This window comes from Xenopus laevis, chromosome 9_10L (assembly GCF_017654675.1).
Source record: "Xenopus laevis strain J_2021 chromosome 9_10L, Xenopus_laevis_v10.1, whole genome shotgun sequence".
Taxonomy (NCBI): Eukaryota; Metazoa; Chordata; class Amphibia; order Anura; family Pipidae; genus Xenopus; species Xenopus laevis.
Genome location: NC_054387.1, coordinates 21,841,254 through 21,913,342, shown reverse-complemented (window position 1 = coordinate 21,913,342; position 72,089 = coordinate 21,841,254). Strand labels below are relative to the sequence as shown.

Sequence of the window (72,089 nt, the reverse complement as noted above, 5' to 3'; positions counted from 1 at the left end):
TTTTTTCTTCAACTGCAGGTCTAGTAACCCATACCAAACAATCAGATGGTCGCTTGGAACAAATGACCAGTAAAAGTTACCTGTTAATTGGTTGCTATGGATTAATAGACACATAGCAAACTTTCTATTACATAGGATGTTCCAAGCAAGCATCAAGAATGAAAAGTGGTCATTGCCAACCCCCTTCTCCATTTACCTTCTCTCCTGCTGGTTGCTATCTCACCTCCCCCTACTGGTCACTAATTGACCGTGCCTTAGACAGCCTCCTCTGTTGCCTTCCCCTCATTCCAGCCCTGAAGCTCATGAGTAGTTGCTTAATTATATATAAAAAAAACCTGGGCCAGACTGATGAAAATCTAAAGGACAAATATGATTTTGACAGAGCTATCATATATCACTTGCTCACAAGAACAATGCAAATCAATATCAGCTAGGTATAACAAGCACAGAGTAAGGTTTGTAATGTACCCTACATCTGGGTTTATGTATGGAGAATGACAAAGGAAGCCATATTCAGGAGCATTAACATTTCCATACTCATTGCTAAATTAATTCAAGAATAATAACATCATGATTAGCAGGATGAAGCCAAATACTATCCAATACTACAGTTAGACTAAAGGCTGCCACTCACTTTAAAACAAGACACATGTTCATATGTCCACATTTAACACAGTTAGTTATGCATAATTAAGGTGCATGCTGAGTATTTTACGGGGTTATGACTGATTGCTAGTTAGAGATTCATCATGTGGACTGAATGTTGTGGAGCTAAAATGATTAAATAATGGAAAGAAAATTGTGAATGCTTGAGTTATGGTTGCAAACAGTGCTGTAATGTTACTGGGCCCCACAGCAAATTTAATTTGGGGCCCCAAAACATTGCTAAGTTAACCAATTTTATCAAGATATATTGAAATTGTTCATTAATTTGGGCATTACTGGGTCCCCTATACTCCTGGGCCCTACTTCCTCTTTAGTTAGGCCCCTAGTTGCAATAGAGAAGTAGTTTGCTCAGTATTAGAATGCAATAGTATTGGATTTCCCAGACTGTTCGAGACCTTAAAGGGGCAGTTCACCTTTAAGTTAACTTTTAGAATGTAATAGAATTAACCAGTTCAAAGCAACTTTTCAATTGTTCTTCATTATATATTTAATCTTATAGTTTTTTAAGTTATTTGCCTTCTTCTTCTGACTCTTTCTAGCTTTCAAATGGGGACACTGACCCTTTCAAAAAACAAATGCTCTGTAAGGTTACAAATGTATTGTTATTACTATTTTTTATAACCCGTCATTCTATTCAGGCATCTCAAATTCATATTCCAGTCTCTTATTCAAATCAGTGGATAGTTGCTAGGGTAATCTTGACCTTAGGAACCAGATTGCGGAAATTGCAAACTGGAGAGCTGCTGAATAAAAAGCTAAATAACTAAAAAAAACACATATAAAAAATTAAAACCAATTGCAAATTGTCTTGGAATATAACTCTCTACATCATACTAAGGGACAGATTTATTAAGGTTTGAGTTGTGTTTTCCACAAAAAATTTGAGTTTTCGAGGTTATTTCAGAGTAAAAAAAAACAAAATAGATTTTTCAGGTTAAATTGTTTTTTTTTTTATACTCCGACCCTGGAAATAACTCAAATTCGAAAAGACACCATCTAAAACCTGTCGAGGTCATGTAGGAGTTTTTTTTTGGGGGGGTTTTACCTAAAAAATCAATCAATTCAAGTGATTTAAGTTTGTTTTTCGCTGAATATTCGATCAATTGGAGTTTTCGGATTTTTAAACCCAGACTCTCTGATTTGAATTTTTTCCATTCAAGTTTTTTCTTAAATTAGAAACCATCGAGTTGAGAGTTCATTCGAGGTTTAAAAAACAACCCGCTAAATGTTAACTCAAAGGTGACTTGTGAATATGTATTATACCCGGCAGCTCTTTGCTATTTAGAGATATAAGGGCACATGTCCGCAGGTCCTAAATATTCGGAAGGGTTTTTTTTACAGTGAGAGCTGTGAAGACGTGGAATTCTCTCCCTGAATCCATTGTACTAGCTGATACATTAGATAGCTTTAAGAAGGGGCTGGATAGCTTTTTAGCAAGTGAGGGAAAACAGGGTTATGGTAGATATCTCATAGTACAAGTTGATCCAGGGACTAGTCCGATTGCAATTTGGAGTCAGGAATGAATTTCCCCCCCCCTCTGAAGCAAATTGGAGAGGCTTTAGATGGGGTTTTTTGCCTTCCTCTGGATTAACTCTTCCATAGTTTTGAGATGTTGTACCGTGTTAGCCATTGAAAAAATGCAGAAAATGTAAAGTTTGGTGATACCTTTTATTTTTTAACTGAATAAGTAACAATTGCAACCTTTCGGAGCACACAGGCCCTTTCTTCATGCAAAATACAAATTAAAGGCTGGAAAGGTACATCATATATATACTGTTAGATCATTGAAAAAGGGTTTATGGGCAATAAATTAGAAAGTTACAGATAGACAGAGATAACTTGTAGAGATAATAAAAGTAACAAGGGTGGGTTGTAAATAGTCCAGGGGTCTGGATTCAGTCAGGTCACATAGCTTGAACTAGACCAAGACAGAATAGGGTAAGGTTAACACAACAGTACAAATTAGGAATTGGACAAGATAAAGGTACATATAAATAAACTACAAATAGTCATTGTGACCTGTAAAGATAATACAATATTTCAGCCCAGATATTGATAAGCCCCCTAGGGTAAACACTTTAGCTTTAGTAAAGGAAGCAAACACTAGTACAGTCAGCACCTTGTTGTGAAGTCAGCCTAAGGAAAGTGTCTTTTAAGTTGTAGATTGTCCTTAGCTGTGTTTTATTCTAGGTGTCATATCCCTTAAAGTCATTTCTGGACATAAAACTCCTGTCTCTGTTCAGGCCACATTCTAGGGTGTTAAACTTTCTCATGAGTTTGAATTCCCACTCCTTTCGCTCCTGTTGTGTCTTGAAGTTACCCTTTAAAACTGTGACCTTGAGACTGAGAACGCACAGAGATCTTTGATGCTGTGGGTATTTCTGCAGAAGTGTGCAGAAGTGTGCTGCCACTGGAGCATCTGTGTTGCCATGCTTGATGTTTAACCTGTGGGAGTTCATCCGTTGGTGTAGTGTTTGTCCTGTTTCTCCCACATAGAGTCCTGTAGTGGGGCATTTCAAAAACATTATTAGGTATACCACATTGTCTGATTTACAGGTAAATTAACCTTTTATCTGGTGTTCCTGTGGACGGTGCGGTATTGGTACCCGGTCTACTTCATATATGTGTGCACAGGTTTCACATCTGTCTTGCAGGCAGGGAGATGTGCCATTTTCCGCTAGCCCTTGTAGAGAGATACGCACAATCATTCCCTTTAAATTGGGGGGCTGTCTGTATGCTAGGAGTGGAGGTTCTGGAAATATTTTGTGCAATCTAATGCAGTAACACCAAAAACTGAAAGGATAAATAACGGATAACAGATAGCATTATGTTCTAAAGAGCTTATCTGCTATCTGCTGTGTAACTTGAGCCTTTTCTCCTTTGAATAGCTGCCCCCAATGTTACACAGCAGCTGATTTATATAAACAATAGTAGTGTTTCTGAAGCAAACACATCAGTTTTACTAGTGCATATAACTGCATTATATTTTTATTACTTTAAAACAATTTCATTTTTTGATGTTACTGGTCCTTTAAGGATTATTGGTTGCACTGCACTTGTACTGTGTTAACCTTACCCTATTCTGTCTTGGTCTAGTTCAAGCTATGTGACCTGACTGAATCCAGACCCCTGGACAATTTCCAACCCACCCTAATTACTTGTATTATCTCTACAAGTTATCTCTGTCTATCTGTAACTTTCTAATTTATTGCCCATAAACCCTTTTTCAATGATCTAACAGTATATATATGATGTGCCTTTCCAGCCTTTCATTTGTATTTTGCCTGAAGAAGGGCCCTGTGTACTCTGAAAGCGTGCAATTGTTACTTATTCGGTTAGCCAATAAAAGGTATCACCAAACTTTACATTTTCTGGATTAACTAGCAGTTAGGCAGGTTAAAAGAAAGTTAAAATGTTGAACCTGATGGACGTGTGTCTTTTTTCAACCTAACTTACTATGTTACTAACTATTTTAAGTGCAATCACCATGTTTTTCCCCCACAATGCAGAGCATTGCAACTGTGCCCTCATGTCATCGCAAATTGTGCAGGAATCCATCTGATGTCATTTCTGATGTTGTTTTGTTAACTCAATTGCATGCATTTGTATCCTGATGACATCACAGGCTCACATTCCACTTTTCATTCTTCTTGTTTGGAGAATGAAGTAATGAGGAAGTAAGGAGTCCAAAAGATTTGTTTCCCCATACCTGTGGAAAAACAGAGCGCATCCTATTTAAATAAGCTTTGTCATTCAAAAATCAGATTTTACTTTAACTTACGTTTTATTAAATAATTACTAATATAAATCTTTTGCAAAATTTTCCCTCGCCCATTATCATTGCATCACTCCACAGCACATGCCAACTGGCAGCTAGTAAGCATACTGTTAATATTTTCCAGAGTGCCTCAGGGCCCACAAAGTTTCAGCTCTGATCATTTTGTGCCCAGAGCTCCTACTTACACCTCACCAATGGTGATATGCTACTGTTTATCCAATAGAATGTTGGAAATTGTCACTTCAAGATCCTCTTCATGGGCTGATCTTTCACGGTTGAACAGCATTCAGGTTCATGTTCATATCCAGCAAGGTAATGAAACACTAGGCAACACAGACACAATGGTCTCTCTATTCAACCAATTCAACCACTTGGGGGTGCCTAACATTTGGCACCCCCAAGTGCACTAAGCCTTTCCTTTTCCTTTTAAAATGGTCTTTTGTGCACACTTTAAAGAAGAAGAAAATGTAAAATCATTGGGTGTAACAAGTAGTTACACACCCCTAGTGACTTTAATTGCTAACCTTCTATCAAGGGCTCTGCTGCCATCTGTTTCTAGGCATGCAGATTTATGCACTGCAAATGTACCCAGCTTGAATTGGTGCAGGGGATACCTTGGAGACTGGAACCTCATGGTGGTGGAGAACTCTGCATGGAAATCCCCTAAGATGGTAAGTGGCACATGCTGCAATTTGGGGAGATTAGTCGCCCAGCGACAAATCACCTCTTCTTTGGGGCGACTAATCTCCCTGAAATGTCTTCCCTCCGGCTAGAATGTAAATCGCTAGCGGGATGGCGCTCAGAATGCTTTGTTTTCCAAAGTTACCCGAAGTTGCCTCATGAGGAAACTTCGAGCGACTTCGAAAAGCTGAAGCAGCCCAAGTAGCAGCGCGTGCCACCACCCTTAATAAAAGGAGCGACAGCCCCGAGTATTAGGATAGCAATTAGATCACTGGGGGGTGCTTGGAGAAAACAAACATCCAATGATTTATTATAAAGCTGGAATCTTTAATCTATAAAACAATCTAAAAATCCCATTAAGTACCCACTGACAAGAGATGCTAGAGGATGATAACTTTATGTCTGTGTCATTCCATGGAGCAGTGATCCCCAACACATTCCCCACCAACCAGGCCCAGATTTGCGGCGAGGCCACAAAGGCCCGGGCCTAGGGCGGCATAAATTAAGGGGCGGGTACTGGCCTCTGGGCGCCCTCGGCGGAAATCCGCCCCTGTCACCAACCACTTGGATGTTGCTCCCAGTGGCATCAAAGCAGGTGGTTTATATTTTATTCATAGCTTGGGCAAGTTTTGGTTGCATAAAAACAAGTTTTACTTCCAAACAGAGCCTCCTGAAGGCTGACAGTCCACATAGGGGCTGCCAAATAGCCAATTATAGCACTAATTTTGCTCCATCAAGGAACATACTTCATGCTTGCATTGCTTCCGAACTCTTTTTATGTCTGAATGTTGCTGACAGGTAAAAAATTTGGAGAATCCTGCCCTAGAACTTGCGGGCCTGCTTGAATCTGATTCCTTCTCTTTCCCTAAAGGTAGAACTGGACTATGTATCTATACATATAAATAAGTCTTTAACATTTAAATAAACCTCTGTGCAATGCAATAGTTCCAGCATTACCCAGCAAAATGAGACTCCGTGTTTAACTAAATTGGTCTAAAATATAATTCTGTGGGATATTCCCCACGCACCTTTGGCAAAGCAAGAGTTTTGTATGTGCTTGGCTAAAGTTCAGTGCAGCTGTTCCCATTCTTATGTTATACATTATCATACTAAACTACTTGGGGGGGGTTGGGGTTGGCTGTGGTCCATGACATCTTTTTAACAGGACAAGCATTGCTAAAAGCTCCTGCTCGCTCACTCAACTACTGTGCAGCTTTCCGAAAGAGTACTGCAGGCAGTTTAACTAGTTCCACTTGAGTTGCCGTAGAGTGGCCTGAGATTGTGAGAGCCTTACTAAAATGGGTGTGGGCTGGAGTGGGATTAGTGTGGGACTGAGTGATGGACATCTCAAACTTGTGACACATAAAAAGGCATCTACACCCTTCTAATACTGCAGCCCCAGTACCAAAAACTGAAGGAAATGTGCCTTTAACTCCTTTGCATACAACATACTGGTTTGGAGGGCATAGAGATACTGAAGCAGTTTTATATAATATAGTATATAATATAGTTATAGGTATTGTCGATATGCCAACTAGCTCCCTTTTCGCATGGCTTTGAAAGTATTCCCAAATACATAATATAAATATATGCATTTCATCTTGTGTTGTGACAGAAAGCCATTCCTTTTCCCAGGGGCAGTAACCCTCATTTTTATAAAATGATTTCTAACCTTGGGGGAAAAGCAGAGATATATTATTTTAGCTATATAAACACTCCTACATTTGTTTTATGCATTAGTTAGGGCACTCTGCTGATTAATGTCTAGACTCCCTTCCTTGGCCTCCTTTTTTCTCTGCTGACCGCTGTATTCTGGTTATGATTGGCTCATAAAACACTGTGTTCCAAAAGGGGCATAGTCCCCCACAGTGATGCACTTGTTTGGTCCCTCCACAGATGAGCAGTTCTTTTAGGGTATGGTCAGTGTTACTTTGGTGCACATTGCAAAAACCAGTTTGTTCAATGTTCAGATCACTGGAATAATGAAAAGATAATGGGCAACACAGCCAAATCATGTTAGGGCCCATTAAAACAGACAGGTTCATAAACATTTATTGAAACTGCACTGCCGTTCCATCCTCAGGGTCTGCTTTTTCTATAGTTATATTACTTTTATCCAGAGATAAATGTTCACGTCTAACACCAAACTTATTTACATGACCTTCTGGTTAATTTGTAATATGTTAGAAATATTCTATTCTTAGCAACTTTGCAATTAGTTATTATTGAACACAACATTTGTTATCACAGGCTGGCGCTATGTTTAAAGAAGAGGAGGAGCTCCGGCCCAGGTATTAAAGTAATTGGGTGTGAGCAGGTCCGGACTGAGAATTAAAATAGGCCCTGACATTTCAAGTACACAGAGGCACAATCAGCCCACATAGAGGCCCAAATAGCCCCCACCAGCCCACTAAATACTGACTTTCTATGGCACCTTATAGCAGCCCCTCTGGCATTTGCCAGAACCCACAGTCCGGGCCTGGGTGTGACTAATAAATTGACACCCACTACTTTATCTGTCCATTAACAGCAGCAGATACAGAAAATGAATAGTAGGCACAGTTGGGGATCTGCTGTGGCTTATCTTCATTATATAAGGTGGCTGAGAATCAAAAACATTCTGATCTTGGAGAAAGGGCAGAAAAAGTACATAATGGGTGGGTCGGTTCTGAGCCCCTGTGCTTCCTGCAAGGGCACATCAGCATCTCTCCCAACTGCTTCCCAGAGACCCAGATGGTAAATTGCCTGAATCAGACTGAAGTGTCCAGGTCAACCGGACTTCAGGCACAACGCACAGAATTTCCAGTGGGGCATGTTTCTTCTCTGTTTCCTGCTGGCCCTGTCCGAACCTGGCCTGAATTAAGAAAAATCCCCTGTTTAATCCTTGGCCAGTGGCTTCCAGGGTCAAATCCTACACAATTCATTCCCAACATCTGTAAAGTGCAGTGAACAGCAGTTATTTCACAGACTCTAACTGGATTTCTTTTTTTTTATATTTGGTTGGTCTTAAGCCAAAAAATACTTTGCAGGGCTTATTTATTTATAAGGTAGCCCTAACATTGCAGGCATATTTAGTTACAAGGTAGCACTATTTAACCAATGGCCCATCCTATCATTTTGACTCCCATCATGCTTTATTATTTATACTTTAAAAGGAATGTATTAATCACTGTTAGTGTTATAATCACTAACCTCAAACCCCCAAATGGTGCTCTTCTTTTCTAAAAAATGCACCAGCTGAGGTACTAGTATAGTAAGCACTTTGCCTCCATGTTATTGGTTTCAGGAAACACTTGTGATCACCCTCAGATGTGCATATGCTGAGATTGCACCAGCCAAGGGCAGCAGAAGAGATTGCTGGAAAGTATTGAAATGGCTTTGAGGAATTTACTAGCATAATACCCCAGGCCAGTGTGTTTATCAGGGAAGAAGAGGGGAATTTTGTGATTATAAGCCACAGCCCCTACCCAGGGGCTACTAACCAACTGCTACTATAGGCCCCATCTCTCCCTACTGTGCCTAATATCCCACTGTCCCTTCCCAGAGAATATTACCCCACTGTTATGATATGCACCATTTCTCCCTACTATACCTGCTATCCCACAGCCACAGTTCCTTCCAAGAGACGATTATCCCACTGTTACTATAGGCACCATCTCTCCCTTCTACATCTGCTATCCCACAGCCACACTCCCTTCCCAGGAACTATTATCCCACTTGTATTTGTCTATACTGTATGTATTTTGTAGTCACAGCCTCATTGCACCCCCGCCTAATGGTTTTAAAAATTAGTGGTGAGCACAACTTTCCCTTGTTTGTTATAGTTATACAGGAGAAGTGACCAGCTCCATGTTGTAGCTCCCACCTTTTCCAGAAATAGTCAGGTGATCCCACTGGTGTCTAATAAAAGGGTAGCCAAGTTTGGGAGTTTTACTTCGAAAGCAGCTAGTAAGTTGCAGGTAAAACTTAGTCCCTTTGTAAAATGTATAATAAAGCAATAGAATTCTTAATGAATCAGATGAAAATTGAGCATAGGACTGGCCATATATGGGATGACTTTGACGTATTGGCCAGCTTAAATATATTGCAATATATGGACAAACAATCCCTGTTTTGTTTAAAGGGTAAGGCATTTTTCAGTAGCAGTATGCACACAATGTCTCTGTCTTAAATATATTGATAATGGGTTGAGTGCAGAGGTCTCTTGTATTTGTCTATATGTATTATCCCACTGTTACTATAGGCACCATCTCTCCCTACTATACCTGCTATCCCACTGTCCCTTTTCAGAGACTATTATTCTACTGTTACTATAGGCCTTATCTCTACCTACTATACCTGCTATCCCACAGTCACAGTCCCTTCCAAGAGACTATTATCCCCATTACCACTATAGGCACCATCTCTCCCTACTATACCTGCTATCCCACTGTCCCTTTCCAGAGACTATTATTCCACTGTTACTATAGGCCTTATCTTTCCCTACTATACCTGCTATCCCATAGTCACAGTCCCTTCCCAGAGACTATTATCCCTACTGCCACTATAGGCACCATCTCTCCCTACTATACCTGCTATCCCACAGCCACAGTCCCTTCCTAGAGACTATTATCCCTATTGCTACTATAGGCACCACCTCTCCCTTCTATACCTGCTGTGCTATCCCATAGCCACAGTCCTTTCCCAGAGGCTATTGTCTCACTGATACTGTAGGCACCATCTCTCCCTGCTATACCTGCTATCCCACTGTCCCTTTCCAGAAACTATTATCCCTACTGCTACTATAGGCACCACCTCTCCCTACTATACCTGCTATGTTATCCCACAGCCACAGTCCTTTCCCAGAGGCTATTGTCTCACTGAATCAGTAAGCACTATCTCTCCCTAATATACCTGCTATGCTATGCCACAGTCACAATCCCTTCCCAGAGGCTATTATCCCAACTGCTGCTACTATAGTCACCATCTCTCCCTACTATACTTGCTATACCACATTCACAATCCCTTCCCAGAGGCTATTATCCCACTGCTACTATAGGCATCATCTCTCCCTACTATACCTGCTACCCCACTGTCCCTTTCCAGAGACTATTATTCCACTGTTACTATAGGCCTTATCTTTCCCTACTATACCTGCTATCCCATAGTCACAATCCCTTCCCAGAGGCTATTATCCCACTGCTACTATAGGCGCTATCTCTCCCTACTATATACAAAGGCATCAGAGGACTTTGTGTGATGATTTTATGCATTTCAATGGAGCAGGTAAATTCATTTTTGTATGCAAATTACTGATGCATGCGACAAACCTGTTAGGGCTCTTACAGACGAGCGTTTGAAGCTGCGCTCCCCTGCGTTCCGTTTTTATGCGTTCAGCTGCAGGGGATCGCAAGAGTAGACGCATACAGCTTTTTTCAATGGGGCTGTACTCACACAGGCGCATGTAGGCGCCGAACGCAGGAAAAATGCAGCATGTTGCGTCTCAACCTGCGTTCGGCGCCTACATGCGCCTGTGTGAGTACAGCCCCATTGAAAAAAACTGAATGTGTCTACTCTTGCGCTCCCCTGCGGCTGAACACATAAAAATGGAACGCAGGGGAGTGCAGCTTCAAACGCTCATCTGTAAGAGCCCTTACTGACAGTGACCAAGTGAGGGGGACTTTAATCAGAGTAACTCACAAAAAATCATGCCTGTTTTAAGACATTTTTTGGAGTCCATTAATGCTCTCAGATTTTATGCCTACCTATTTCATTTAAACTATCCCACAGCAGGTAAAAAAAAAACAGCATTGCATAACTAATTGTAGCTGTAAAACAGTAAAGGCAAAGATTATAAATGTTCCAAAAGCAAAATAATATGCTGCATGCCAACAATAACAAAAATAATCCCAGGCATTAAAATATATTACTATTACAGATATGGGATCTGTTATCCGAAAATCTGCTGTCCAGAAAGCTCCAGGAAGTACAGGAAGACCATCTCCCATAGACTCCAATTTAAGCAAATTATTATATTTTTAAAAATTAATTATTTTTTCTCTGTAACGAGAAAACAATAGCTTGCACTGGATCCTAACAAAGATATAATTAATTGTTATTGTAGAGAAAACAAACCTATTGGGTGTAAATAATGTTTAAATTATTTTTTAGTTGACGAGGTATGGAGATCCAAATTATGGAAAGATCCCTTATCCGGAAAACCACAGGTCACAAGCATTCTGGATAACAGGTCACATACCTATATTATAATAACTGCCATATTCCTTTAAGAAATATCAACACATGAGAGAGACTGTAGTTTGTCTCTCAGAATGAAACCAAATGAGAGTCAGTTTATATACAGTATATGGGTTATAGAGTGTAAAAAGTCCCCCCCCCCCCGCACTGCCTCTTCCATCTTTACTCAGCTCCCGGCAATGGGTTTTACAGCCCCATAAAATCTGTTATCAACTGCACAATCTCGGGAGTTCTTTCTTCAATATTTGCTTTTCGGATCCTTGAAACTCTGCAGCTGAAACTTCCCAAAGGAAAGAGGAGGAAACCTGAGTGATAAATTAATCCCTTCAGGCTACGTTTAACCCCTCATGGGGCATGGTGGCCACATACAGGGGAGTTTCTGCCATGAGGCAAGGTGAGCACCTTGCCTCAGGCGGCAGCTCCCCAGAAGCTACCAGGGGTGGCAAAAAGCCGCTCCTGGTAACTTTAAGAGCCAAATTTCCGGTTACGCCACCTCAGGCAGCATAACAGTCTGTAACGGCCCTGGCCACATATACAGTACAGTATCTGGCCCAGTCTGTAAAAATTATAAACAATACCAATGAAATTGCTGTATTTATCATTCTTTATACTACAGCGGGAATTCATGGCTGCCACTTTATGCCAGTGCTCTAACTCATAGCAACCAATGAAGGCATTTCGGACGCCGCCTCAGCCGGCATAACAGCCTTAAACGGACCTGGCCACATAACTCATATCAACCAATCAAGCCTTTGCTTGGAAGAGAAACCTAGCAAAGGCAAAGGCCTAGGCCTAGCAAAGGCTTACTTTTTTTAAGCACAATATTGTATCCAGAGGAATGGGGTGTAAATGAGGACCTATTTATAGTAAGGAAAGATGTTGTTAGGAGTAGGGCAATGGCACATGTGGCATTAAAAAGTGTTTTGATGCCTGTATCAATTAACAGCTTGAAAGGCAAAACTAATGTAGTGGCTTTGCATTTGCATTTGCAAAGGCCAATAAGCTCATTTATATGATGATTGCCCTTAGAAATAAGCAACAATTGCCTGACATGTGAGCCGGGGGCAACCTAAATGGTGTTCAGGGCCGGATTTACATAACGGGCGCCCCTAGGCCTGCTGTCGTTCGTCCCCATCCCCTCCCTTTTATTCGCTCAAATTGTTATCAGGACCTGAGCAATGGGGATTGGTGCATGTGAAATTTAAAAAAAAACGATCTTATCCCCATTGTTTCTGAATGTGGGTATGGTTAGACAGCATGCTGCCCCCTAAAATCCTGCCACCTTAGGCCCGGGCTTTGGTGGCCTCTTCACAAATCCTGGCTTGATGGTGTCAACAACCCTACATAAGAAGTTTCCAAGATACAGTATCCAGGTACTGGACAAAGAAAGTTTAAAGCAAGGCTGAAATGTGCTGTTTTATACATTTTCCAATTCAAACTAGTAAAGAGAAACAAAAGTCTGCTTCATTAAACAGAATATTTAAAACACAGAAATAAATATATCACCAAATAATACCATGACTGTGGAGTGCAAAGCACAAATGCCACAGGTTAACCAGTGAGTGTCCAGGAGAGTACTAGAACTTCACCCCACTCACTCCACACTGAGACTTGCAGGGTGACATTCCATCCTGTCTTGCACATGGAACATGCTCATTTTGCTCTGGATACTGGATAGAAACCATCCCCTCTGTAACAACAGCACAGTTTGCCCACATCTGCAGGCCTCACATGGAGCATCAGGCCTCTGGGGAGCTTGTTATTGCCTACAGAAGGTTGCAATCAGGAGCCAAGATGACCACGGTCAGGGGTCAGTGCAAGGGGCAGCCCCCAGTGAGTCCTGCTGTCTTGCTGCAATGTTGTGTTGTCACGGGGTCTGCAAACCAGGCAAAGCAAACAAGACAGTACACCTCAACCACAAACAGACTCTGACCTTCTGTGGCCTTCAGTAGTAATAGTGATCAAAACTTCCTCTACCTTCAGCAGGATAGCCTGTAGCAGGGAAGGGGAATATGAGTTAATCAGGATATTTCTGTGCAAGAGGGGGTTAGAAGATGACAACAGGGTAAATCAAGAGCAGGCTACATCTCCAATGAAAACTATAAACAGCAATTTGGAGAAACTAAATTGTTGGAGTATTGCTGTGACCTGAAGGGTGAATCGATGTGACCAGAGCTTTGTTTAAGATTGGGTTCAAACAGGGGCCACCCAACATAATAGAAACACACAGAGCAGCATTTTCAGGCAGAAAAGTTATATGAAAGTTCAATAATACAACACATGACAACTCAGTAGTAGTAACTGCAGTATCATGATACTCACTGGCAAGGGAATGAGGCTGTAGGATAACAGGTATAGTAGGGAAAGATGGTACCTAAGGTAACAGTGGGAATAACAGTATCTGGGAAATGACTGTGGCTGTGGAGTAGCAGGTATAGTAGGGAGAGAGATGGTGCCTATAGTGGCAGTGGGATAATAGTCTCTGTAAAGGGAATGTGACTGTGGGATAGCAGGGATAGTAGGGAGAGATGGTGCCTATAGTAGTAGTGGGGATAATAGTCTCTGGGAAGGGACTGACTGTAGGATAGCAGGTATGGTGCCTAGAGTAACAGTGGGATAATAGTCTCTGAGAAGGTACTGTGTCTGTGGGATAGCAGCATACTTCTCAACATTTCGGAAACAGAAAGAGGGACAAAAAGAATTGCCGCGCGGAGCGTGGCCAATTTTTTGACCATGCCCATTGTTGAGGCCACACCTCCTAATTTCCATGTCCATTTTACAAAATTTGCCTGATTATGAAAGTCTGAACACATTTCTGTGGTTTTTATGTATTATTACAGTTTTGCTAATGAAAGTGAATTGCCCTTTAAGATGTGAGTCTTACTTCTCCCAAAAGACCTCCTTATCTAAAACTGTTACAAAAGTATCTAACTATCTATTCTGGGCTCTCTGCCAAAAGCAAATTAAGTTAGAAACGTTGTATCTTTTCTTGGCTGTTCAGTGCAGGAGATCAAATAGATCGGGACATTTCAAGCTGGACTACGGGTTGAGCTGTGAAAAGCGGGACTGTCCCACTCAAAACGGGACAATTGGTATGTAGCAGGTATAGTAGGGAGAGATGGTGCCTATAGTACCAGTGGCATAATAGTTTCTGGCAAGGGACTGTGGCTGTGGGATAGCAGGTATAGTAGGGAGAGATGGTGCCTATAGTAGCAGTGGGGTAATAGTCTCTGGGAAGGGACTGACTGTAGGATAGCAGGTATAGTAGGGAGAGATGGTGCCTATAGTAACAGTGGGATAATAGTCTCTGGCAAAGGACTGTGTCTGTGGGATAACAGATATGGTAGGGAAAGACTGCGCTCTTAGAAAAATGTGGATAATAGCTTCTAAAAGGGACTTTTGGATAGCAGGTAGAGATGTTACATATAGTATCAGTGGGAATAAAATAAAGTGAATTCAGATCTAAAAGTGACTGGTTAGATAGACCTCCTTTATATGAATAATGGTGCTCCTATAGTCTATTTTGCCCTGGACTAAAGTTTTACTAAGGCTGAATGCCCAAATAACTGAATAGAATGGATGTACTGTATTATATGTTTATATATATATATATATATATATATATATATATATATATATATATATATGTATATACGGTATATATAAATATACATATATATATATATATACATATATATATATATATATATATATATATATATATATATATATATATATATATATAGTTGCGCCTCTCAAGGCATTGATAATGAAATAATTTCACTTTATTTCACCTTAAGACCTGTGAGTGCGACATCTTATGATGACTACTACTACTACTACATATACAAATACACCGCATTATTGTTAGTGCTGGTAACCTATCTACTACACATATTATATATATATATATATATATATATATATATATATATATATATATATATATATATATATATATATATATATATATACAGTCATATGAAAAAGTTTGGGAAACCCTCTCAGCCTGAATAATAATTTAGCAAAGAAGACAACATGTCTTTCATGGGTATGTCTTTCATTTCCCAGGAACATCTGAGTACTGGGGTGTTTTTTGAACAAAGCTTTTTAGTGAAGTCAAGCAGTATTCAGTTTTATGAAATTAAATGAGGTGTGAAAAACTGGCTGTGAAAATATTTGGGTGTCCTTTGCTAATTTGAATTCATGTAACTGATCAATACTGATTACTGGCAACACCAAATTGGCTCGTTAAGCCTTGAACCTCATAGGCAGGTGTGTCCAATCATGAGAAAAGGTATTTAGCGTGTCCAATTGCAAGTTGAGCTTCTGGTTGACTCTCCTCTGAAGAGTGACAGCATGGGATCCTCAAAGCTACTCTCAAAAGATCTGAAAACAAAGATTATTCAGTACTGTATCATGGTTTAGGGGAAGGCTACAAAAAAAGCTATCTTAGAGGTTTAAACTGTCAGTTTCAACTGTAAGGAATGAAATCATCAAATGGAAGGCCACAGGCACAGTTGCTAAAAACCCAGGCCCGGCAGGCCAAGAAAAATACAGGAGCGGCATATGCGGAAGATTGTGAGAATGGTTACAGACAACCCAAAGATCACCTCCAAAGACCTATGAGAACATCTTGCTACAGATGGCGTATCTGTACATCGTTCTACAATTTAGCACAATTTGCACAAAGAACAAATGTATGGCAGGGTGATGAGAAAGAAGCCCTTTCTGCACTCACGCCACAAGGGCCACAATAATTTTGGAACAAAGTGCTTTTGAATGAGACAAAAATTTAGTTATTTGGTCATAACAAAAAGCGATTGCATGGCGGAAGAAGAACACTGCATTCCAAGAAAAACACATGCAACCTTCTGTCAAATTTGGTGTAGGTTCCATCATGCTGTGGGGCTGTGTGGCTAGTTCAGGGACTGGGACCCTTGTTAAAGTGGAGGGTCGGATGAATTCAACCCAATATCAACAAATTCTTCAGGATAATGTTCAAGCATCAGTCACATAGTTTAAGACAATGACCCTAAACACACTTCAAAATGATGTTATATATTAAAATGCAGTTGCTACTTGATAGAAGATACAGGAACATAGCATATGAGAGTGACTGTGTTTCTCAGTGAGGTATGGAAGTAATTCTCATTGGTATTCCTCCCTTTGGCTGTTTTACAGAATAGACTCCTTCCTTCAGACAGGAAGGTACTTTCCAGAGGTGGGGTCTCCCTGTAACAGAACACAGCCTTCCATTACGTGATTATCTGCCTTTAAATACGTAAGGGGATGATTAATTTAGTGGAAGACTCAAGCTGACTGGGGAGCACTGGAAACAGACATTTCACTCATCAGACAAACATTTCTCTTTCCATCCCAAACTATAACTGGGGGTACAACTCAATATGTCAGTGGCAATAATGCCATGCAATTGTAAAATAGCACATATTTAGTGGATGCCATGGGCCATTACATCATTCAGTTAATGACTGTGGTTTCATAGAGAGATTGTAATATCTTAATTAGAACCAGGAATAGACTGGGACATTGGGAAGTTGCTCCAACTGAAAATTCTGGTTTGGGCATGAGGGGGCATCCACTTATGTATCCAGAAGACAATAAATCCCTAGAGCCACACTCCAAACCTAGAAGGCCTTTAGCAAGAATGAGACTTTGAAACCTGTGCTGAACTGAAGGGGTGTAGCTCCTTTCTTCTGGTCATCACCACAGCTCTAAGATCCCAGAGAGCTGCATACAGAGTAGCATCTCATTGCAGACACCACATCCGTATACAGTTTACCCTGGGACCCCTGGCTCAGCAGTCCTGAATGAAACATGCTGAGCCAAATTCTCCAGCTTATCCAAAAACTGCTTGTCACATTTAAAATGCTCAAATCAGAAATTAAATAAATTAGAAAAGTTCTCTAAACCTTTCTGACTTTACTTCCCCTTTAAGACGCTTTCATAAATAGTTTAATGTTGGGACATTCAGAGGCACACAGTACCTGTAATTTACAATTTCTGCAAAGGTTTTCAGCTGGCTGATGGAAACTGTTTCAGCCTAATAGTCACTAATAGTTTAAATACATTATATTTATGACTAACTTCTTCATCATGCTCATGGAAATAACGGTGTGCTCTTTCCTTTAAGCAGGAATTAGCTTAACAGAAATGCTTTTTTATGGCATGAAGTGTATTGTAACATTTGCCATTTTAAAAAAAAAAAGGTGGTTGTTCACTTTTGAGATAATTTTTAGTATGATGTAGAAATTGATATTCTGAGACAATTTGCAAGTTTTATTTTTCTATTATTTGGAGTTATTTAGCATTTTATTCAATAGCTCTCCAGTTTGTTGTTTCTGCAATCTGGTTGCTAGGGTCCAAATTACCCTAGCAAACATTCACTGGTTTGAATAAGAGACTGGAATGGGAATAGGAGAGGATCTGAATATAAAGATGAGTAATAAAAAGTAGCAATAACAATACATTTGTAACCTTACAGAGCATTTGTTTTTAGATGGGGTCAGTGACCCCCAATTGAAAGATGAGGAACCTTAGATCTCTACTGGGAGAAAAATTAGGTATATGCTATGTAAATGTATTGAGGCTATAAAAAGGATATTAATAATTATGTGTCATTGCAGCCTGTCAGATTATGTAGCTGCTTGTAGCAGTCTTATCAGGGATATGAGGCTGGGGTCCTGGGTTTGATTCAAGAGCATTAGCTTCATGTTGTACATTCTCCTCTTGTCTGTGGAGCTTTCCTCTAAGGGTTCTTACAGACAAGCATTTTTACCTGCGCTCCCCTGCGTTCCAGTTTCATGTGTTCAGCCGCAGGGGAGCGCAGGAGTAGACGCACTGAATTCTTTTCAATGTGGCTGTACTCACACAGACGCATGTAAGCGCTGAACGCAGGTAAAATGCAACATGCTGCGTCCCAACCTGCGTTCTGCGCTTACATGCGTCTGTGTGAGTACAGCCAAATTGAAAATAATTCAGTATGTCTACTCCTGCGCTCCCCTGCGGCTGAACGCATGAAACCGGAACGCAGGGGAGCATAGGTAAGAACGCTTGTCTGTAAGAGCCCTAACACTCGAAAAACATGCAGGCTGTTTTATTGACTGTGTATGGAATTGCCCCTGATGTGTTTGTAAGTGCATGGAAGAGAACTAGGGAAGGCACTAAAGGGAATGAGTTAACAATTTGTAAAGAGTTGTGTAATATGTTGGCGTTATATAGATATAGGATAATAATAATTACATTAAGATAACTGCTGACTCTGTGCCAGAGCAAATATAATACCATCTGCTGATGGGGAGGGTTAAGGTACTATCAGGTACTAATACTCAATACTTTGCTGTACTTGATCTTTGGGGTGGTGCATGGTACAAGCTTGCATTGAACCTTGAAGAAATGCAAAATGAGGATTTATATGGATTCTAATGAACCTGATAAATTTATAGGCTGAAGCAGCACAGGTACAGCAGGTTTAATTGCATGCCACAGACTTATAGGAGGATAAAAGTTGGACATTTTTGTTAAATAAGGCAATACCCTAGACCAATTAAGATTTTTCTGTTTAGTGATATGGGTTTAATGTATTAAAAGTCCCAGCTTGCCCCTAGGGCATATAGCACATAGAAACAAATCAGCAGTAGTTAATGGTCACCTGATTGAATGTAAACATCTGATTGGTTGCTATAGGTTAATAAACCTAACTCAAGCTTTGGGTGGGCTTATAGCATTACCCCCGTGCAGCTGATTCACACTGGTTTATAAAATGCAGATTCTCTGATTTTGCTTTGATGACCTTCTCCATGTCTGTTAGACAATAGTTTATTCCAAAGTGCTTGATAAAAATACAAGCTACTGTAAAATCAATACGAGAAAAATCCCCCATTAAACAGAAAAACATATAGGGGAGAATATGCCTTTAAGAAACTTGAACTGGAGTTAACCATCAATAAATGATTAGATAAATCTGGCGGGAAGCTGAGTCGGAAAAGCAGAAGTTATGGGATTATTATTAAATATTTAATGTTGTTAATGTGTAACCTTGCTCTAGGTTTCTGTAGATTGCTGTATTATCATGTCAGGTTATGCATAGTTATGAAACAGCTTTTTACTTCAGGGCAGAGCCATGTCAACATCTGATAAGGTCAAATCATGTGTGCTTCACCTGAACTGCACAGGGAAAATATGAGATGTGGTTTAGAGAATTGTAGGCTGCATGTGGAAGTATGTGATGTGATCTATTCTGCTTCAAGGGACTCTGAAGCAGCAGCACAATGAGCAGAGCTAATGATGTGATACAAGCAAGGTTCTCAGCCCCAAAATAACAGTATGAAGTATACATGTGAAAATACAGGTATGGGATCTTTTCTCCAGGAATCTCCGAATTACAGAAAGGCTATCTCCCGGAGACTTCATTTAAAATTTTTAAAAATTATAAAATTTTTCTCTGTAATAATAAAACAGTACCTTGTGCTTCATCCATACTTAAAATATAATTAATCCTTTTTGGTAGCAAAACCAGCCTATTTGGTTTATTTAATGTTTACATTATTATTTCTAGTAGACTTAAGCTAAGAAGATCCTGATTACATAAAGATCCTTTATCTGGAAAACCCCAGGTCCAGAGCATTTTGAAGAAAAGGTCCCATATTTATACTAACATACAAATAGCAGAACATATATCTTTTTCTACCACTATTAACTTCTCTTCTTTTCCAGGCCTGGATGTTAAAGAAGACCATGCCTACTTTCCGCAGTAATAGGGGGCTGCACCGAGGACTGCACCAGGTTTAAAATGACTTATACTATTGGAGGTTCACCCTACAGCTGCAGGATCTCCTAACCGAATAGCTATCCTTTATCTGGAAAACCCCAGGTCCAGAGCATTTTGAAGAAAAGGTCCCATATTTATACTAACATACAAATAGCAGAACATATATCTTTTTCTACCACTATTAACTTCTCTTCTTTTCCAGGCCTGGATGTTAAAGAAGACCATGCCTACTTTCCGCAGTAATAGGGGGCTGCACCGAGGACTGCACCAGGTTTAAAATGACTTATACTATTGGAGGTTCACCCTACAGCTGCAAGATCTCCTAACCGAATAGCTATACTCTGGAGGCAACGTATAGATGTATTTAAAGCTAATGTTCGAAAAAGGCAGCAACAAATTAAACAATCATGTTCCAAATAGGTAAGGTGGCTGAGTAGATCGACAGGCATAGCTTAAAACATCCCACTTTGCTGATCTGAAATGACAGAAACATTCTAGCTTGTACTGGGAGTATTAATTTTACAATATACCATAGTAACCTCTGGCACATCTTTTAAAAAACCTCTGATAATAGAAATCAATGCTAATAAAGTATAATTTTCGTAATCTCTAGTTTCAGAATCTACTCATCTACAGACCTGATGAACTCTGAGCCTTTATTGTACAGAACTTTGTTCTGTATACATTGGGGCTGCTGTCTCCCCTGAAACCTTGGGATTTGTTTGTGTTAAGATAAAGAATGTTTATTAGACTTCTTACAGAAACTGTGCTGTAAATAGACCATATATTTTGAAATGGACAAATCAGTTTGTCGAAGCTGGCCAATTTCCGTTATTGCTTGTCCGGAGGCAGAGTGAAGCAAAATATTTAACTGCTGATTAGTTGCTACTGGCACTACCTATGTCTGTAAATCAGGTCCACTGAGCAAAGGCCAGGTCCCCCTGGCAAAAAAAAATCTTCTGGAGGGCTGGTGGGCACTTAACCCCCTCTCTCCAACCACCCAACCACAAGCTGCAAAAAAGAGAGCGGGAGGTGAACTTTGTAATTGGAAGTGACTGGGGAGGGGAGGAAGTGACTACCAGCAGATCCTGTGGTCTGGACCCCCTTGTATCCTGGGCCCCTCTGTGACCTCAGGGTGGGTTACACAACAGCAACTGAGTATAGAACACAATCTACTAAAACTGCATAACAAAAAGTTGTTAGCCATTTGTTTAATGTCTAAACTCTCAGAAATAACCACTGCAAAATAGTAAAGACTATCTAATCAATGCAAAATGATACAAGCTCCGAATCAATGTTATGGTATTGATAATACAGAGCACCCCTATTAGCAGAAGTCACTTTAAAATTCAGTGACCTATATAAAGTAACTGGCCTGTTGCATTACAGTTTCTCCTAATACCCTAATATTTCACAGCAGGGGGTAATCTCTAAAATAAACAACACACCTAAGTGCAATAGGTGACAGGTGCATACCATCACTGTAGAATAGCAACAGACTTCATAAGCTTTCATTGCCCTATACTAGCTCGCCCTGAAACACAGGGACACAAAGGTAGTGATTCCATTTATCAATAGCAATAAGTTTAACAGTAACAGCAAAAAATTAAAGCGTTTTAAAGTCATTAACATATAACATACCGTTAGCATGCACTGATAAAAGCTGTGTATTTGCTTCAGAAAGACTAATATAGTTTATATAAACAAGCTGCTGTGAAGCCATGGGGGCAGCCATTCAAGATGGAGAAAAAGGAGAAAAGGCACTGGTTACATAAAAGATAAGCCCTATCCAATGCAATGGTGTTTTTATCTTTTATCCACTATGTAACATATGCACGTTCTCCTTTTTTCCATCTTGTATGGCTGCCCCCATGGCTAAACAGCAGCTTATTTATATAAACTATAGTAGTCTTTCTGAAGCAAACACACAGCTTTTGCCAATGCAAAACAAGAGAAAATTACATTTTAATTACTTTGATTCACTTTTTTACTGTTCCTTTAATACATATAATTATGTTCTTACGTACCTACAGAGCTTCTGCCACAGAACCTAATTTACAAAGCACCTGATTGATCTGCTGGGCCTCTTGTTTACACGTGGTCATACATGGTCTGAGAAAAGCTGCTAACAGACAAAGTTGGCAGCTCATTGGCCAGTGTATAGGGGCCCTCCGACAGGCTTCGGTGAGCAATATCTGGCGGAAAATCGCCCAGAGGTCCATTGGGCAGATTTAAAATTACCATCAGATAGAGAACCACTTTTGTTGATGTGGTCCTTGATCCCAACGCCTGCATTCCCGGCCTTGTGATCTAATCGTTGGGCCTTAGGGCCCATGATTGGATCAGCCCAATATCACCCACTCAAGGTGGGCATATCAGTGCAAGATCTGCTCGTTTGGCAACCTCTCCAAACAAGTGGATCTGCCCACCTTAAGGCTTCATACAAAGGGGCTCCTTCGTCCTGTACAGTGTGTGCTACTCTCCAGTGTGTGTTCTTGAAGTTGCCACTGCAGATACTGGGCAAGGGGCAAACTTTAAGATGGACTGGAGACAAGTGTTGGGTATAGAATAAAGGTGTCATAATGGGAAAAAGGTGTTGCCTACAGTTGCTACCTCACTAGTTCAAAACCAGACACATAAAATCACATTGAATGGCAAATTAGCCATTCAATAAATTGGATGTGTACTCATTTCTGTGCAACTATGAAGCATGCATTTAATTGCTAATTAGCCATTCCATTCACCATGTGGATTTTATATGTGTCTGGGAGAGCTGGAATCCATATGGCTTTATACATCTTCATTTTCTCTGTGAGTGCAGCTGTACCAACTGCTGACATCAAAAAACAGAAATGACAGCTTTCACCCGCACCCAGAGATAGAATTGATCCATGTCTGCCTGTTGGATCTGATTTCTCAGTAGAGCTGAATTATGCCCCTCAGTGCTTGGGACCCCCATTATCGGTTGGCAACCTAAGTATGGAAGAAAAGAAGCAGGGTATCATTTATATTGTGGGTGTTGCTGGTGCAAATATGTAGTGCAGGTAGCATAGAAAAATTATATATCTCTGTGTGGAAGCCTGGAGCCCCAAATCCCTACCATAGTGTTTAGTGAAATTGTTAAATTTTTAGTCAAGTTTACAACTGTATTAGTGAATTTGTTGTCTTATTTTAAAGTGCAAGTAAAGGCCCAGCAGAAGTATGTGATGTAATAAGCAAAATAATGCAAACTTGCTCCTGGTAGACCAGTATAGAATCGCACATTTACAAAACAAATGTCAAACAGATGACTACTGTTTGTATTCCCTGGGGAAATTATGCACGAGTGACCTCACTAGTACAATATATTCACGTTTCAACCCTGCTGACTACTAAAGGGTACATGCTTTATCTTAGCAAAACACTTTCTGCCTCATGTGAACACTTTGTTGTTTGCATTCCTGTGCATAAGAGCTGAATGTCTCAGACATGTATATAGTCCCTGGCAACATTCAGTAACCACTTGGGAAAACAAGCTTGGCAGGATGAAAAAAAGGCACAAGGTATTTGCCACTTGTTTATATCAGAAAAATGCATGCAGAAAGCACTGTGTATCTTGACAGCGCTATATAAATAAATGATGATGATGAAAATGATGATGATGCAGAGTTGAGTGTCATGATGCCCCATTGTGTGGGGCCCAGATCAAAACAGACTTTGTTAGGCACCCTGTATTTATCAGGTATGACTATCCTATGGCTTCATGTTGGGCTACACTAATATAAAGGGTTACTGCAGTATCGGACTGGGACACCAAGGGCCCACCAAAAGTTTTTAGACCAGGGGCCCACCCTCAGTACTATTCTTTTCCTCTCCTCACTCAACCTCTACTGTCCTAGTCTCTTTTCTTTACATACTATAATCTATTATTCCACCTATTTAGCCACTTTGTTCTCATAGAAATAGGGAATGGCCATGAAATAGGCCAAAAGTTTAGCAGCATGAGGGCCACTGACACCTGGGCCCACCGGGAGTTTTCCTGGTATCCCGGTGGGCCAGTCCGACACTGGGTTACTGTATATCTCGTCCTTCTGTTGCCATATGGTATCGTAACTCTTCCTAACTTTGTGGGACCCAGGAAAGTCCCTCTTATTACCAACCACCTTAAAACAGCCCTGCTCAGTATGGCTTCTTCCATAATAAAAGTAATGACAATGAAAGTATAAAGGGCATATTGCATTGTGCATCAATGTCCTTATAACAATACAAGTCCAGGAAAAATAAAGCTTTTATAACTTGAGAGAAACCAATTTCTAAAATTCCTAATACATTCCATACATCACCAAAGAAGTGCCCTTATACTACTAGGGTGCTACCTTTTTCTGAAAAAAATCAACAAATCCCTAGCTCTGTTATGTTTCTCCCCTAGTTAGAAGATTGGCATCAAGAATAGTTTCCACTGATCAGGTTAATAAAATACTGACCAAGTGGAAAGTCTACTTGCAGGGTCTGCCAGAATAACCAGAGGCTTTTCCAGTGTGCCCAGACCTTCATGGGCCTCAGCCCAGTGATTTCAATCTAAATTTTGATATATTTACAGAAGGCCTTGCAAAAGAACCAGAGAGGTTAGTGTAAGCAGTGGTAAAAAAGACAAAAAAAACCTTCAATAAATGCAGTGTAAGCCTTATAAAAGAAGATATTCATATATTCCATGTTACACACATAGCATTCCTTTAAAACCAAAATGAGTTTTGAATGAGAATGGAGAGCTTTATATCTCATTTTTGGTTCTGAGGGCGGTCTATGCATTTAGCATTGGGTTTGTGAATTCCTTCTGTTATAAAGAGGCTTTCGTTGTTATTAGTGCATAGCAAAAGGGCATTTTGGGTCCTTTTAGTTTTCTTCACCCTAAGATGTCCTTAACCCGCAGAAAGGATTGTAGATAGTGCTACTAATGCTCATTTTTTGTTGAGAGAAATGACAACAAAACAGTCAGTTATTGTTCCAATACCTTTTCCCTAATCCCTTGGATCCACTCTTGCTTTATCCTTTTACTCTAAAACACCTAGCAGTCAGTAGAACAGAAAAAATGTGTATTTAGTATGTGTCCTATGTTCAGCACATGCTATCAGTTGAATGTAGGGACTATATATGTATGTAGGAGCATATAAGCACGTCGGAACCAAATGTTAAGACTTATTTCACCTGCATACATATATGCAATGTGTTTCAGGGTCTAGTGATTGGTAAGGGGTTTGCCCCACTGAAAAGTACAAACATGCAAAATTATTCCTAGATTGAAATAACTAAGAGCCGAAGTGGTGTTCTTGTGTTGTTTCCTTTATACAATATAAACAGCCACAATAACACTATGCTGGAGAGCAGTCCTAGCCATACACTGTGTTACAATGGGGTCAAGCTCAACATCGCACACTTTGGGAACCTGTGCTTGGCATTGGCTGAGCCAGCGTGAGAAATCTCTGCACGCCTTGTGTTGTCCAGGATGCAATGCTGTCATTTGTGCTATTTACATAACAATGAGGCTTGACTGGATATATGCAAATGAGGTTAATGGGGGGAACAAAAACAAATCACGGCATAACTATATGAAAAAATGGGACACTCTGCTTGGTTAAGAAATTCCCGAGGAGGATTGGTCGGATATTTGGCTCAATGCTAAAAGTAGCGTTACTTGTGTAAAGCAAAAGGAAAACATTTATAAGATACTAATGTGTTGGTACCTCACTCCTTCTAGATTACACAATATATTCCCTGATGTTTCGCCATTATGCTGGAGGGGGTGCCTAAATATTGGCACGTTATATCATATATTCTGGGAGTGCCCTTGTATACAGCCATTTTGGTTAGAGGTTAAAAAATTGCTAGATGGGTTGATGCATGAAGATATTCCTTTGGAGGCTACTACCTTCTTGTTAGGGAAGCCCTTTGAGGGCCAACCTAAACATACTCAGAAACTGATTAACCATATACTGACAGTGATACGTATTTCTATAGCATCTAAATGGAAATCATCGTCTATCCCTTCCTGGTCGGAAATAAATGATAGGATTGACAGTAACAAACGGTTTGAGTATACTATTGCTTTGCTACAAAACAAAATCCCTCAGTTTCTAAAAATATGGTCACCCTGGGACCTCCGCCTCCTTTGATTTTGCTTAAGTTCACGTTCTATAGACCTGGAAGAAGATGAGGGCACTTGCTAGAGGGCACCTACTACACTATCCTTAGTCCCACTGCGTTACTGGGAACTGAACTAGATGGCATTGAGTCTGACCTTAGTTCTGTTTACTTACTCTTTTATGTTTTTTTTTCTTTTTTTTCTTTTTTGTTCTTTCTCTGATTGCGGAATTATATGTCTTAGGCTATGCTGTGTAATGTACATATATGAAGAGCTGTAATCATTTGTTTCTGTGAACTGCAATGTGACCTGTATGTAATCCTTTGCACTTTGCCTTGACTGTAACTGCAATTTTTCCTTTATTTATTTTTTCTACTCTTGAAACTGAATAAAAATTTAAGTTACAAAAAAAACAAAAAAAAACAAATCACGGACAATTACATAGGGAATGGCGGTACATGGGAATAAGGAATGGAGATCATTCTCCCCCCACAGATATTTTATGTGCCTTTAAAATTCAAAGTGAGATAGTAGACATAAAAAGTTGAAATGAATGTTAAACAGCTTTATTAGATGTCATTCAAGAACTTTTATTTTGCACAGTACTTGTAGCCCTGCCAAGTGATATATATTTACAGGAAAGATTATTTTTAACAACCACAACATTTAGACGAACAATAATACCTTTCCTCTTTTAATTTGGGCATAGTCTGTGATACAAAAAATATGTAAAATGTGATGTAAAGATATCCAAGCCACTTATACCCTTAATGGGACTGCACTAGGCAATTCCATTATGGAAAAGGACCTTGGAGTCCTTGTAGATGATAAACTTGGCTGGAGCAAGCAATGCATCAGCAGCATCAAGGGAAAATAAGGTGTTGATTGATTCACGGCAGGAAGGGGTCATTCTTCCACTGTATAGAGCACTGGTAAGGCCCCATATAGAATATGCCGTACAGTTTTGGTCTCCAGTGCTCAAACAGGACATTATTTTATTAGAGTGGGTACAGAGAAAGGCAGCTAAGCTGGTAAAAGGTATGGAAAATCTTAACTATGAGGAAAGACTGGCCAAATTGGGGGTGTTCATGCTGGAGAAGAGGCACTTAAGAGGGGATATGATAACTATGTATAAATATATAAGGGGATCATATCTTCTCTCTAATGCTTTATTTGCCAGCTGATGCAAGGTCACCCATTCAGATTAGAAGAAAAGAGGTTCCGCCTAAATATTAGAAAGAAGTTTTATACAGTGAGAGCTGTGAAGATGTGGAAATCTCTCCCTGAATAAGTTGTATGGGCTGTAAAGGGTTGGATGGCTTTTTGCAAGTGAGGGAATAAAGGGTTATGGAAGATAGCTCATAGTACAAGTTGATCCAGGAACTAGTCCGACTGTCATTTTGTAGTCAGGAAGGATTTTTCCCCCTCTGAGGCAAATTGGAGAGGCTTCAGATGGGTTTTTGCCTTCCTCTAGTCTAGATCAACTAGCAGTTAGACAGGTTAAAAAAAAGAGTTAAAATGTTGAACTTGATGGATGTGTCATTTTTTCAGCCTAACTAACTATGTTACTATATTGCTTATTAGAACCAGAGATAGCTGGGGCCAGTGTAGGAACAGCCTCATCTTTCAGCCCCTTGTAGCAAGAAAATGTCCTTGGTAATTGTACAAATAGTTTATTAATGGATAATATTGGATTGGATAATATTGAATAATGGTTTAATGGTTGGTGTTTTTTTTTTTTTTTCCATTTCACACAATGAACATTTTAATGTTCAGACGACAGATTTGTCTAGCCCCTTGATTGCTCTAATTGGCTATGATTTGACTCCAGCACCACCCGCTGCAAAATTGGCTACACATGATTGCAATAATGATCTCACCCACTTAAATCACAACAGATGAAGTGAAGAATATTGGCACATAAATAAATTAACCTAAGAGCCCAAATGTCCTCATAACCATGCTGAGACCCAAATATTATACCTACTCCACTGGTGCACATGTTCTACCTCTGGCAGCCCATATGGATTGGTGCTGTTCGTTCTCAGGTGAAGCACTGTTACATGGACCCTGGGTGCCCCAGTTTAGAGTTAAAAGGCATGGAAATGCAAGCATAGTATGAGGGTGGCCAGCCTGGGTTGATTCATTCATTATGATCTATCCTGATTCCTATGTGCATACCTTACTGATGTCGGTGATCTGAGTCAGCAAGTGTGCCGAGCTTGTGCTGTCCAAACTTGTAGAAGTAAAATAGATCTTCAGCATCAGGAATCTGTTGGCTGTCTTTGATAAAGTATCTTGTGCCTGCAATCATTTCACACAACACAGAAACATAGATTTATAGGAGGTTAAGGAAGAAGAAGCCCACCCAGTCTGTTGTGCTCCTACCTCCTATAAATCAGGATACTTCATCAGCTCTCTGACCCCTGCATACATTCTGCCTGACTCTCAGATTCCCTTATCCCTTATCACTCTATCTCTTGTAATCCTTTATATCCCTAATATGTAGGATTTTAGCACCTGAAGCCTGGTCCTCCAGCTGTAATACCACTCAGGTTTTCCTAAAGTTAAAATACCAAACAATGGGATAGGCGAGGTTTAGCAGAAGTTGTTTGCTTGGATGAAGGTGTGTATAGTTAAATGTGGCTTGGGCAGACCAGAATTTGGTAACAAATATGGCCATTTAAAGGAAAAAATATTGTCTATTATGCTCCAGTTTAAGATTATTGTGTCATAGTGGCAGAGATGTTGACCAGCCCCATGTCATGAGGATATAATCATGAGGATCGTGAGGAATGATCAACTCTTGTCCTATTTAAGACCTTATTTCATGTTATCATTTATCGTAAAGAGACATCCTAAAACACTCAGGACTGTATCATTATCTTCCTCATGACATGGGGTTGGTTGACATCTCTGTACTGGAAGCTGTAATTGATGCAAAAAGAGATTGATCAAGCCACATTCCCTTGCCTTTGCTTTACCTGTAATTTATTCACTGCAAATACATTGATAGAACTCCCCAAATGCCCATGTAATTGTCCTAACTTCTGGTCATATTTGTCAAGACTGGCATATACTTGTGGAAGAAATTTCTCCAGACCAACATTGTTCCAAGTGGCTAAAATTTATAAGGGCAGAGACACACATTGCGATTCGGGGAGATTAGTCACTCTGCGACAAATCTCCTCTTCTTCGGGGCTACTAATCTCCCAGAACTGCCTCCCCTGCCTTCCCGCTGCTAGAATGAAAATTGCCAGTGGGATGGCACTCGGAGCCATTCACTTTCCAAAGTCGTCCAAAGTTGCCTCACGAGGAAACTTTGGGCGACTTTGGAAAACAAAGTGCCATCCTGCCGGCAATTTTCATTCAAAGAGAAGGCAGGGGAGGCATTCAGGGGAGAAGGCCGGGGAGGCAGTTCGGGGAGATTAGACACCCCGATTTGCAGCATGTGTCTCTGCCCTCATGTGTTTATAAATGACCCCCATTATGTCCAAGACATAAGATCACTATTAAGGAGTGTTTGGGAGTTATTCAACCACATGGAAGTGTGTAGAAGTAGTAGACGTGTAAGTAAGATGTTTGACAACAAATTTTTATTCACTTATTCAATTACTCATGGACTTTAATGACATTTTTAACTGACAGACAATTAGATATGGTTTTCTCATCAAATTGAATATAATCCTTTATATGTAGATGCAAAGCCTCCTGTATAAACTAATAGAGATGTTTTTTGTCTTTCTCATTTATTTCAGTCAGAGATATAACCCAAAGATAAGGAATTACTACATTTCTAGTATAAATCTGTGATTGTAAATAATGCCTCCCAGTTCCCAACACTGCCTGGGCTCTAGAGTATAACCTCTTGTTCCAGGTCTTCTCTCTTTCTCTCTGAAATATGCACCACTTAATACTCTGACCCTGCAGATACCTTTCCTCTTACAAGTGCGGTCAGGTAGAGTGCAAGGCCCTCACACTGATACAGGTGAACCAGGTGACACTGAGGTCTAGCTCAGGGTGGGGAGAGGAAGCTGTCACTCTGTTCTCACTTCACTTGGTTTCGAGTAACACCTCCCGCATTCCAAAAGAGAAATGACTACAGAGTACTTGAGATACTATCGTACACTAGCAGCACATTGCAATGCCTTTAGGCATGTCTAGACCCCTCTGGGCCAATAAACACACAATAGGAGATTAACTGTAATCTAATAAAATGGTGGTTGAACTCCCTAATCCTATTGTCTGAGAGACCTAGTTCACAGAAACAAGAGGGTAAATAAAAACATATATACAATTCAATAGCTTCTCTAGGAATATGCTATAGGGAATCAAGTGACTTGAAAGGTAGGTATTCATGGATGATTTCCTTTTGTTCAGGGACAGTTTGCTCTGGGCAAATCAGACATCCAATGACACCCTGACCAGTGACCTGTTCCATAAAATGATAGCTACCAACTTTATTCTTCATTTTTCTAGCCACCACCCTCTATCCATAAAGAAGTGAATGCCAGTTGGGGAATATGATTAAGACTGTGTGTTTGTTTAAAAAAAGGGTACGGGAACTTTCCACTAGGTTGAAACAGCGAGGGTATACCAGTAATATTTTTAAGAAGGCCTACCAAAGGGCCCGAACAACATTGCGGCAAAATGTAATCTCTCCTAAACAACAGATGCAGAAAAGCAGGAGGAGAAAGGTTGGTTTATTGGGACTTTTGGTAATCAATGGGTAATCAAACTTTATATACGCATTGGCATATACTACGCACAGATCCGGTTGTATCCAAATTTAATGGAGCAAGACCTAGGACCTGCTGTAGAAGAGCACCCTATCATGCGGACAAATGTTATTAACAAACTGCACCCTAGCTTTTTGGCACTTGTACTTGTGGTTCACGCAAAGCATGTCCATACATCTCCAATCGTCAATCAATTATAGATCATTTTGGTTCTGTGTGTCAAATTTGAAGTTTTTTCATTGCAAAACTGAAGCGTTGGTTTATTGCCTGACATGTTCTTGCAATAAAATGTATGTGGGAAAGACCTTCAGCATATTCAAGACTCGATTACTGGAACATGTCCAAAATATAGTCAATGCTGAACAGGATTCAGTATAGAATAAATGTATTACTTTGTCAACACTTCTTGTCAACTCCTAATGGTAACCCAACAAGCCTTAGAGCCTTTGGATTATGGAAGGCTAATCTAGGTTTGGGGAGGGGGGTGAAGTGAACCAAATATTACTTGAGAAAAAAAGTGTGTGGATATTTTGCACCATGGGGACTTAAAGGAGAGTAGAATCTTTCTCTTCAATTCAGTTTCTTATTCAAATCAATGCAGGGTTGCTAGGGTAATCTGGACCATAGCAACCATACTATTGCAAATTGGAGAGCTGCTGAATATAAAGCTAAATAACTCAAAAAACATAAATAATAAAAAATTAAAACCAACTACAAATTGTCTCAGATATCATTCTCTTACTACATCATACTAAAAGTGAATTCAAAGGTGAATGAGAGCATTGCCCTCAATGTATTTATTTGACTTCCATTAAGATTTTTGTATCCCCCTTTCTTATATACAGCTACTGATGAGCAGCTCAGTGTCAGGGGATAATTGACACAAATTGATTTGAAACAAAATTACGTTTAACAAATATATTGCATAATCAAATATTTGTATGTAGACTGACATTTCGAACAATTGCAATTGTTTGTTATTGGATAGGCTGCTTTTTAATCCTGATCAATATATGCAGCATAATTGCAGATTCCTGTCCTAACACTGTTGTGAATGTTGCCCTTGACATTTAGTTGTAAATTAGAAAAGGAGGGGCGGTCACTATTCATTGCAACCAATGTGCAGGTTTATCTGTTATTTAAATTAGTGACTACCCATTGGCCGGTTACTTAAAACCAAGCTATTTGTGAGGCAGGAAGGGTATGGTTGTATGAATTTAAGGCCATACTGAAACCTGCTTGGTGCCTTTGACAGAACTTTTTTTTTTTTAAATAATAAATAAATAATGTGTGAAATGTGTAGCGATCAAATGATTCTTAGCTGTGGCAGATGTGATTCAGGTGTGAGCAAGTGCACAATATAGAGACAGCAGTACATTTGAGGGCTAGAAGGACACCAAGAGAGAATAGTGTTGTACTGTTGTCCTGGTTTTTTTCCCCATAGTGAGGCAGGGATAGAGGTGAGGCTAAGCCCACCTGACTCTACATTGCCCTAGGCTAGTTGAGTTGCTCACCAAAGCACACTGCAATAATTGATCCGCACATGATTTGTGCCTTGGAGCAGGGTTTGCAACATTTGGGATTTGTTTTTTGGACTGTATAGGACGGTGTTTTTAATTCAGATGATTAAAAGTGCCAGCATGGGTTTTTCTTTTCTCTATTGAATTTTTTTTGCAAATTGCGAATCTACCTGACGTCCCACTACTGTTGAACTGCAAATCACTGCATATGTATGTGGTGCCCTCAAACAGTTTGCTCTGCCTTAGAAGTGATTAGTGTTGTACTGGTGACCTGGTTTGTTTTCTTATAGTGAGGCAGGGATAGAGGTGAGGCTCATCTGACTTTACGCTGTCCTAGATTAACTGTTGCTCACCAAAGCATGCTGCAATAATTGGTCTGGACATGATTTGTGTCTCTGAGCAGGGTACAGAAGGGATTTTTGTTTTTTAATTTTATAATACTAAATTCTGCTTTGAATTTTCTTTTCTCTTTTGAATTTTTATTGCAAATTGTGAATTTAATTACCCAACTTCCCACTATTGTTGTACTGCAAATCACTGCATATGTGGGTGGGGCCCTCAAACTTTGTCTGTAAACAGTTTGCTCTGGGCAAAATATTCTGTGCAATTTTCCCTTACTTGCAATCCAAGCTGTAGCATTACAACTAGATTGTAGTTCAGCAACAGCTGGAGACTCCTGGATGACTTCTAACTTCTTTATGCAATTGATGTTCTGTGGGGCCACAACCAGCTCATCTGGGATTGGCTTGTTGAAGTACCACTCTTTAGGGCTCTTACACATGAGCGTTCTGACCTGCGCTCCCCTGCGTTCCGTTTTTTGGCGTTCAGCCGCAGGGGAGCGCAGGAATAGATGCAAGTCATTATTTCAAATGGGGCTGTACTCACTCAGGCGCGTGTAGGCGTGTCAGACGCAACATGCTGCATTTTTCCTGCGTTCGGCGCCTACACGCGCCTGAGTGAGTACAGCCCCATTTGAAATAATGACTTGCGTCTATTCCTGCGCTCCCCTGCGGCTGAACGCCAAAAAACGGAACGCAGGGGAGCGCAGGTCAGAACGCTCATGTGTAAGAGCCCTTAACATGCCTGCTTTATGTAGAGCACCTGCCAGACCAGATCTTTTTCTGATATACCCACATAAGATGAACAATATTGGGCTTTAATTTGATTGTTCAAACAATTGGATTACAAGCACAGTTTATGGAGGAGTACACAGGCAATGGTTAGGGAGGGCAGCCTGAGCTGGATTTAGAGGGCGGGCACCCCAGAGCCTGTGCTGTCCTGACATACCCCCCTTCTGTGCAAGCGCGCATGCATGCCTGCACAAGAGTGCTACGGAGCTGTGCTCCCCAGTGCTCCATGTGAAGCAGCTGGGTGGCATGCCCCCCCCTAATATTCTGCCGCCCTAGGCCCGGGCCTTTGTGGCCTTCCCACAAATCCTGGCCTGAGGGCAGCACATTGCTTAGAAACATAGACAGCTGCTGAGTTTTGTAGTAGGCAGTGGCTGAGGCAGGTAACACAAATGGATGCATAGCCAGTCACTAGGAAAATCATTGGCTCTCTGTGTGACAGGACTGTACCTGATCTTCAAGCCTAATGATGGGAACACAGATAATAAAAACAATAAAACACATTAGTACAGTACTGCTTTCTATATATAGGGTTAAATCAAACAAATTATAATTTATAGAAGGCCTTTTTATATATTTAGTTCAATTTAAAAAGATGACTTAACACTGAGACCATTCTGCACTAAGGCTAGGGCCACACGGATTTCATCCCCTACCGCGGGCAGTAGCCTCCTTCTTCTTTCGGTTTGGAAACATATAGTGTGGGCTCAGGTGTGAACAGACTGTGAATTTTAATGAAAAAATCTGCTGAAATCCACCAAGTGTGTTCACGTCGACACTGTCCAAATACTTCCAAAAAATTTGAAATTAATTGAAAAATAAGTTTTGATTTTTAATTCCCAATTTCCCACAATGCCTTGAATGTTCTGAGATTAAGAGGCCTATGTAGAAGGAGCATCACAAATGTGACAGGCATTGTGGGATTAGGGTTAATGGTTGGAGAAAAAACTACTACTGCTACATTGTTCCATTGTTACTTGGGGCAAACTGTGAAGGGAATAGTAAGGTACAGAGATACTACTTTCTGTTACAATAGCCTTTACAAATAACCAAAATCAATCACATTTTTTTTAATGAATGTATGGTGAAAATCTGCTTAGAGCAACTAAATGATTCTGCAAATTAGTTTTACTATTTAGGTGTAATTGTCCTTTAAAACAATATTGCAATATTAGCCATGAGCATGTTCTTTATCACTAGTTAACTAGTTGTGAAATGTTGCCAATGAAGATTTGTCAGTTAGAGGCAGCAGCAGGTGTTACAGCCAACCTGGATACAGAACAAGGTCAAGAACAGCTGGTGCATCAGGCAACATTTCGGGACAAAAAGACAAATGAACAACAGCAGTTATGTACATTCATGTAGAGGCTGCAGCTCAAATTGATTCCCAATTACCAGCATCCCCAGCAGCCACTACCACAGTTTACTGGTTATTACTCAGTTATAAATCTGTATATAGATACATATTTCTAGCCCTCCATCTGCTTTTATAGCAGATGGCAACATTTTTAATAGATTTTAGAACTCCAAATCAATAAACTAAGAATCATTCTACTTGAGTATGACTGACTTTATTACTTACTGTTACATGACAATTTCTTGGCTGAGCTTCTATATGATTCTGGCTGTGATTTGCTAAATTGCAGGTTTAGAGGATGTGTTTTGGGATGCTACCGATAGATGGCTTTATACTGGGATATTAACTATATGAATATATATAGGAAATGTACGTATATTTGTATGTTTACAGATCTATGGGATCTGTTATCCAGAAACCTGTTATCCAGAAAGCTCCAAATTACAGACACCATTTTATCCAAATAATCCAAATTTTTGTATCTGTAATAATAAAACAGTAGCTTGTACTTGATCCAAACTAAGATATAAATAATCCTTATTGGAACAAAACCAGGCTATTGGGTTTAATATTTACATCATTTTCTAGTAGACTTAAAGTGATACTGACACGTTCCTATAAAAATCATAGGAACGTGTAAGTATCAAGTAAATGATGCACAAAGAATATTTCCACTCGGAGCCCCCCGCAAAGCCGCCCTCACCCCGACCCTCCGACACTGCTAAAAGATCTTCTCAACCATTTCAGTGACGCTGGGTTGTGGGCAGCGCGATCCTTCCATAGGCTGATCACGAATCAAAACAGGACTTTTGTCTATGGACGGATCGCTCCGCCCCCAGCCCTGCGTCAGTAAAGCAATCCGGAAGATCAGTTAGCCGCGTCAGTCGGTCTGCTGCACACAGGTGCGCAGGACTGGGGGGGCTTTGCAGGGGAACTTTTCCGTGCAGTGTTTACTTCATACTGACACGTTCCTATGATTTTTATAGCAACGTGTCAGTATCGCTTTAAGGTATGAAGATCCAAATTACAGAAATATTCATTATCTGGAAAACCCCAGATCCAAAGCATTCTGGATAACAGGTCGCATACCTTTATTTTATTTATATAGTGCTACTATAGTGTAATGTATGTAGCACTATACAGCAGAACAATAAATTAGTAGAACAAACAGGAAGTCATTAAAATAATAAAAACAAATATAATCAGTCTCTTTTTGGGAAGTTTAAGCCTCCCTAAAGCTGGCCATAATTGTAAAGATTTTTAAAAGATCCGATCATCATTGTGAGACCACGATTATCTCGAAATGATCGTACGATCGTACGAATTGTCCATCAACTAAAAAGACCATTTGCCAGGAAAACAAAGGGTAGCTGCCTGCTTGTCCCTGCAAACATAGATTGCACTGGGACCGATAAAGACTTTTTAACCTGGCCGATCAATTTTCAGATAGATGTCGGATGAAAAATCATTAGATGTACGATTGTTCGAATCCCACTAACTTCACTATAATTTTAAAGGATTGGTCGGACTTCGCTAAAATCGGTTGTTCGGCAAGAAAAATCTTTGCGTCTAAGGGGACCTTTAGCCTTCATTATTCTCTTTCCTTGCTAAGGGCAGAGACGCATGGGCAGATTTGGGGAGATTAGTCGCCCGGCAACAAATCTCCTCTTCTTCAGGGCGACTAATCTCCCTGAACTGCCATTCCCGCGGGCTAGAATGAAAATTGCCGGCTGCATGGCAGGCTGCATGGCACTCGGTGTGCTTTGTTTTCCAAAGTTGCCGAAAGTGGCATTAAAAGATTACGAAGACCCATATATGATGGATTATATGAGAGACAAAGACTTTCCCTGGGGATAGTCATTGAAAAATATTGTTTTGCAGTTCGGTATAAAGGATATACAGCTATAGGGTCCATTATCTGGAAACCCGTTATCCAGAAAGTTCCGAAATTACTGAAAGGTTATCTCCCATAGACTCCATTATAATCAAAGGATTCATATTTTTAAAAATGATTTCTTTTACCTTGTTCTTGATCCCAACTTAGATATAATTAATCCATATTGGAGGCAAAACAATCCTATTGGGTTTATTTCATTTTTAGGTTTTTTTTTAGTAGCTATAAAGTATTACAGATCGATCTCTTATCCGGAAAACCCCAGGTTCCAAACATTCTGGATTCACCCTGACTATATCAGCCAGTAAACATTCTATCTCCAGTTATTTACAGTTATAAGTTGGTACTCCTATCTAGATTGCTCAGGCACATGCGTTCTCCCTAGTCCACATACAATACCTCAGCTGAGTGAAGTGATATGGCAGCTCCCACCCAGGTATAAACACAAATGTATTTCTGAAACAGCACAGAAGGTCCTATGATTTTTATAGGAACGTGTCAGTATCCTTTTAAGTGGTTGAACTTAATCGACTTGTGTCTTTTTTCAGCCTAACACTATGTTACAATTTGCAAACTATATATTAAGGGATATGAAGAAATTACACATTATTCATTTGAAGCAAACATGGGTCAATGTTTGTGTATATTTTATATTCTATGTTGCAGCATTGCAGAATATGTTGCCCATTTATAAATGCGTTAATAATAATAATGTGATTAATTCATATCCCTAACTTTTTTTCCTAATGAATGGTCCATCCCGAATATATTGCTCTTATTATAACAGCTGCAGAATATCCAGCATGCATACTATTTGATGCCCACCCTTGCCCCATGCAAAACCAGACAAAAGCAAATTATAACTTTTAGTACATAGTATATTTATTGCAAAATAATACACAAGAGGGTAAGTTTCACAAAAGACACAAAACATAGAAATTGTCCAAAAAAAAGTCGCACAATGCAATTTACAAAAACCCAGTAACGACTAACAAACATGGTATATATCCTTTTTGTTTTAAGTTAAAGTAATATTTAAGGCCTGCTTTTTTGTAACAAATGCAATAATTAAGGAGTGCTTCATCAGATCTAAAAATATACAAAAATAAAATTTTTGAAGCAACGGTTAAAAACGTAACTAGTCAGACTGCACTTCATATGACAAGTTATTGCTCGCTGTATTGCCGAATTATCACCAAGGTTTTTTTTTTTTTGCACTTTGTTTTCTAAATGCACATTAGGTAACAATTTCAGTATAAATTAATATATTTTTCTCTGCTAAAAAATTACTATTAATGCTATAGTATTGTACCCATTTTTATCTTAAAAAATGCAGCTTAAATCTAATTCAATGGTCTGATCTTTTTTTTTTTTTTTTTCATAAACAGGACTTGCATTCGTTTGGCAATAAGTAAAAAACGGAATATAACAGAAGGGAGAAAACAGCAGAATTTATAATTTAACAAAAAAAAAAATTGCAGTTTCCAAGATTGGAATGCATGCTAAAATATTTAAGTCGTGAGAGGGAGCAGTGATTCTCACTAAGCATTTTATTTTACATATTAGCTTTTATACAAAATAAATAATTTAGGAATTAAAAAAATCTGGAGTAAATATTTGCAGATGATTTTGTCTAAGGCAAGATTTGCAGGTTTTAACTGCTGGATATACGTTAAGGTAATAAAAGGGCACTTGTTTTTAGGCAACTTGATTGTTGGCACTTGGGTATATATCTATATGGAAAAACATTTCCTACATTCATAATGTACCTTTGCAAATCTCCTACTTGATACTTTTTCGGATCCTTCTAGTTGCTTCTTAGAAGCTTGTCTGGATTACTAAACACAGTATAAGGCCAGATTCAGTTCTTCTCTTGAAAATAAATGTTCTTCTATTTGAATTACAAAAATACTTGAAATTGCAAGAAAAGCTGGAGAGTTCTACTAGTTCAGCATTCGGAGGGAAGAGATTAAGAAAATGTTTGTTTTTTTTACAAAAAGTTGTCTATAGTATAAATGTAAAAACCCCTGTAAAAGGCAATGGAACATACACAGTACATACTAAATGACAGAGCTAACCAATAGTCCTCACAGAGGACATTCTGCTTTAGCAATTTTCCCCGAATTTGGCTAAAAATACCTTAAGGCTAGAGTCACCTGAGCAGCCAAGCAACTGCTTTTGCTAAACCCCTTATGACTGTCACTCAGCTTGCTCCCTCTGTGTCACAAGTTCTTGTTGGAGAGTTACAGCAATTATTGCTGGTGACCAGTAGAGGGCGCAACTTTCTTCACAGTGGATGGGGATTTCATGTCTTTAGAAAAAGTCATTGTTCTACTCACATATCTAGGGTCTTGTGAGTTGTGTATAGACAGGCTGCTCCCAGTGCTGTGGGCTGTGTGTCTGGGGGATTGATGGAACTCCCGTTGTGTCTGCAATAGGGGTGTACATGGGGCGTTGGCTTGGATTCATGTAGGTAAAGTTGGAGTAGAGACCAGAATTTTGACCACTTGCGTGAGTGTAATAGGAGTTGGAGCCCTGGTGCTCTGTGTAGTCATACTGTGCCCGGGTGATGGTTGGGTAGGAAGAGCTGTAATGCTGTAGGTTGAAGGAGCTGTAGTTCAGTTGCTGGGGGGAGTGCTGTTGCTGCTGGTCACTGTAATGACTTGGGCTCAGTTGCTCAGTCTTGATGTGTGTCCTTTGCTGGGACTGGCTTTGCTCGCTGTTTATGGTTGACAGTGAGTGTTGCTGAGGCTGCTGTTGCTGTTTAGACATCCAGGCAGAACCAGCACCTGTAGTGGCACTAGGGGTGCTGCTGATGCCATAACTGCCTGTGTACGGGGCCTGAGCGGAGCCGACCCCTGGGTGGCCATTGGGTGGCAGGTACTGGTCAAATTCATTGACGTCAAAGGTTTCGATGGTGGAGATGACCTCACTGCTCAGCTCACCAATGTCCACATCACGGAAATCAATGTGAGGCGGTTGCCTACCGCTCTCCTGCAGTGGCCTGCCCTCCCTCTTCAAGTCTGGCTTTCCAGGCTGGACATCTGTCTTGGGGGTGGTTGGAGGAGTCGGTGGGCCTTGGGATTGACCTGTAGAAATCAAATAAAATTGATGATAAGAAAACAATATTTGAATGCTTGAATGTTTTTTATACAACTAGTGGGGGGCGAGTATAGTTGTTCCAGGTCTACTAACCCATAGTAACCAATTAGACCTTCACTTTCATTATAATAACAAACAGGAAAAGCTAACTGCTGATTGGTTGCCATGGGTTAGTATACCTAAAGCAAAATTTTTGCTTTTTACTACACCCTACAAGTGTATATTGAGACATGGGTGAGATTTGAATACATGGGAAGCTCCGTTCCTTCCAAAAAAACATAGAAAACGACCCATAATGCATACACATGATGGCCAAATATGCAATATCCCAATGTGTGCCTATGACTCATAGAATCACACTTCTGTAATATGGGTAATTCCAGATTTTGGCTTTAGACCAGCCATACTGACACTTTCAGTGAAAGTAGAGTGGAGGCTGGGTTCCTGGGTAGAGACTGTGCAACTCCCACTGCTGTGTATTTTTATTGGCAATAGCTAATCTGTCAGATCACATGCTGAGACCAGACTGCTAACAGTGTAGCCCATATTCTGCAACCGGTGGCTCTCCATCTGCTGCCGAACTGCAACTTCCAACTACCAAGATGTTGGCAGCTGATATCTACCTTCTTGCAAGTCCCCTGATTAGCAAATGTATTAACCCAGATATACTGAAACTCAACTACAATTCCCATCACCCTTAGCTAGCCCTAGTCTGAAAATACCCTAAAGTAGGTGGATGCTTAGAAGCACTTAGTGACACATGACCTGCGTTAAAGCCAAAACCTAAGTGTTCAGAACATCTTGTACACAGCGACTCCCTAGATTTACAAATGAAGGGGCTAACTCCCCTTTCTGCAATGTCAAAGTAAAGGGACAAGCAGTTTAACCTATTCTCTGCTGAACACATTTGCAGTGTGTTGGTTAAGATGATTTAACCTTCTATTATCCAACATAATATATAAACTTCATACCTGAATGTTCTCCAGGAGAGTGGACTTCACTCATGCTGGAAGTAGAATGTGGGGAGTCAGCCTGTAGGGCCTTGAAAATTGCATTAGGGGAGATGTGGGTCTGCTCAGCACTATCATCTTGTTCTGACTGCCCGTTCTTAACAGACTTTCTGCGCCGTGGCTGATACTTGTAGTCGGGATGATCCTTCTTGTGTTGGACCCTCAGCCTCTCTGCTTCCTCCACGAAAGGGCGTTTCTCACCTTCATTCAAAAGCCTGAAAAAGCAATGTGGGTGGTGGTCAATATATTAATATTATAGATATAAATATATATATAGCAAATGCCTGCACTCCAAATGGATAGAAGACAGGATGCCCACTCAAGACAAGAAGTAAATTTAGTTGATATGGATTATTATTTCCAGGGGACCAGTACTCCCTTTGTGATTTGGTGTTTTTATTGTACACACATTATACATTATATATAAGTCTATACTTCTGTAACCTGGAACATTATGTTTTGATATATCAGAACACTTGAAGCCTAATACCAATTAGTGTCCTATCCAGGGTTTTAGAGAGGATTTGCTTAGTGCCCCCAGCATCAGAAAGGGTCCCTTGGATCCCTCTGTGCATATTCTTGCAAACCTACAAATTCTAGCAATGTCCTATAGTTCCAGAGACAGTTAGAGGCTACGTGTATATATAACTTTTTACTACTTTTACTAAAGTTAGGGGGTCCCAGATTTTTAGCTTTGCCTGGGCTCCCTCTTTTTAATCACAGATCCGTCTCCTAACAAAGCTGAATATATCTATAAATACATTTAAAGGACATATTCTGCCCTGAGCAGAAATCTAAATCACTATCTCAACCAAACAACAACCATCTATACACTCTTCTAGATTTAATGAGCCACCACTTCTGCCAAACTTTATCTGTTATGTGGTGGGTAAAAGAAAACCCAATAGCATTTGAGCTGGAAAAATCAAGTTTTATTAGTGCGGGAAGCATTAAAGAAATCTGATAAGAGCGCAAAAGCTCCTTTGAAGTAGTTTGTTATTTGCCAGGAACTATAATTCCATTGCCCTATACACCTGATCCTTGCAACAGCAATAATGGGTTAATCTTAATGGTTCTGACACACATAACAACTCCCCAGCAAGGCAGGGTGGCTGCCAACTGGTTTGGTTTATATTGAACAGTCAGAAAAGACAATGCCCTTAAATAAGTGACACACATTTATGGGTTATACATACAAGGCCCACCTTGAACACTTAGGAGTTTACAAAATCCCTATTGTACCACCTCAAATAAACCACATGTATAAATGTAGCCAAAATAGACCTATGTATGTATAGTGCAGTTAGGAAGCCGTTTATAAAATACAAATACTCACAGTTTGTTTTATACATAGTCATACAGCAATGATAAAGCCTCAACTTCAATCCAGCACATTCTGTATTTTGCTCTACCCACTACCCACTGTGCCATCTGTGCCACCTTTTGCATTTTCATTGCATTCTGCATAATAACTCAGTTTTATAGATTATTCATTCTGCATATTAGCCTTTGCATTACTCCCATTACCCCTTGCATTACTCACACACATCTACATTACACACTGCATTCTGCACTGCTCTCATAGCAAAGCATTGTCATTTATTGCAAAGCTCTGCATCTCTTGTTACCCACTAATGACCCACTGCCCATTCACAACCAACTGCATTTTGTGTTATCCCCTACCTAGTGCCTTGTAGTGTCCAACAACAACCACCACATTGCTCCAAACTTAACTTCACATTCTGCATTATGCACTAGGAAAATAACCTACAGCACCTACACCGCCCATTGCATTTTGCTTTGCCTCAACACAGCAGCACACAGCAAATGTTACAATCCTTATTTATTTATTCCAAACCCTTAATTAAAAATGAGGGGTTCAGCTGGTAAGGAGATCCTGGTACAGTCAGACTGATAGCTGGCAGACTGGCACCATCCATGACTCACCTAACCAGAGCTAATTAGCAAATCTTGGCTGTAGGGATACAGACTTACAGCATATCCCTGACAAGACTGGGCTGCAGTGCCAAGGGATCCGCCAACAGACAGGCAGGAGAGTTACAGTAGCGCACAAGGCTAAAAGTACCAATTCAGCTGCGCTACTCTGAGGCGCACGGCTGGCAAAGCAACAACCACATATTTGCATTAGAACCCACTCCTCTCCCATTACCCACCATCTATAAACATGCCAACACCTTAAAATGCAAGTGAATGGGCACTTACCTCCATAACTTCCCCAGCGTCTTGCTGAGTTCTGCATTGTGCAGATGGGGATATTGGTCTGCCAGCTTCCTCCTTGCAGCCTGTGCCCAGACCATGAAGGCATTCATGGGTCTCTTGACATGGGGCTTGTTCTTGCTGGATCCATTAACTCTGACTGGCATCGGTACCAGGGTCCAGTCATATCCCTTCAGCACCTGGCTGACCGCTTCTCTGATGCACACGGGGAACTTCTCGTCCTCTGTCTCCTTCTTCATCTCCTGGTCCCCTTTGGGGAAAGTGTTTTCTTGGGGTCTGGTGTTCTCCGTGTCGGAGCCAGAGCCGGATGGGCACGGGGACCCTGCTGAGTCCTCGGACATTGTTGGGCTGGGAGCCCCGGACAGGCACTTATCTTGCTCTTCTGACATCTTCATGAAGGGATCCAAGAGATTCATGCGAATAATGGTGAGAGCAGAATGTTGGAAAAGCGAGTTCGTCGGCTGCGGGTGGCACTGTTTGCGCAGAGCCGCGTCTTTGCGCAACTTAACCGAGAACAATGGAAGTGGCCAAGTCAGCTCTTCAGCCAAAGCAATGGGGAGACTGACTCTCCAGCCCCTTCAGTCATGCACAGTGCTCGGCCTTTGCTCACTTGTCAGCAGCACCCCAGTGCAGAATTTCTAATGGCTTTGCTAATGTTAAGTATAAGGGCCCTCCTTTCCTCTCTACTCACACACAGCTCCACTTTCAGATCTTGTGCTTCTGGGTGAGAGCGCTGCGTTAAATACCCTCCTCTACTTGGAACCACGCCTCTCTCAGCGGAGAGCAAGCATTGGCTGCGGGGATTTGGAAGAGGGTGAGGGTGGGGGGTGGTAGAAAGCACTGCTGAAAAAAAAAATCTGGGAAGAGAGAGAGATGAAGTTTGTGCAGTTGAACTTTTTTTTAGATATCTACTAGCAAATTCTGCTTTTGTCTTGGTGCAGATTCATTTTTTTTGGAGGGGTGCAAATAACAAGAAAATGCAATTGTCCCTGAATATTGCATTTCTCCAACGAATGTCATTTTCTTAGAACGATCTACTAGTGGATTGTAAGCTTTTGGGACAGCGGCGCCAGTTCCAATTATTTGCGTAAACCCCTTGTAGAATAGTATATCAGTACCAAGTTCTTCCTTTACAACTGGACAACTACCTCCATAGAGAACTATATAATCTTATTTTGTAATATACATACAGGGACATATACACACACATATATATTTCTCATATAACAAAACGGCAACGACACCTCTACAACTTCTGTCCTTTTCTTGTTTTATCACAACTCCCAGCATGCCAGGGCTATTTTGTGGGCTGCTGGGAGTTTTAGCTGGGGACCATTAGCTGGGGACCAATAGGCTACATATATCTGCAGAGAGGCGCCTATAGGAGTCTCTTGTATTTATATGCATATTTATCATTGTATGGGGATTTGATGATATTTGTATGAATGGGAATGAGTGCATCGTACAATAAACTCGTCCGAGTTATCTCTTTGCCTGTCTGTCTATCTTTCTATCATCTATCCATCCCTTTTTCCCCCATTTCTTCCAGGAAATTAACCTTTTCACAATCACAAAACTCATAAAGTATATTTTGGGTGCATGGTATAAAACTGTTTTTCTAAGGATTAGCAGGACTACAAGTAGATAGAGAATACATCTGAAGCCTTATTTGGGGATTTTTTTGTTCCATAGTTTACATTTTTCGGTAAGATTTCATATTAATGACTTAAAATAGATATGGGTAACGTGCAATAAGCAAATATACCTCCAAGACTCATCCATAAGGATTGGGGATGTCATTCACAATTCTGTACATAGAGGGCGCCAATGTCACAGAAAACCAAACCAACTGTTTTTGTTTTTTTTAACCTCTGGAGGGGGAGGAGAAGATCGAAGAGATATTATTCCCTGTTTTTTTTTTTAAACAGTGATCCAGTTTTAATAATAAGCGTTGCATGGTAACCTTGCGAGAATAGGTAGCGATGCTTGACCACTGATTGCTGTTAATTGCCACCTATCTCTAGCAAACAGGACAAGCCCATCTGGGATGTTAGGCTTTATTATCACGAATTCTCTGTAATTGGGCAACCATGTAGAGATCCAGTAGCCTTTTACATCGCTCAGCACCATCTTGGCTAATCAGTACAATATAAGTACATTACATATTTGGACACATATATTCACCCACATATTTAGGCACGGTCACAATCTTTGCACCCTTCTCATTTATATGACATTTTATAAAAGGTTTCAGGCTCCTTTTTCTTTTAAATTTAGTTTCAACTAAAATAACAGTTTGATTTAATCAATTCTCCTTAATGGGATGGAATGGCAATTGGAAATTGTTACTGTTTAAGCTAAAAATAAATATAAACTATTTACAAATATTTATTTAGGCACATTCTCATCCTTCTAAAAAAAATCTACAACGATGTACCTACCAGACACTGACTGAAAATATTAGCACTTTCTAATTAACACCCAAGTGATCTTGCTCTCAATATTGAAGACGCAATTTCTAGCGCATTTCTCTGCGCATTTTCTTCCCACCGACCTGTTGCTCATGACTATATTTAACTCATTGTGGCGTCGCTTTGGTTTAGCTCATGAGAAAAAAAAAAAAAAACTCAGCTGCAGGACATCATAAAAACAACAACAATATTCATAATATCCATAGTATTTCATACCTAAGTACCCATAGGTTTATTTGGAATTTGTTAACCATTTAAAAATAGTTTGCAAAACTTGGGAGGCAAATTACCAAAAAAAAATATATATATATATAAAAAAGGACTGCATTTGGAGGTATATAAAAAAAAAAGTTACTTTCCCCTCTCTTCTGAGACTGCACATATGTCCTGTAAGTAGAACTGAGTGGGTGAGAATGAAAATGCTAAACAATTAGTCTACTAGGCATTTTATCTCCCCAACGGAGTTGATGTCATAATCATGATTTATTATTATTATTATTAATAATAATAATAATAATAATAATAATAATATGTAGGGGATAATCCAAAGAGAAATAAATAACATTAACAAGGATTGATATCGCTTCTGTTTGGATCCCCCATATCTAGTCCAATTCCAGCCATCTAGTAGCAACAACGCTATGACAATATAAATATATACAATGACGTCATTAAACGTCGCTGTTATTAAAATAAAAGTTGCCTGGAATGATGTGTCCTTTTGCACTTCTATTATTTAAATTGCAATATTAATCGGGAAATATATACTTCAGCGTTATCATTGATTCGCGAGTAAATATTTGACTTCGGCAACTTTTCCGCAGTTTGGTTTGAAGTTTACGATGAATTGTTTGGTCAACGGGTGAGTCACATAATCGTCTGCACAGCGGCACAGAACGGGTTTTGTGGGACAAAATAGTTTATTGCGGATTCGGTCGCAGATAAGCCGAGATGGATCGTTTCTCTGGCGTTTTGATCTCGCACTCTTTGGGTTTTAGTAAATATTTAATGTAGTTGAAGTGGAGCCGACGGTGTTTGTCAAGTGAAGGCGCAGAGTAAAAGCATCTTTCAGTGGCACAGACACAGTGTACAGCGTTTGAGTTAAGTAGAGCTGAATGGGTTAAACCAATGCGCTTTCAACTTTCATTTATAGACTCAGTGTTTGCTCCCAAGCGCTATTTATTTACATCATAAAATACTAATTGTCAGCAGGCATAGTATGTTGTTTGAATGAAGCTGCGCAATGCTGTATGCGTCTTTACCACGTTCCAAGATCTGGCTAATCATTTCTGGCATCTTTACATTTGGAGGGTGGGGGCATTATTTTAGAGGTAAATTCACAGAGGTTGAAGAGATACAAACTGCACCCCAAACTTAGCAGACCATAAAGCAGTCAGGGCTGGCCACTGGAAGAAGCTTTGGGCTTTGTATTGCTAGTGTTTATAGGGAAATCTCGCCACTTCCAGGACTTTCCCATTTATTTTAGGTAGAAGTAGAAGCAACCAAGCAGGACCCCAGTGGTCAGGTGTGTATGGAAATGTCAGGGGCTTCTCAGGTATATGATTCAGGGCAACACTAGCCTGTGCTCTATGGTAGATTTAATCCCTGTAGGAGAAAAATTAAATTTAATTGCATTTATGTTTTTTTGCCTAACAGACAAATAAAGTAGGTTAAACCAGAAACTGGATATGCGTAGGCTGCTAATTCATGTGATAAAATAATTAACCCTTCATGTGAATCCCTAAAAATTGAGCTGAACTTCTGGAGAGCAGTGGATAAACCAGGGCAACGCAGCAGTCAGATTAAATAAATGGAGGGAATGCTTTTATTTCTCATTTAGGATTACATCTGCAGGTAGTACAGTATGATCCATTGTATATATAAAGTATAGTCAGATGCCTTTGCTCTTATTCTCTCTGAAGGTCCCTGTTTCAGACAGGTATCAAAGCCTGAACTGAATACAAAATGTCCTGTGGATAAGTTCATTGCTGTCCGGAGCACATCTTCTCTCTAACTTATGGTGCATATGAGTACAGTTATGGGATCTGTTACCCGGAAATCCATTATCCAGAAATCTCCGTATTACGGGAAGGCCATCACCCATAGACTCCATTTTATCCAAATAATCAGAATTATTAAAAATGATTTCCCTTTTCTCTGAAATAATAAAGTACATTGTACTTCATCCAAACTAAGGTTTAATTAGTTGTTATTAGAGGAAACACAATCCTGTTGGGTTTATTTAATGTTTAAATACATTTTAAGTAGATTTAATGTATGGAGATCCAAATTACTGAAAGATCCCTTATCCGGAAAACCCCAGGCCCTGAGCATTGTGGATAAAAGGTCCCATACCTGTAGATAATTCTTGATACTGCCTTGCGTAATATAGGGCAGAGTATCCTTTGTTGTGTTAGTGCAGTAGATCCTTCATTGGTATGGAGGTCTAGTAGCTTGCACTAGACTAACTACTGTGTTCCATCACAACTGCAGGGCTTTTTGAACCATATACACTTTTATCAATCGAATATTTAATCTTATAGCACAATACACCATTAAACATTGTGCCCTAAAAGTGCACTGCATGTTATAGTGCCATACAGTATTAATGATTTGATCATGGCCACTATTTCTGACTCATTAGTCCAGGAAATGTTTGTCCCTGGAAATGTCTGTCTGCTTTGTAAACATGACCAAGTGCAATTTATTTCAGTGCTCCTAGTGTCTCCTCTCTTTCAGTACAGGCATGGGATCCATTATCCGGAACCTGTTATCCAGAAAGCTCCGAATTACGCAAGGGCCGTCTCCCTTAGTCTCCATTTTATCCAAATATATAACATTTTTTAAAATGATTTTCTTATTTCTCTCTAATAATAAAACAATACCTTGTACTTGATCCCAACTAAGACATACTTAATCCCTATTGGAAGCAACACCAGCCTATTGGGTTTATTTAATGTTTACATGACTTTCTAGTAGATTTAAGGTAGGAAGATCCGAATTACAGAAAGATCCGTTGTCCGGAAATCCTCAGTTTCCGACCATTCTGGATAACAGGTCCCATACCTGTACTCTAAAGATAATAAATCAGGGTTATTAAATAGAGTAGAAATATATTAATCCCACTTGCCAGTTTGTCATGTTGGTATATGGTTGGGGTGCTGCATTAATGCCTCTGAGGGAGGGGTGGTACAAATTAAATACTGCTTTAACTATATTACACATTATTGTATTCCTTGGTAGAACAGAGTTATACTGTATTTAAAATTTCCAGCTGTATCATTTTGCTGTGCCCCCTGGGAGTTGTAGTTTAGGCAACAACTAGAGACATACAGATTAGATTTATAGCTGTTACACATTATAGTATTACATGAAGGGCCACCAGTGTCCTCAAATATGTTGGACTACAGCTCTCCACACTCCCAGTGGGTCATTAACTCTGCTGTGTGTAGGAGAGGGGAGAGCAAGAATATTGCACAGAGCAGTAATATATATATATATTATTCCACCGTGTGCCACTTGTTTGAGGGTCAAATCATAGTAAAATGATGATGCCTCATAAACATGGCAATTTTAATCTTATGTTGTTTAGCGGGGCCACAACAATCTCTAGGGGGGGCCGCATACAGGAAAGTCCTGCCATAGATATATGACCCTGGCTGCACATTCCAGTAACCACTCACATAGTATTTATTTCCATGAGTTTATACAATGTTGCAAAATGGCAAATGCGGAACCTCCACATGGGATAACAATTCCATTTCAGGGCTGTAGATCCCATCTGCACTCAGCACAGGATTTGTTCCAGTGCATTCCTGCCCTGTCCTTGCACACATACTGCCTATCAGTCTCCGGACAGAGCTGCCTATCTCACCTTCACCTATTAACATATTAACTACTCCCCAGGCAACTCACACAGAGCCAAATGATTTATTAACGTCTTCATTTATAAAATGAATGCCATTACTTAGCCTTTAATGGGCTGTGGAATTAAAGGACAAGGAAAGTTAAACTAAAGAAGCAGGCTAGAAATGTTGTACATTATGTTTTGGTCTTCTGTACCAGCCCAAGGCAACCAAAGCCCTTTAGCAGGGAAGATCTGTGTCTCCAAAGAAGCCCCAGTAGCTACACATCATCTTTTCTGATGATTCACTGCACATGCTCTGTGCTGCTGAAACTTACTGTGCTTAGGGATCGACTCAAAATAGAATATAAATGTCACAGTATAAGGCTGATTAGTAATTAATATGGATAAATACTACATGGCAGCACAGGAACTAGTGCAATTAGCATCAGAATTTAATAATCAGCCCTGTAGCATCAGCTTATATTACAGAGAAACCTTATTTTCTGCTTGATAATTTGTGACAACCCCTAAGCTTAGCTTCTCAACAGCTGCTCAGAGCCCATTGAGCATGTGAGTTTCGCAGACACTTTCCAAGATAGTGACCCCCTGTGACAAGTTTTAATTTAGGCTGGTGCAATAAGTTCAGTATATAAAACATGGCATTTTTAGCTCTATTCAATTTTAGGGTTTAGTTTTAAAGCCTGGCTTTCTAGACCAATGACAAAAGAGAAAAAAAGAATATAACCAAAAAATACATCTGTTTGCTTTGAGGGTAATAGTGCTATGTATGTGTGCAACTTATTTAATGTATTTATAAAACTATAGTGCAGCAGTTTATTCCAATTTGTTGTGTTGTTTTGTGGTTGCATAAGGACAATGTTTACTTCTATGGTAAAATACTTTCTATTGTTCCCTAGGGGGCATGTCACACACTAGAAATTGCTTCTCTGTGTTATGGAACCCTGGTACAATTAAGGTTTTGATCACCACTACTTGTAACAGTGTCCAACATGACTATTTGCTATCTATCTATCTATCTATCTATCTATCTATCTATCTATCTATCTATCTATCTATCTATCTATCTATCTATCTATCTATCTATCATCTATCTATCTATCTATCTATCTATCTATCTATCTATCTATCTATCTATCTATCTATCTATACAAATACAAGAAGTCCTCTGCACTCAACTCATTATCAATATATTTAAGACAGAGACATTTTGTGCATACTGCTACTGAAAAATGCCTTACCCTTTAAACAAAACAGGGATTGTTTGTCCATATATTGCAATATATTTAAGCTGGCCAACTACGTCAAAGTCATCCCATATCTGGCCAGTCCTATGCTCAATTTTAAATTTTCATCTGAGAAAATATAGGCCTGTACTAATAATAATTGAATTAATGTTTGAATGTATATTGCAAGAACACTGAAAGCACATGCTTGCAGTTGTTGCTGAATTACAAGTATATCCAGCAGTGCCATCTTTAGGGGCAAAACAGGTTATTGAGTGTGGTGGGGCTGATTATTTTTTTTAAAATGAATTACTGTCAAAAGCCACATACTTTAACTGTTGTTGAACAGCAACTCCCAGCACCTCCAACAGCCAGTCAAACTGTGTGAGGAATCAGCAACAACGACACTGCAGTTGACAACTTTTGAGCACTTATGAGTCACAGCCCCTTCCCAGGAACACTGCTATAGCTAGCACACAGCCACAAAAGTCCATTCCAAGAGATTTGCCCCTACTACTACTGTAGTCACTATATCTTCCGCCTATACCTGCTATCCCACAGCCACAGTCCCTTCCTCGAGACTATTATTCCCACTGTTACTATAGGCACCATCTCTCCCTACTATACCTGCTATCCCACAGTCACAATCCCTTCCCAAAGACTATTATCCTACTTCTACTATAGGCACCATCTCTCCCTACTATACCTGCTATCCCAAAGCCACAATCCCTTTCCAGAGACTATTATCCCACTGCTACTTTAGGCACCATCTCTTTCTACTATACCTGCTATCCCACAACCACAGTCTCTTCCCAGAGATTATTTTCCCACTGCTACTATAGACACCATCTCTCCCTACTGCTATTCCACAGCCACAGTTGTCCCTTCCCAGAAGCTATTATCACAATTAATACCATAGTTCAGCCAAGAGAAGTGGTGTAACTACTGTTGAGCGGGCCCGGGTGCAGAAGGTGCTCAGTAGGGTGGTCCTTTGAACATGTGGACATGCAAACGTTTGCTAGTTTCACCCACACTGTGACACCATGTCCTCTCCTGTGGGCCCCAAGGGGTGTGGGTATGGGTGCATTTGCATCTCCCGCACCCCCTGGTAGTTATGAAACTGACAAAGAGTTACATTGTTGTACTTTACTAAAATCTAAAATTGTATACAGTCCAAGGACTTCCACTGCTGGTTTGGGGTAGTGAAGTTCAGCAACAGCTAGGAAGTTAGAAACTTGACAACCCTAAAAATATAGCCCTGGAAATACATTTTCTCCTGCAGCGCATTGTAGTTAAAGGGGTTAAAGCAGCATTAATCTGTCACCCTGAAATTGTACATGAAGCTTCCTATCTCTCCTCAGACAAATAAATGAAACTGTCTGGGTAATCTAACACTGCCTGCCTATGTTTTCCAAAATAACAGCTCGAATCACCGTCCGGCACCAGGCGAGAGAGGGGCTGAGTAGTTTGGGTTTCAAAAAAAACTTAATTTCCCCCTACCTGTTTGTGCAGAACCTCTGTTAATGTATAGAGAACTTAATTGTTTATTTGGAGAAGTAAAGTTGTGGAAATGTAGTTGGAGGGTGTAATGTGGTCAGCACATGTTTGTATGAGCTACCTGTGTTCTCTAATAGGTTTCAGATGTCGGGGGCACAAAAGAGGCTTATATAAAGATGGCTAAACAAGTGCAAATCTCTTCTGGCTTGCTCAGTACTGGCACACTTACACGCCGGGCAGGCACAATAGTCAGCGACTCAACAGGGCTCTTGCGTGTCATAAATGATGTTGGTCTGAGACAATCCTGATTATGTAGAAGTATGGTAGCAGATGGCCCATCTGGGCATTCCCACATCTCAAGTGGAAATACCCTAGGTTAGTGTGAACAGTGCCCCAAAGGGAGGTCTGTAGGTAATACAGCTCTGATATTTTATCTCAAGTTGAAAGATCTGAGCAATATTTTGAAAAATAAATTTTTTGCTAAAAAGTTTCTCCCCCTTCTCCAACCTTAGGTGATGGTTTGCCTCCCATGGCAGTATTGGTTGAAGAATTGCACAATTTGGCTTCACTTCTGGATGACCAAACTGCACTGATCTGCTAGACTGCATAGCTCCCAACATTCCTGAAATTGGAAAATCTGGAATATTTAGATGACCCCACTATGTACTCTGATCTACACTAAACCAGACAAAATCCCTGTTTATTTAAAAAAAAAAAACCAAAAAACCCTTAAAAATATGGCTTTCAATATACTAGGTAGTGGGACCATTAATTTGGACAATTGAGAACATTCTTGGCAAACCAGTCACTCATACTGAACCATACTGAGCCATACTGAGTAATTGGTTGGTGTTATATATTTGGCCAAGCATATTTGGTGATATGGCACTCTGGAGCCTGTGCCAGCACAGATTATTATACAGTTTGGTCAGAAATTGAGTGAAAAGTTTGCATGGCTAATCACAGTATATATCACATCTTAAATAAATGAGCACCCCATTGTGGTCATTTACATTGGTGCTGCTACCAACTGCTACCCACTGGTGGCATCTTGTGAAATGGCCCAATGCCCCGTGGTTTTTTTCCAAACGGAAATGCAGAACAGAATTTAGAGATAAGCTCATGCCATGTCATTACCCTGCCTGTACGCCACTAGATGGGGCTTCCAGGGTATCTGACCAGTGTTGATCACCCCCAAAGGATGCTCATTGTTATCCTACAGTGCCCTTGGTACTGTATTTAATTCCAGTCTATGTCCTACCTTGCACTGCTCAGTCAGGTCCAATAAGACAGTAAGCAAAGTACTAAAATATTACCCTTGGTTGGCCACTACAGATATTGGCATTACGTGGTAACACGCAATATATTTGTTTTCTCTATTTTTACTGCCAATAGACGACCCACATCATTTTTTTACAGTCTGTTAAGTCTATTAAGTCTCTGTTGTAGCTTGTTTTTAGGAAAAGACCACTTAGTTAAGGCCCCCCCAAAAAACACGATTCTTCCACCTTCCTTTATGCTTACACCTCTCTTTTTTTTATTTGCAAACCCTCCTAAGGCAAGTTTTAAATCCTGGCCTTCTTCCGCCCCCATGTTAAGCCAAGGAGGGGAGGTGAGCTGGTGACTTCTGGAACTTGTAAAAATGTTTGTTTTGGTTCTGTTCAGCCTGCCTCACTGATCCCAAACCCTGCATTCAACTCGACATAGCATGGAAATCTTATCTGCCAGGCTCAGGTTCATTTGAAACTATGATTTATTTGAAAAATAGAGAGGACTGCTCCCAGATCAGTTCAGTTTGCAAAGGGCGGGGGCCGTTTATTTGTATAGGCTTTATTTATTTGAAAACTTCACCTTTCTCCGCCACTGCATAATAAACATGATTCCGGCTTATTTAAGAAAGACAGGGCAACAGGCAGTGACTTATATCTGTTGCTTTAGTCCAAGTCTTAATCCCTGGCTACTGAGGAGGGCACGGGTGCTCCGGTCCATCTGGGCAGGGCCCTGAAATACGAAGGGTTTCACTGACCTTCATGTCGTCCTTTTTTTATACTATTTATTTACACTTCCAGAAGCAGCCAGGAAGGGAAAATAGAAGCTAATCTTAGAGAAGGCTGGAATTCCAAGATCAACGGAAAAAATACGCAGATAATAAGTCACCGTTCCAACAGTACAGTATGTGAAAAGCTGTGTTGCTAGGTTATAATAACGTTAAATAATAATGGCATTTGGTGAAGTGTTATGGGTACAATATCTGGAATAGGGATTAGGTAATATTTGAAATCAGGGCAAATGAAGGCAATGTTGATGTGCAACCATCAGCAGTGCTAAGAGAAATAGAAGCAATTAGTATGCACCAGCAATGGAAATACTTTTGGGGGATTTAACAGTACAGAGATCCAATTACACTATTCTCCTTGTTTTTTTCTTTTCCTAGCTTCCATAGAGTTGCTACTGATTTATTTAAGTTGCCATTGACTCAGGCTGGCTTGCCAAAGCCTTTACACCTCACAAAGAACTCGTCATAATTAATAATAATAATAATGTCAATATCAATAAAGTAATTTGGTCAATCAAGCAGTGGGGTCATGCATAACAGCTCATTGTCCAAAATAGTATACTTGATCGGGTGCAGGTAGGACATCAGTGGCGTATCCAGAATCGCATACGCTTGAACCCTTGCATTTCCATCAAGTAATCTGGACTAATGCGCCATACAATTGATCATATATATATATATATATATATATATATATATATATATATATATATATATATATATATATATCAAATATATAATATATATATCAAATATTGGTAATTTGCATTGCATGCTGTGATTTGCATGCTTTAATAAATCAATAAAGTGATTTTAATATGTATTTAAAAGAATATATCCCATATTATTTTTGAACCAACAGTTGCATGCTTTTAGTATGCAATACCCATAGACAATTTTTCTTTGCCATTCTTACTTAGAAACTCTTTGACAGCAGGATGATTTCAGGTAGGGGGCAGGGGGAAGTTAACATATTAATGTAACTTGTATATGTGTTCAATAAAGAAATGACTCCTAAGTTTATATGTTAGCATTCATTAAGACTATAGGGTTGGAAAGTTATGTACGGTAAGTTTATGGACAAGTATCAGGTAACCCCTAATGTAATAAAAAGGGAAATGCCACCGTCTTTTTCTTGGAACCCCTCATTCAAGTAAAGGAGGATGTAGTCTGGAGACTGAGTGTGTGTACCATCAGTGTATATGGTAAAGCACAGGGACCTTTTGGAAAGCACCTGTGGAAAAGGATTAGCCAGACAAGGGATATATATTCTTTGTGCAGGTTCACTTGAAACATGAGTTAGTTTATGTTATTTAGTATGCAGCTTTAGTTCCACATAGAAATGTAAGTAGATTACACACAGGCAGTTGACACTGAAACAGAGACTATTGTCCATCAAGTTAAGTCTTTTAGCCATGTAAATCCTACCTAACTTCTAGTTGATCCTGACCTGCAACTCTTTCCTTTGGAAGTGGAAAAAAACCTTCCTGATCCCTGAATCCAGTAGCATCCAGAAGCATAGAGACTTATATGCGTACAGTTGGGTGCAGGTTTATTAAAGATGGGGCTGGAAGTTCATCTTTCTAGATTTTTAAATGGTATAATATAGCAATTTATTTATAAGCAAGTTATATTGGTACTTTTTAATGTATCATGAAAAATAAGCCCCTTAGGGTAGATTCCTTATTGCCTTGAAGTCTAACTTGATGGCCTGTAATGGCCTTGGAAGTGGAACCCAGGCGCTAGTACTTTAAACATCTGTGGCAAATTTATCTTTACTATTAATAAATTGATCATATTTGACACCACACTACATGCCATCTTCCCTAAGGTAAGGGTTTAGGCCAGGCCCGGACTATCAGGCTGTGGGTTCTGGGAAATACCATAGGAGCTGCTGTAAGATGCCATATAAAGTCAGTATGTAGTGGGGTAGCTGTTTGGGCCTCTGTGTACTTAGAATGCCAGGGCCTATTTTGACTTCCAGTCCAGACGTGGTTTAGGCATGTAAACCAGTATTGGGCCTAAATGAGATTTACAGTAATACATACATATGTCTGCACAGCAGTTACGCAGTAGGATGCACTGGCCAGATTCAGTATCGAACGGTTTATTAGTAGAGTAATAATAATACAATAACAATAGCAGCAGTATAGTATTGAAGCACAATGAAATTCCTCCTAATAACCCTTCCACAGTTTGGCGCTATGCAGTTCTATGAGATTGTTTGGTCCTATATGTCTCCTTTAATTAAATAGGAAAGGATTACAGAGAACCCTTATAGCTGGTTATGCCATAATAATTACCCAGGCTGAAAAGAAGGGGGTAAAGTTATTCTTGATTTGGATGAATATATGTGTCCAGACTAGTCCATTTACTAATGACCAGACTAAGATTCTTAAAAAATTATATCAATTAATGTGTTATGAGTGTGTGATAGTTGTGGTCATTATCTTCTATGGTTTTTTTTTCAAATACCATGCAGTATATATTTTCTTGCAAAAATATACAAAACACTTGAGCCACCTCTTGGTTGACCCCTACTCTAGAGTTGGGTCTTTGTTGCAATTCCTATAGAGCAGGGTTTGCAGGAGATGATTAAGTTGATGCCACGAGTCAAGGATATTATTGATTTTTATAATGGATTAGGCTCCATATCACTAGAAGAGGAATTTTTGCTATGTATCCTATATGTGTGCTGTTGTTTGCTTCAATCCATCATGAGGAGGAAAGTTAGAGTGTATAGCTACATTTTATATTGCTATATTAACATTTTTGATGTACATTACATGAATTGCTTGTCAAAGCAGCTAGGGCTGCCTATATGTATGGCTTAATAGAACAAAAGTACATAAATTGTGTTGATGATACATTCCTCATTTGATATAGTATTAGAGTTTTATTTAGAAGGTGGCCTTGAAATGAGCTTGCTAAAGTTAGGAGGATTATCTCTACAGATCTCCTGTAAAGATCTAATAAACATTATTTGAAGGGAATTTTATTTGTATATGGTATATCAACCATAATCTGGCTATAAGGACAATTTATATGCCCAGCCACAGTGATGCCTTCACATAAGATCAAGGTAGTTCACAAATGTTTACTAAAGTTCTAGCAAGCAATAGCAAACAGCAAGTAAGCAGGTACTGCACAGTATAATTAACAGTAATATCTCTATCATGCTTACACCTAGGATTGTACAATACCATAGCTACTAGCACATGTCTGTACAGGGCTGTCTGGTTCAGTGACTATACAGAAATTTAGACAGTTGCTGTCTCAGTGGAGACTTGTGAAAACTGTTGGCTTTTACTAGAAGGATAATCGGGAGATAATTTATTTTTCTTTAACCTGTTTGTATCTGATGAGTGTTTCAGTAACTTAGTAACTGAGTGAATCATCCCTTTCCTGGACGCATCTGCAGGTTTTTCCGTACCCCTTTAGACATTTAGGTCTGAGGGGTGGGGGCCTGTTCTACAAATGTTTGGACAGTTATCCACTTTCATTGTACAACTTCTCCCCTTCCATTGTATCTCCATTCTCCATTCTGCCTTCTTTCCATCTCTCTCTCTCTCTTTCTCTCTCTCTCTCTCTCTCTCTCTCTCTAAAATCTACTCTCGTAAGAATTATTATTATTATAACTACTACTACTATTGCTATTACTATTTTGGCTCTTAAAGTTACCAGGAGCAGATTTTCGCTACCTCATGGCAGCAATGCCCCTGACACTTGGCAAATGAGTCATTTGTATTAGCCTACAATAAATTTAATGGACAAAATACTTTTTGTATGTTTGTGTGTGTGTGTTTGGCAAAGAGGCACTCATTTACAAAAATAGGTGGCAAATTGCACAAGTGCATTTGCCAAGAGAAACCAATAAGCATTTAGCTTTGAACAGTCTAGTATAAATCATAGAATGAAAGCAAATGTCTGATTGGTTACTGGGGAATTTTATGTAAATCTACCAGAAAAAAAATCCTTCTCAAGCAACTTTAGATACTGCCTTCTTTGTAGTAGTGCCAAAATAAAAAGCTGTGCATGCAATCACACGATTTAGCTGTTTGCTGTTGATATGGTAGTATGGGGAAGCAAATGAACAGAGAGAGCGGATCAGAGCTATCGGCCAGGACAATGTTCAGTTTGTACCTGTGGACCATTCAGTTAGGAAACCTGAACACCAGCTTTTGTATCCGAGTTTTCAATGCTTTTTTTTTACTACTGTGATTATAATCAGATTCATCTATTGGGGTCAGGACCTTTCAGTATATAATTAATGCTGGTCACTTTCCCAAGCTGACTGACATAGGGACAACTTTCCATATGTCAATGTCCTCTATCTGGAAGCCTGCTGTGGTATTTCAAGAGGTTTTTATGACCCACAGATTGCTCAAGAACTTCACTGACCTCTTTGGATTGGTTAAACTGCACTGGTCTAACCAATGTAATTCATACAGAGCAGCCAAAGAACAAGTGATTAATTAATTCTGTTTGTGTGTGTTTGGTGTGTATCTTTTTAAAATAAAAAACACACCTACATTTATTCTGATCGGGAAATAACAGCATGAAGTATATTCAGAAGGCAAAAGTGCAAGGTGAATCATTGTCCAGAACACTACTGATAATAATCTGGAATGCATAGCCTTCGACCAGTCTAGACTTGGTATACAGGCAATTGGTATACAGGCAAAATGTCCACAAAATGGACATACTGTATCAGTATAGTTTCACACACACACTATGTTCATCTCTCTGTCACAAGTCACAGTCAGTAGAAAATGCAAAATAATTGACTGTTCCAGCAATTTAATTCCAAGCTAACATGTGGGGGGTAAAGCCCTCAACAAGAAAATCAAAGTTATGCAACTGAAGAAGAGATTCCTCAATTTTTTCAGAATGTCTCAGCCCCCCCTGTTTTCCAACAGTCTCCTGACAAATATCCGGCCTCTCCCCCCTGATGGTTGCCTTGTTGCAGTGTAGTCTCACTCCTCTTCCCTCATACTGGATACAGTTGGCAATCTAAATCTGACCCCACTATGCACCACACCACACCACCCACTGGGGGTTGTGGGAGCCGACAGGATTTTTAAGGCTTCCTCCTAGTGCACCTGGCGGGGCAGTCTTAAGCAGTTACCCTGCTAATATCCCTAACCAGTAAGACACAGCTTCCATGAACACATACATGATTCCAAAAACAGTTCTATACGTGTTCATTTGCTTAATGGAAAAAATCTTACTGTATGAATGCTTAATCTGTGGCTGCCTCTACTTCTGTGTTTCAATTATAGCTCTCACTTTTTCCTTTTTATGGTATGCTGGGAACCACAGTACGAAAATCGCTGGCAATATGGGTCCAAAAACGTTTTATCATTTTGTGAAGTGTTATGAGAACTAAGCAATAAAGCTGGGATCACCTCTTTGCTCCATACCACTCAGCTATTGGCACTCCTGCACCCTTGTATGTTGCATTTAATTTATATGCACACTTTTGCCAAAAACACAGTAGGAAGGGAATCCCCTTGGTACACAGTACAGTTGTACAGGGAACCCCACTGATTCTACAGTATTCTATAAATGGATAGAGGTAACTGCTTTATCTAGAGCTCTGCCTAAAAATAAGGGAAACGTGACCTACCTTTTTTTGTGCTCAGCATTCATATAGGTCTCGGTGGTGAAGTCTGCACTATAAAAAAGATTCAGGCAAAGCCTTTTTACTTGCTCCCAGTCCTACTGCCTTTACAGACCTCTCTTCATATACAGTTAACATGAAGCAAAATATTGTTGAAAGTAATTTTGCCTGCCTACTCTTATCTACGCTAGTAGGGTACGTGCTTTGTGCTGCCTTGGCACAGCTTGAATGCAGGTATTGTTACTGAACGGTATAGCCCAGCAGAGAGGGACAAAAGCAAGAATCTGCTTCTTATTCCTCATCTGTGTTGGCATTTCTCAAACTCAGTTTACTATTTAATTTAAATATAGAGAAACAATAGCCATGAAGGTGTTAGGGAGAACACCACTAAACAAGGTGTCCATGATGCATAGCAAGCTGAAGAGCCATAAGTTTTATGGAATACACAGTTTTGTGCACTAGACAGAATTTGTCTGCAAAACACAACCATAATGAATCCATTGCAACTCCACTTTAAAAGTAAGGTAAACAAGGTAAATAAAAGTCACAAAGCTAACACCAGGTCTAGTAATGTCAGATAGGGACCAGCAGTCCATGAATAGCAAAAGACAGACAGATACTGCTATCAGTATAAAAAAGTGCATTCTGTCCAGATTTGCAATGACAAGGTTAAGATAAATTATTTTAAAATGATTTTCAGTGATAATTGAGGGCATTATTACTATGAGCCTAAACTAGAGCATTCCTTCACTGTATATTTGCATATCAGTCAGAGCTGTCATATAACTTGTACACATGAGTGCTTTAGATTAATCTTGTGACCAAGAATGGACTCTTAAAGGGATACTGTCATCAGAAAACATGTTTTTTTTCAAAATGCACCAGTTAATAGTGCTACTCCAGCAGACTTCTGCACTGAAATCCATTTCTCAAAAGAGCAAACAGATTTTTTTTATATTCAATTTTGAAATCTGACATGGGGCTAGACATTTTGTCCATTTCCCAGCTGCCCCTGGTCATGTGACTTGTGCCTGCACTTTAGGAGAGAAATGCTTTCTGGCAGGCTGCTGTTTTTCCTTCTCAATGTAACTGAATGTGTCTCAGTGGGACATGGGTTTTTACTATTGAGTGTTGTTCTTAGATCTACCAGGCAGCTGTTATCTTGTATTAGGAAGCTGTTATCCGGTTACCTTCCCATTGTTCTTTTGTTTGGCTGCTGGGGGGGGGGGGGAGGGAGGGGGGTGATATCACTCCAACTTGCAGTACAACAGTAAAGAGTGATTGAAGTTTATCAGAGCACAAGTCACATGACTTGGGGCAACTGGGAAATTGACAATATGTCTAGCCCCATGTCAGATTTCAAAATTGGATATAAAAAAATCTGTTTGCTCTTTTGAGAAATGGATTTTAGTGCAGAATTCTGCTGGAGCAGCTCTATTAACTGGTTCATCTTGAAAAAAATATTTCCCATGACAGTATCCCTTTAAGGATGTCAGCTGCAGATTTAAGTGCCTGATAGAGTAGTGTGGGATGAGTTTTCTTTTTTGAGTTCCACCCTACCTGTAATTAAGACTTTGTTAATGATTCTTATGAATTATGGGTCACCAAATATGTCAGCAAAAGGTAGCAGTGTGAACACAAGGTATGTGGGGACTGTGCAACTGTACGACATTATATTGGTGGTGGCATCATTAGACATAACTTTAATATCTTTAAGAAACCCTATAATAACACAAATGAAATGGTTATGTTGAAGTCATTTAAAACAGTTATATGTATGTCTTTTATCTGACTTGAGGTTTCACACTACACTAATCTTATCTATCTGTACTTTAAGTGTGTGGCTGTAAACGGTTAATGATAATGAGACTCTCCCAATAGCTACTTGTCATTGAATCAGTCGCTGGCACTCCTTTGAGTAATGCTAAATTGGGTCCCTTGTAGTTCCATCTACAGCTGACATATCTTCTCTGATCTCTGACCTTTTACAACCCCAGTCCTTACTCCTCTGTGACCCAGCAGCTTGTATCAAAAGGAAAACTGACACTATCTGTTGTCACATTTCCTCTAATTAACTCCCAATGACTGCATTCCCATCTTCAGCCAATCAATCACCTCACCTGTCTTCACTATTACCCAAGGGACATTGCTGCATGCCCCTTGCCCCTTCTGTCCAGCTTTTTGAGTTTTCTTGCTTGTGGCAATGGATTATTGTGGCTAGCGAAATTTCTAGGTCATAGTTCTAGGATCATTTGCAGGCAGATCAGGAAACATATGATAAACTTTAGGTGCAACCCAGTTTTATGATACTGATTATAATATACATATACACAAAATATAATTGAAACTACTGTGAAATACAGTGACATATAACAGTATATGTGTCTCCCTCTGATGATACACTCTCCCTCAAATAGTCCAGACACATAAATCCAGTTAACATTCATATACTTTATATAGAGCAGGGATCCCCAACCTTTTCTACCCATGAGCAACATTCAAATGTAAAAAAGAGTTGGGGTGCAACACAAGCAAAAAGTTAAAGGGGTGCCAATTAAGGACTGTTTTTTATGCAACCAAAACTTGCCTCCAAGCCAGGAATTCAAAAATATTGAATACTGCTTTGGGGCCAATGAGAGCAACATCCAAGAGGTTGGTGAGCAAAACATTGCTCATGAGCCACTGGTTCGGGACCATTGATATAGAGGGTTGTTTTAATTACAATGTGATGTGTGTATAAATCCTACAATTTGGTCCCATTCTCTCAACATTTCATAGTGGATTGTGTTGGATAGTGTTTTAAAAGTCTAGCCAATGCTTGATAGGCATCATGCACAGGCAACTAATTGAGTGTACCACCAGTTGGTGGCACAGGCAGTCCTACATCTTCATACCCCACTCAACACTAACCTTTACAAAGCACATGCCAACACAGAAAAGGTTTTGTATTACAGGTATGGGATACATCCATTTTCCAAAAACCTGTTATCCAGAAAGCTCTAAATTACGGGAAGGTATGTTTAGATTAATTTTTAAGTAGACTAATAAAAGTATGGAGATCCAAATTATAGCAAGATCCCTTATCCAGAAAACACCCAGGTCCTGAGCATTCTGGATAATAGGTCCCATACCTGTATAAGAAATAATGTACTCCCTACTCCAAATTCTAAGACACGAGAAGTCACCTTGGTGTTCCATGACCAGTTTAATGGTATAGTCATGGAACACATTGTTATCTTTTATCTAAAACGGGAATGCTTCTTATAATGTTTCGCTTTAGACCTGCTGCCGATGTCAAAGTCCATTTATGCACAGCAACCAAACAGTTTTGATGTTTTCATTTTAATGGCAGGATATCTATCAAACTGATTGATATAACTGATTGATACAGTCTACTGTATAATCCCCTACTCAGTCTATGAATACCCACATATGCAACTCTTTTTGTCAGTGTTATATCTTTCTATGGGTATGTGTAGGCAAATGTGACCCTAAAGCACCTGCTTAGGGTCAAGAGGGGGCCTTGCTGAAAGTAACAGCAGGGGATGTGTCCTGAGGCATGGTGTAGGTGGGTCATAGCTATTAGCCTTTCTTTAATTAAGACAAATAGTAAATGACCTATGACTGATTTTGTAACATGGGCAAATAGTCCAGAAACCCATAGCAACCAATCAGTAGTTTATTTAACTAGCTTAACAGATGTAAGTATAGTTTAGTGTCATTACCATGTCCCTTTGTCTCAACTCACCACTCACCAACCTGCTGTTTCCTTCTATGTCACATAACCCCTACTTGTAATATTTTACCCAACTCTTCACATTGTCGTTTTTTTCCCTGTGGTTTCCATTAAGACCCCTCACTTTCTGGATCCCTTTCTTGGATCCATTGTACATACACCTATACTTCTAGTCTAGCACGGGGGTTAGTGGCAAGAATATGCAAACAGAACATATGTTGCTTGGTTCTGCAGTGATGTTTTCAGTAACTAAGAGGTCAAACTGAGTAATGGCTCAGCCCTTAATATCATATCTGGCATCCAAAATAAACAGGCAGTGTAGCAATGTTATCAGCCTGCCCTGCAGATTCCCACGCGTCAGCAATGCGGATGCACTGATGTGATTGCAGAAGCACCCATGGCAGGGCCTAATTATCAAGCCTCTAAATCCAACCCTTTTGCTATTACTGGCATGCAAACAGCTTGATGAGCACTTACATTGTTATTTTTAAGAAGCGCAATTTGGTTTTACCTTGTAAACCCAAGTTCATTTTGCAAAACAACCCTAGGTTATTGGTGATGGCGACATTATTAACACCTGTGACATCTCAAGTGGTTAAAAGTGGGCCACCCTTACCGCTTCATTGAAGCAATGCGAGGTTTAAGCCATTCTGTCTCGTATTTTGTATATTCAGGAGCTGAGTTGGAAGAAGAGAAATGTATGCTTCAGTCAAGGGCATAACTTATAAGGCAAGATATTTGTGTTTCAGTAGGCACTTTCAGAATTGATGTGTCTTATGAGACAATGTAGAACCTATTGTGCAATACCCAACATAACATAAGAAGCATCTGATTATCAGCAAGATAGCAGGCCATTCGGTCTTTCATTTATATTAGATATTCTTCAGATCTGTTGTACCTGTGAGCCACATTCAAAAAGAGTTCCTGCGGGTGCCAAATAATGATTGGCCATATGGAACCCCCTATATGGGACTGGTAGTATGTAGGCAGTCTGTTTAGCATTATACCTTGTTTGTATGCAACCAAAACTCGACCCCAAGCCGTAAATTAAAAAATAAGCACCTGCTTTGAGGCCAACATCCAAGGATTTGGTGAGTAACATGTTGCTCACAAGCCACGGGTTGGGGATCACTGCTATTGGGCATACTTAGAAGAGTCTAAGTTATTATTGCTAGTTTAAACTCTTATAAGATTTATAGTGTGGTCCAAGAGCTCCAAGACTCACAAGTCTTGTGATGACATGTATAAACCACTTCCCAACAGAACCTTCCAAGCTTTAAAAGGTCTCTCTTGGAATGTTTAATTCTTTCCAAACCTAAAGGGTCTTTTCTTTTTTGTAAATGTGCAGGTCTTTCCAAAGTGTTTCAGGGCTCTTTTGCACAATGTACCTTGCATGCCTTCTCTTCATATACACACGCAATATGTCTATGATTAACCTTCACATACACCAAAATACCGTGCAAGCAAGCCTAGTTGTGTATGATATAAAGAGCCTATAGGGCTTTTTCCCTCTATATCAGGTAAAGCAATTAAGGTGAATCCAATTAAAGAGAAGACAATGAACCATTGTTTTAGGTCAGAGTTTTTGGCTTACAAAGGAACATTGGGTAATTACAGACAACACCCTCTGCTTGTGGGACAGAAAGAATGTTGGGTGCTGAAGCAACAGGTGGGTAGACATGAAAGGGGTGAAAGGATGGAACATCATTTTGTATTCTGTTCATGTCTGGGTTTATTTTGTCTTTTTTCCAGCTGGAAAGAACAAAAGTTTCAACCCACTCAAAATATTTCAGAATTAAAGAACTAAATAACTTTATACGTTAAATAATTAAATAAGTCCTCCCACAAAAATGTAGGGTGGGGGGGCAGCTAACTGATGTATAATCAGTAGAATGATTAGCCTTGGCCACACACAGAGCAACTGGGCGATGTGCAACCACTGCAAGAGAGTTGTTTATCACCATTGGATAATCCATTGGATCAGTACATTATTGACATTCCCACAGCCCTTAAGATATAAAGCATTTCTGATATTGGCCCATGTATATTTACATGTCTAAGAAATTGTTCTGGCATATTTAAAATAACTGCAATTTAGAAAGGGGTGTAGGCAGGACCGCCATCAGAAATTGCAGGGCCCCATACGACAAAATTTCCTGGGCCCCCTGCACTGCACCCACCGCAAGCCCCACCTACAGGTCTGCCCACCCCACAGGTCTGCCCCCCACCACACAGTAAAAAAACAAAAAAAATATTGGTGGCTAGGGTTCCCACATGTTAATAAAAAATAAAAAGATATTGGTGGTCAGTGCCCCCCATAAAAAAACATTTGTGGCCAGGGCCCCCCCATTAAAAAATATTGGTGGCTAGGACCCCACATGAGAAAAAAAATTGGTGACCAGGCCCCCCCCCCCATTATGAGAAAATTGGTGGCCAGGGCCCCTTAAACGTCCATGCCTTCCTGAAGTCAGCAGCTCTCAGAAAGATGGGGGGCCCGGCTAATCAAGTAAGTGTGGCGTGGCAGGGCCCCTACAACTCTCCCCACTGTCCCCCCCGATGGCTGGGTGTAGGCATTTAGAGTGGCTTGAGCATGAGTCATAATGCAAAGTTCTGAAAATCTGGAGTACTTACAACATAAGTATTTCAGCAAATCAGATCTCTGCACAACTCCAGGTCTATGTAAGGGATAACATAGGGCACCGGCAGCAGCACAGCGATGACACATGGGATAAAAAAAATCGCCAATGTTGTCATTTTCATTTGATATCTATTGTCAGCAAACATGGTACTAGGGGGCAATGCTGTGGGCTTTGAACATGCAGAGAGAATTATATTGCTAGGGTCCAGTTTAGCCTAGCAAACAGGCAGTGGTTGAACAAGAGACTGGAGAATAAAGGGAGAGAAACATAAATAATAATACTATTGGCATTTTTGAGTGTGAGTCTTGGGCAGATGCCACCCCAGTGGTAGTCTGAGGCCTGAGGCAAGACTATTAGGGCACAGTCACATGAGGCATATAGCCTGCTTGTCTCTGCAGCTCCTTGTAGCTCTGGTTCCACTGTATTTCTTTGTGTAGAGACTTTATAAACTAAACACATGGGGTTAACTGTAGTGGAACAGTGGCTTAGTTTCCTTAGGCATGGAAATCAACACTCTGGAAAGCATCATGCAAACAAAGAAAACAATATGTGTTTTTCCTTGTCCTAATTCTGCATCAGGCAGCAGATTACACATTTGCATAATGGTCTCTTGCTGGCCACACTTACACATTAGTTCTCTAGCTATTAGCCAAAACACCCCTGCTCTATCCCTATTACTTCTCATGTTGTATTTCCTTGGTTCATATTCTTCACCTCTGTTGCATATTGTTCATTGTCCCACATCAAACTTTTCTTCTGTGGTGCCAACTGAACCTCGTAATATTCCTGCCTGTATTTTATGCCCCTTCATGAATTTGCCTGATAGTTATTGCCCCTTTACTTGTTACTTATTGTCCCTTTCTGCTACATTCCTACTGTCCTTGCTTGTAATTAGATTCCCTCCTTAATATTAATTTTCCCATGCATTTTCCACCACATTGCTTTTCCTCCATTGATTATAGCACTTTTACATTCCAGCCGGTGGGAGGCAGTTCAGGGAGATTAGTGGCCCTGAAGAAGAAGAGATTTGTCTAAGCTCCCCGAATCTAAGCATGTGTCTCTGCCCTAAAGGATAGAAATAAAGAGCTATAATCAATGGAGGGAAAAGCAATCAGTGGGCTTCGTTTTCCAAAGTCGACAAAATGTTGCCTCATGAGGAAACTTCGGGAAACTTCGGAAAACAAAGCGCTCCGATCCCTCCGGGGATTCAGATTCTAGCCGATGGGAGGTATTTCGGGAAGATTAGTGACCCTGAAGAAGAGCCGATTTATTGCTGGGCGACTAAATCTCCCCGAATCTGAGCATGTGTCTCTGCCCTTATAGAATAATACACACACCCCCCCCTCCACACACGCACACCAAGATGTTTGTTATTCAGGGGACTTCCCAATGCACTGCAAAGAAAATCACAGGTACTTGAAAGGGGTGGTTCAACTTTTAGTATGTTATAGAATGGCTAATTCTAAGCAACTTTTCAACTGTCCTTCATTTTTTCTTTTTGTTTTTAAATGATTTGCCTTCTTCTTCTGACGCTTTCCATCTTTCAAATGGGGGATCACTGACCCAATCTAAAAGCAAATGCTCCACAAGGCTACAAGTTTATTTCTACTTTTTATTACTCATCTTTAGGGATGTAGCGAACCGCCGATAATGTGTTCGCGAACGCCGTTCGCGAACACCGGCAAAAAATGCGAACAGTTCGCGAACAGTTCGCGAACAGTTCGCGAACAGTTCGCGAACTTCGAACATCCGAAAATCGTTCGATTCGAACGATCGAAGGATTTTAATCGTTCGATCGAACGATTTTCGTTCGAATCGAACGAAAATCGTTCGATTTTAGCGACCGAATGGTCGAATGGTCGAACGATTTTGACGCGAACTTGCGGCGGACGCGAACAGCCGATGTTCGCGCGAACAAGTTCGCCGCAGAACAGTCCGCGACATCCCTACTCATCTTTCTATTCAGACCTCCTCTTCAAATTCTAGTCTATTATTCAAATCAATGCATGGTTGCTAGGATAATTTGGACACTAGCAATCGGATTGCTGAAATTGCAGACGGGAGAACCGCTGAATAAAAAGCTAAATAACTCAGAAACCATATATAATTAAAAAATGTAAACCAATTGCAAATTGATTAACAAAATTGCTCTCTACATCATACTAAAAGTTAATTTAAAGGTGAACAACCCCTTTAACTCTTTCTGTACCACACATGGTGTGTGTTGCCAGTAAACAAACGTGACACTGATGAAACGGGAATCTGGAACTGTAGAATCAAAAGCACTTAACATGATGATACTTTTATGCTGGTAAAGTAGATTAAATCATGCATTGATTAATGATCCTCAGAATATCCCCAGAATAAAGATAAAGCAAGCAATGTATTCTAGTTTCCTCCAGCAGTGAATTAGGGATGTGCATTTCATCAAACCTGTGGGTTTTACATGGTACATGTACTAAGGGGAACCGCTCTCATATAAAAAAAGAAATCAGAGTATATTGGGTATTTAACAAACATTCCACACTTTCTTGGGCCAATCAGCCTGCCTAAATCTTTGCCATTTGTAGCTTAAGGATACGCGGTGTGCTGGGTTACTTTGTCCCTTGGAATCACTGTCCTGGGCTCATGACAGAAAGCATAGGTTGACGCCTGCATGGGGGCAAGGGGAGTTGATGTTTCATGTCATCAGAATCCTGTCTGGGATAATTACTCTTGAAAGGTGTGATTGCAGCAGAGCGAGATGCCTAATCAGCCTCTGATTTCCATATAATATCCCAGATCATTTAAAAAGACTTGGCAGAAGCCAGAGAGAATTACATCCAATGTTCAGGATTCCTTTCCAAACATAAACACAGGCCAATTAGTCTGAGAAACTGGGAGACTTTGGGAGCATTTTGGAAAGGGTGTGGGATTATGGAATGGAATTATTTAGCACTGGGTTTAAAGAGAACAATTTTACTGGTTTTCTTCAAAGCTGGGGTCACAATGTACAATCGGATCTTCCTTTACTGGTTTCCTTCAATGCTGGGGTTACAATGTATAATCTGATTTCCTTTTACTGGTTTTTTTTTCAATGCTGGGGCCACAATGTACAATCCAATCTTCCTTTTACTGGTTTTCTTTAATGCTGGGGCCACAATGTAGAGACAGAGACAAAATATTATAAGCACAATAACAGACGTAGTATAATTGGTCTGTAAAATATGAATTCTGGGGGCTGAGATCAGCCCTGGTTTCTCATTAGCTTAAGGCTAAAGGCTTTAGCACATTAGTGTTTTAGATAAAACAAAGTGTTAGAGATTTTATAAAATTTTCTGAAGGAAAATTGGTTCTGAAACAATGGAAAAATGGACCTAGCAGGCCATTATATCTAGAGATGGGGGCTTGAATGTTGTATATGAAAAAGTCTAAAGTGTTGGGCCATCCTGTGTCACATATTAAGTTAGAACTTAGTTTTATCTTTAGTGGAAACTCATCGCTATCATACTAGACAGTAAATTATCATCTGACATACAGAGGAGAGAGTCCCAATCTTCTAGCTATATCCAAATGTTAGAAATTCCTCCCTGCAAGCTGTAACGTTCCTAGAATCCCGCTAATTCTCTCTTTGTTGTTTGCATGTTGGACCTCTGCAGCAGGCACAGAGCTTGGGAAACTTCTCAGCTCGACTTCGAGCGGCTTTGTAAGAATTCAGAACAAACGTTGGAGGCAAACTGCTAAACCATGTTCTAAGCCCAGTGCCTGGGACTTACACTACCCCCCTCCAGATGTTTAGTTCCAACAATTTAATGTTAAATTGTTAACTCATAAATTAGCCTTTAAACTTGGCGTATCTCGACTCTTTTTGGGCTAATATTTGGCAATTAGTGTTGTAGACCATCAATTTATTTACCATTCTCTCAATTATCCTATATTTATATATATATTTGTATTTAATAGTTTTTAGATACATGAACGTCTACACTTAACAGAACTAACTAAGTAGAAATGCCAGTTCGAAGCACATTGAAAACATTTGAGGACCAAGGCTAAAGAAGTTTTTCATAGATGTTCTACCATCTGTTTCTCCTTATTTTTATTTTCATCTTCCTCTGGGTTCTTTCACATTTTTGGCCATATGGGGTATTATCTGACAGATGCAGAAGGACTGGCTCTGGCACCATATTTGTGCTACGTTTGCTATTCACTACTAGGGTACAGTATATAATGCAGTCCTGTTGTAATTGTAGATTAAGCATCCCATATGTCCCAGTAACTCCAAATGTGTCCAAGAGACACATGAAACACAGGAGTATTGACCAGTAAATGTCAGTCACCACTTGTATGGGTGGATTTCATGCAAAACCGCATATTTTTAGGTGGAAATTCACCTGTACACTGGTGTTTGAAATAGGGCAAATAAGGGCAAATAAAACTGCATTCCTATGCAAAGCTTTTTTATAGTCAAGCCAACAATATAGCACTCTAAGAGCTCACACAATAAGAATTTCTCCCAGTACTCCCAGTTTGCTCATACTGTCATATACAGCAGTTTTCTCCCCCACCTGTCCTCTTTCGGCCACCAGTACAGCAATGCTGTTGTGGTGGCCTTGGCCTATGCAGCATCAACCTTGAAGTAGCGGCACCCTGTGGAATTGGAGAGCCCTACCTAGAGGGCCCATTGTACGTTAGTCTGACAATGAGATTACTATGTGCATGCACCTTTTCAAGGTGATGATAGGGATGTTTGGAAATGGATCAAACATGATGTTGCGGTACCTTAGAAGAAAGTACACAGATAGGTGAGAATTTTATGGAAGATAAAACAAGACTGGCAGTTTGCCTTACTAGAGGTGCCCAATATTTTGTCATACCCCAGTGTTTTAACCTGTAATCTATTACCTTAATTTAATGGAAACTACAAGTCAACTTAGATTTTAACCATTAGCAATATACTTTTAATTTTAATGTCTGAATCATCAAAGACCTTCAATGAGGCTCCAAAACCCCTTTATTTGAAAAGAAAATGCTGAGATGTGAGAACAATTGCTATTAATGGGTGTATAAGCAATCCGACAATATTATAGAATAGAATATTGTATTAGAGTACAGTTTCACCAATAAATTAAAGAGATACTGTCATGGGAAAACATGTTTTTTTCAAAACACATCAGTTAATAGTGCTGATCCAGCAAAATTCTGCACTGAAAGCCGTTTCTCAGAAAAGCAAAAACATGTTTTTATATTTAATTTTGAAATCTGACATGGGGCTAGACATATTGTCAGTTTACATGGCAGAGTGAATTATTTGCAATGTAAACAGTGTAATTTAGAAATAAAAACTGCACCATAAAAAGCATGACAGAATCCCTTTAAGCATCAGTTGAGCATCAGATTTGCAAGTTCTGCTATATATTTCGAACTAAGGAAACACAATCGTTTTACTATGGAGCATCTGGCAAGTAAATAAGGTCAGGCATTTTGGAGTACAAAAGTATGACAGCAGTAAATTATCTAACAACATATATATACTGTAGATGAAATGCAAGAACCATTTTTGCAATGCATTGAACTAATGTTTTTGATGGGAGAACTAAACTAATGGCCGGAATGGAGCAAATCAGTATTCTGGGTTATTGTTGTCGTTGGAAGAGAACTGTTTGCCAAGGAATATGATAATTATATACAACCACTTAAAGATGACTTAAAACATATGGCTGCTTTATCCTGACAGCA

At 39.8% G+C, this 72,089-nt stretch overlaps 1 protein-coding gene across 2 annotated transcripts; it reads right to left on the bottom strand.

Moving 5' to 3' along the window:
• Nucleotides 1-37,768: 37,768 nt before the first annotated feature.
• On the bottom strand, nt 37,769-60,077 carry sox9.L (SRY-box 9 L homeolog). Of its 2 annotated transcripts, XM_041575680.1 has the most exons (4): nt 60,003-60,077; nt 43,244-44,115; nt 40,982-41,235; nt 37,769-39,997 (listed from the first exon to the last, which is right to left on the bottom strand). In XM_041575680.1, exons 2-4 carry the CDS (start codon nt 43,672-43,674, stop codon nt 39,252-39,254), a joined length of 1,431 nt encoding a protein of 476 aa, XP_041431614.1. In that variant the 5' UTR covers nt 43,675-44,115; nt 60,003-60,077; the 3' UTR covers nt 37,769-39,251.
• Nucleotides 60,078-72,089: the final 12,012 nt, after the last annotated feature.

What these genes read in the sequence shown, in the direction of transcription:
- sox9.L (XM_041575680.1), bottom strand. Translation starts at nt 43,674, where the DNA reads ATGAATCTCTTGGATCCCTTCATGAAGATGTCAGAAGAGCAAGATAAG. An exon ending in ACGCTGGGGAAGTTATGGAG is followed by an intron (nt 41,236 to 43,243) that starts GTAAGTGCCCAT and finishes TTGCTTTTTCAG; the next exon opens with GCTTTTGAATGAAGGTGAGA. An exon ending in CTCTCCTGGAGAACATTCAG is followed by an intron (nt 39,998 to 40,981) that starts GTATGAAGTTTA and finishes TGATTTCTACAG; the next exon opens with GTCAATCCCAAGGCCCACCG.